The 68,403-nt window shown below is 56.2% G+C and overlaps 3 protein-coding genes and 2 long non-coding RNA genes across 6 annotated transcripts; 3 read left to right on the plus strand and 2 right to left on the minus strand.

Annotated features, from left to right (window-relative positions):
- The first annotated feature begins 6,192 nt into the window (after positions 1-6,192).
- LOC309684654 (protein NDRG2-like) lies at positions 6,193-20,192 on the plus strand. The gene is made up of 13 exons (XM_082500523.1): positions 6,193-6,411; positions 6,536-6,656; positions 10,227-10,289; positions 10,397-10,457; positions 11,417-11,503; positions 13,460-13,516; positions 14,867-14,961; positions 16,292-16,336; positions 16,435-16,486; positions 16,594-16,641; positions 17,528-17,563; positions 18,146-18,197; positions 19,763-20,192. Exons 2-13 carry the CDS (start codon positions 6,574-6,576, stop codon positions 19,906-19,908), a joined length of 825 nt encoding a protein of 274 aa, XP_082356649.1. The 5' UTR covers positions 6,193-6,411; positions 6,536-6,573; the 3' UTR covers positions 19,909-20,192.
- A 135-nt stretch (positions 20,193-20,327) lies between these two features.
- Positions 20,328-22,655, minus strand: LOC309684655 (uncharacterized protein; the record flags this gene model as incomplete). The annotated part of the gene is made up of 4 exons (XM_082500524.1): positions 20,328-20,337; positions 20,892-20,909; positions 21,251-22,447; positions 22,585-22,655. 4 exons carry the CDS (start codon positions 22,653-22,655, stop codon positions 20,328-20,330), a joined length of 1,296 nt encoding a protein of 431 aa, XP_082356650.1.
- Positions 22,656-25,317: 2,662 nt separating this feature from the next.
- On the plus strand, positions 25,318-26,357 carry LOC309684652. The gene is made up of 3 exons (XR_014270320.1): positions 25,318-25,378; positions 25,419-25,656; positions 26,102-26,357. It is a non-coding gene; the product is annotated as an uncharacterized lncRNA (long non-coding RNA).
- LOC309684651 (immunoglobulin superfamily member 1-like) lies at positions 25,574-36,384 on the minus strand. Of its 2 annotated transcripts, XM_082500521.1 has the most exons (8): positions 35,930-36,384; positions 33,690-33,728; positions 31,858-32,160; positions 31,339-31,644; positions 30,772-31,083; positions 27,815-28,111; positions 26,083-26,184; positions 25,574-25,706 (listed from the first exon to the last, which is right to left on the minus strand). In XM_082500521.1, exons 1-8 carry the CDS (start codon positions 35,958-35,960, stop codon positions 25,630-25,632), a joined length of 1,467 nt encoding a protein of 488 aa, XP_082356647.1. In that variant the 5' UTR covers positions 35,961-36,384; the 3' UTR covers positions 25,574-25,629. The 2 variants fall into 2 exon arrangements, with proteins under 2 accessions (XP_082356647.1, XP_082356648.1); XM_082500522.1 differs by lacking the exon at positions 33,690-33,728.
- Positions 31,244-36,981, plus strand: LOC309684653. Its single transcript, XR_014270321.1, has 4 exons — positions 31,244-31,253; positions 31,410-31,635; positions 31,960-32,107; positions 36,477-36,981. It is a non-coding gene; the product is annotated as an uncharacterized lncRNA (long non-coding RNA).
- The last annotated feature ends 31,422 nt before the right edge of the window (positions 36,982-68,403 follow it).

The following is a 68,403-nucleotide window of genomic DNA, read 5'->3' on the forward strand; positions in this document are numbered from 1 at the left end:
CCCCTCACCCTGGCCGGGGGGGGGGGGGAGGGTTTTTTTTGGGGGGGAAAAAGGGGGTTTTTGGGGGAAAAAAGGGGGTTTTGGGGCAGAATTGGGGGTTTTTGGGGGGAAAAGGGGGTTTTGGGGCAGAATTGGTGTTTTTTTGGGGGGAAATGGGGGGTTTTGGGGGGAAATTGGGGGATTTTGGGGGGTATTGGGGGTTTTGGGGGAAAATTGCACTTTTTTGGGGGGGAAATGGGGGTTTTGGGGAGAAAAGTGGATTTTGGGGGGAAAAAAGGGGGATTTGGGGGAAAATTTGGGGTTTTGGGGGGAAATTGCACTTTTTTTGGGGGAGAAATGTTTTTTTTGGGGGGAAATTGGGGCCTTTGGGGTGAAATTGCACTTTTTTGGGGGGAAATGGGGGGTTTGGGGGGGAAATTGGGGGATTTTGGGGCGAATTGGGGCCTTTGGGGTGAAATTGCACTTTTTTGGGGGGGAAATTGATGGTTTTTAGGGGGAAATTGATGTTTTTTGGGGGGAAATTGGGACTTTTTGGGGGAGAAGGGGTTTTGGGGGCAGAATTGGTGTTTTTTTGGGGGGATTTTGGGGGGGAATTGGGGCCTTTGGGGTGTAATTGCACTTTTTGGGGGGAAATGGGGGTTTTAGGGGGAAATTGACGTTTTTTGGGGGGAAATTGGGGCCTTTGGGGGGAAATTGCACTTTTTTGGGGGGGAAATGGGGGTTTTGGGGGGAAATTGATGTTTTTTGGGGGGAATTGGGACTCTTTGGGGGAAAAGTGGATTTTGGGGCAGAATTGGGTTTTTTGGGGGGGAAATGGGTTTTTGGGGGGAAATTGGGGGGTTTTGGGGCGAATTGGGGCCTTTGGGGTGAAATTGCATTTTTTTGGGGGGGAAATGGGGGTTTTGGGGGGAAATTAGGGGTTTTTTAGGGGGAAATTGGGGGTTTTGGGGGGGAAAAGGGGTTTTTGGGGCAGAATTGGTGTTTTTTTGGGGGGGAAATGGGTTTTTGGGGGGAAATTGGGGGGTTTTGGGGTGAATTGGGGCCTTTGGGGGGAAATTGCACTTTTTTGGGGGGGGAAATGGGGGTTTTGGGGAGAAAAGTGGATTTTGGGGGGAAAAAAGGGGGATTTGGGGGAAAATTTGGCGTTTTGGGGGGAAATTGCACTTTTTTGGGGGAGAAATGTTTTTTTGGGGGGGAAATTGGGGCCTTTGGGGTGAAATTGCACTTTTTTGGGGGGAAATGGGGGTTTTGGGGGGAAATTGGGGGGTTTGGGGGGGAATTGGGGCCTTTGGGGGGAAATTGCACTTTTTTGGGGGGGAAATTGGGGGTATTTCAGGGTGAAATGGGACATTTGGGGCGAAATTGCAATTTTTGGGGGAAAATGGGGTTTTTGGGGTGAAATTGGGGTTTTGGGGGGGTCAAATGGGGGATTTTGGGGGGGAAATGAGTGATTTTGGGCTTTGGGGGGAGAAAATGGGGAATTTTGGGGGCGAAACGGGCGCTTTGGGGTTAAAATGGGCAATTTAGGGCAAAACGGGCAATTTTGGGGCAAAAGTGCTGATTTTGGGGGGGAGAAATGGGCAATTTTGGGGGTAAAATGGGCAAATATGGGTCAGAAAAGCCACTTTTGGGGTTCAAAATAGGGAACTTTGGGCAAAATGGGCGATTTTGGCTTAAAATGAGTAATTTAGGGCAAACCGGGTAATTTTGGGGCCAAATTGGACAATTTTAGGGCAGAACGGTCCATTTTTCAGACCGAATTGGGCAATTTTGGGGTCAGAACGGGCGATTTGGGGGATAAATGGGCAATATGCGCTCAAACGGGCAAATTTGGGCGAAAAAGGGCAATTTTGCAGCAAAACGCCCAATTTTGGGGGCAAAAATGAGGAATTTGGGGCTGAAACGAATATTCTCACGACCAAATTTGGGGGGGAAATGGGCAAAATGGGGAAAAAAAGGCCCCTTTGGGGGAAAAACGGGGAATTTGGGGGGAAAAAGGGCAAATTTGGGTCGTTCGAGGGTTAAAATTGGCAATTTAGGGCAAAACGGGGAAAATTTGGGTCAAAATGGGCAATTTGGGGGCAAAAATCACCGATTTTGGGGGCAGAGGCCGTTTTAGGGGGTTCAGGGGGTGTTTTTGGGGGCAATTTGGGGGATTTTGGGGGTCCGGAGAGTTTTTGGGGGCGATTTATGGGATTTTGGGGGTCTCGAGGTGGATTTTGGGGGGTTCAGGGGGAGTTTTTTGGGGGGAATTTGGGGGGATTTGGGGCTTCGAGTGGAATTTTGGGGGTTCAGGGAGTGATTTTGGGGCGATTTGGGAGATTTTGGGGGTCCTGAGAGTGTTTTTTGGGGCGATTTATGGGATTTTGGGGGTCTCGAGGTGGATTTTGGGGGTTCAGGGGGTGGTTTTTTGGGGGAATTTGGGGGGATTTGGGGCTTCGAGTGGAATTTTGGGGGTTCAGGGAGTGATTTTGGGGCGATTTGGGAGATTTTGGGGGTCCGGAGAGTGTTTTTTTGGAGCAATTTGTGGGATTTTGGGTCTCCAGTGGTGTTTTTTGGGGGCGATTTGTGGGATTTTGGGGGTCTCGAGGTGGATTTGGGGGGTTCAGGGTTTGTTTTTTGGGGGGAATTTGGGGGTTTTGGGGCTTCGAGTGGAATTTTGGGGGTTCAGGGAGTGATTTGGGGGTGATTTGGGGGATTTTGGGGGTCCGGAGAGTTTTTGGGGGCGATTTATGGGATTTTGGGGGTCTCGGGGTGGATTTTGGGGGGTTCAGGGGGTGTTTTTTGGGGGGAATTTGGGGGTATTTGGGGCTTCGAGTGGGATTTTTGGGGTTAAGGGAGTGATTTGGGGGCGATTTGGGGGATTTTGGGGGTCCTGAGAGTGTTTTTTGGAGCAATTTGTGGGATTTTGGGGGTCTCGAGGTGGATTTGGGGGGTTCAGGGGTTGTTTTTTGGGGGGAATTTTGGGGGATTTGGGGCTTGGAGTGGAATTTTGGGGGTTCAGGGAGTGATTTTGGGGCGATTTGGGGGATTTTGGGGGTCCGGAGAGTGTTTTTTTGGAGCAATTTGTGGGATTTTGGGTCTCCAGTGTTGTTTTTTTGGGGCGATTTGGGGGATTTTGGGGGTCTCGAGGTGGATTTTGGGGGGTTCAGGGGGAGTTTTTTTGGGGGAATTTGGGGGGATTTGGGGCTTCGAGTGGAATTTTGGGGGTTCAGGGAGTGATTTGGGGGCGATTTGGGAGATTTTGGGGTTCTGGTGGTGTTTTTTTGGGGCGATTTGTGGGATTTTGGGGGTCTCGAGGTGGATTTTGGGGGTTCAGAGGGTGTTTTTTGGGGGGAATTTGGGGGCATTTGGGGCTTCGAGTGGAATTTTGGGGGTTCAGGGAGTGATTTTGGGGCGATTTGGGGGATTTTGGGGGTCCGGAGAGTGTTTTTTTGGAGCAATTTGTGGGATTTTGGGTCTCCAGTGGTGTTTTTTGGGGGCAATTTGGGGGATTTTGGGCGTCTCGAGGTGGATTTGGGGGGTTCAGGGGGTGGTTTTGGGGGGGAATTTGGGGGATTTGGGGCTCCGAGTGGAATTTTGGGGGTTCAGGGAGTGATTTGGGGGCGATTTGGGAGATTTTGGGGGTCCAGTGGTGGTTTTTGGGGGCGATTTATGGGATTTTGGGGGTCTCGGGGTGGATTTTGGGGAGTTCAGGGGGTGTTTTTTGGGGGGAATTTGGGGGTATTTGGGGCTTCGAGTGGAATTTTGGGGGTTCAGAGAGTGATTTGGGGGCGATTTGGGAGATTTTGGGGGTCCGGAGAGTGTTTTTTTGGAGCAATTTGTGGGATTTTGGGTCTCCAATGGTGTTTTTTTGGGGCGATTTGGGGGATTTTGGGGGTCTCGGGGTGGATTTTGGGGAGTTCAGGGGGTGTTTTTTGGGGGGAATTTGGGGGGATTTGGGGCTTCGAGTGGAATTTTGGGGGTTCAGAGAGTGATTTGGGGGCGATTTGGGAGATTTTGGGGGTCCGGAGAGTGTTTTTTTGGAGCAATTTGTGGGATTTTGGGTCTCCAATGGTGTTTTTTTGGGGCGATTTGTGGGATTTTGGGGGTCTCGAGGTGGATTTTGGGGGTTCAGGGGGTGTTTTTTGGGGGGAATTTGGGGGGATTTGGGGCTTCGAGTGGAATTTTGAGGGTTCAGGGAGTGATTTTTGGGCGATTTGTGGGATTTTGGGGGTCTCGAGGTGGATTTGGGGGGTTCAGGGGTTGTTTTTTGGGGGGAATTTGGGGGTATTTGGGGCTTCGAGTGGAATTTTGGGGGTTCAGGGAGTGATTTTGGGGCGATTTGGGGGATTTTGGGGGTCCGGAGAGTGTTTTTTGGAGCAATTTGTGGGATTTTGGGTCTCCAGTGGTGTTTTTTGGGGGCAATTTGGGGGATTTTGGGTTTTCGAGGTGGATTTTGGGGGTTCAGGGGTTGTTTTTTGGGGGGAATTTGGGGGTATTTGGGGCTTCGAGTGGAATTTTGGGGGTTCAGGGATTGATTTGGGGGCGATTTGGGGGATTTTGGGGGTCCGGAGAGTGTTTTTTTGGAGCAATTTGTGGGATTTTGGGTCTCCAGTGGTGTTTTTTGGGGGCGATTTGGGGGATTTTGGGGGTCTCGAGGTGGATTTTGGGGGTTCAGGGTTTGTTTTTTGGGGGGAATTTGGGGGTTTTGGGGCTTCGAGTGGAATTTTGGGGGTTCAGGGAGTGATTTGGGGGATTTTGTGTGTCCTGAGAGTGTTTTTTGGAGCAATTTGTGGGATTTTGGGTCTCCAGTGGTGTTTTTTTGGGGCAATTTGGGGATTTTTGGTTTTCGAGGTGGATTTTGGGGGTTCAGGGGGTGTTTTTTTGGGGGAATTTTGGGGGATTTGGGGCTTCGAGTGGAATTTTGGGGGTTCAGGGAGTGATTTGGGGGCGATTTGGGAGATTTTGGGGGTCCGGAGAGTGTTTTTTTGGAGCAATTTGTGGGATTTTGGGTCTCCAGTGGTGTTTTTTTGGGGCAATTTGTGGGATTTTGGGGGTCTCGAGGTGGATTTTGGGGGTTCAGAGGGTGGTTTTTGGGGGGAATTTGGGGGGATTTGGGGCTTCGAGTGGAATTTTGGGGGTTCAGGGATTGATTTGGGGGCGATTTGGGGGATTTTGGGGGTCCGGAGAGTGTTTTTTTGGGGCGATTTGTGGGATTTTGGGGGTCTCGAGGTGGATTTTGGGGGTTCAGAGGGTGGTTTTTGCGGGGAATTTGGGGGATTTGGGGCTTCGAGTGGAATTTTGGGGGTTCAGGGAGTGATTTGGGGGCGATTTTGGGGGTCCGGAGAGTGTTTTTTTGGGGCGATTTGTGGGATTTTGGGTCTCCAGTGGTGTTTTTTGGGGGCGATTTGTGGGATTTTGGGGGTCTCGAGGTGGATTTGGGGGGTTCAGGGGTTGTTTTTTGGGGGGAATTTGGGGGGATTTGGGGCTTCGAGTGGAATTTTGGGGGTTCAGGGAGTGATTTTGGGGCAATTTGGGAGATTTTGGGGGTCCGGAGAGTGTTTTTTTGGGGCAATTTGTGGGATTTTGGGTCTCCAGTGGTGTTTTTTTGGGGCGATTTGGGGGATTTTGAGGGTCTCGAGGTGGATTTTGGGGGCTCAGGGTTTGTTTTTTGGGGGGAATTTGGGGGATTTGGGGCTTCGAGTGGAATTTTGGGGGTTCAGGGAGGGATTTTGGGGCGATTTGGGGGATTTTGGGGGTCCAGTGGTGGTTTTTTGGGGAAATTTGTGGGATTTTGGGGGTCTCGAGGTGGATTTGGGGGAGTTCAGGGTTTGTTTTTTGGGGGGAATTTGGGGGATTTGGGGCTTTGAGTGGAATTTTGGGGGTTCAGGGAGTGATTTTGGGGCAATTTGGGAGATTTTGGGTTTCCGGTGGTGGTTTTTTGGGGCGATTTATGGGATTTTGGGGGTCTCGAGGTGGATTTTGGGGGTTCAGGGGGTGGTTTTGGGGGGGAATTTTGGGGGATTTGGGGCTTCGAGTGGAATTTTGGGGGTTCAGGGAGTGATTTTGGGGCAATTTGTGGGATTTTGGGTCTCCAGTGGTGTTTTGGGGGGGCGATTTGGGGGATTTTGGGTCTCCAGTGGTGTTTTTTTTGGGGCGATTTGGGGGATTTTGGGGGTCTCGAGGTGGATTTTGGGGGTTCAGGGGGTGTTTTTTGGGGGGAATTTGGGGGGATTTGGGGGGTCTCGAGTTACAATTTTTGGGGGGGGGGGAGGGGATGACCCCCACCATGACCCCCCTTTCCCACCCCATAGGGGGCGGTGTTGGAGACGCCCTTCGGGGCGGTCAGCCTCACTTTGGGGGGGGCGCCCCGCCCCGCCCGCCCCGCCCGCCCCGCCCTCCTCACCTTCCCCGACGTCGGCCATACCCGTGAGTCCCCGCCTCTTCCTGCTCCTCCCCCTCCCCCCCTTTTTTTTTTTTTGGGGGGGGGGAGGGGGTTGGGTGGTCCCAGATGCCCCATGGGACCCCCCCCCCATCACCCTCTGCCCCATAGATGAGTCGTGTTTCGCCCCACTCTTCGCCCACGAGGAGATGCAGGAGATCGTCAAGAACTTCTTAGTGGTCCACGTGGACCCCCCCGGAATGGAGGAGGGGGCCCCCCCCTACCCCCCAGGGTGGGTGGCCCCGCCCCCCACCCCCCACCCGCCCCACACCTTCCGCCCGCCCCATTGAACCCCCCCCCAGTTGAGCCCCTTTGCCTCCCAGTTCACCCCATTGAGGCTCCGTTGACCCCCTTAACCGCCGGGTTGACCTGTTGACTCCTCCCAGTTGACCCCGTTGACCCCCAGTTGACCCAGTTGGCCCCACTGACCTCCCAGTTGACCCACTGAACCCCACTGACCCCCCAGTTGACCCCTTCTACCTCCCAGTTGACCCCATTGAGGCTCCGTTGACCCCCTTAACCGCTGGGTTGACCTGTTGACCCCTCCCAGTTGTCCCCATTGACCACCAGTTGACCCAGTTGGCCCCACTGACCTCCCAGTTGACCCACTGAACCCCACTGACCCCCCAGTTGACTGCCTTCACCTCCCAGTTCACCCCATTGAGGATCCATTGACCCCCTTAACCGCTGGGTTGACCTGTTGACCTCCCCCCAGTTGACCCCGTTGACCCCTCCCAGTTGACCCCGTTGACCCCCAGTTGACCCAGTTGGCCCCACTGAGCTCCCAGTTGACCCACTGAACCCCACTGCCCCCCCAGTTGAGCCCCTTCACCTCCCAGTTGACCCCATTGAGGCTCCATTGACCCCCTTAACCGCCGGGTTGACCTGTTGACCTCCCCCCAGTTGACCCTGTTGACCCCCAGTTGACCCAGTTGGCCCCACTGACCTCCCAGTTGACCCACTGCCCCCCCAGTTGAGCCCCTTCACCTCCCAGTTGACCCCATTGAGGCTCCGTTGACCCCCTTAACCGCTGGGTTGACCTGTTGACGCCTCCCAGTTGACCCCGTTGACCCCTCCCAGTTGACCCCGTTGACCCCCAGTTGACCCAGTTGGCCCCACAGACCTCCCAGTTGACCCACTGAACCCCACTGACCCCCCCCAGTTGAGCCCCTTCACCTCCCACTTGACCCCATTGAGGCTCCGTTGACCCCCTTAACCGCTGGGTTGACCTGTTGACCTCCCCCCAGTTGACCCCGTTGACCCCTCCCAGTTGACCCCGTTGACCCCCAGTTGACCCAGTTGGCCCCACTGAGCTCCCAGTTGACCCACTGAACCCCACTGCCCCCCCAGTTGACCCCTTCTACCTCCCAGTTGACCCCATTGAGGATCCATTGACCCCCTTAACCGCTGGGTTGACCTGTTGACCCCTCCCAGTTGTCCCCATTGACCACCAGTTGACCCAGTTGGCCCCACTGACCTCCCAGTTGACCCACTGAACCCCACTGACCCCCCCCAGTTGACCGCCTTCACCTCCCAGTTCACCCCATTGAGGCTCCATTGACCCCCTTAACCGCCGGGTTGACCTGTTGAATCCTCCCAGTTGACCCCGTTGACCCCTCCCAGTTGACCCCCAGTTGACCCAGTTGGCCCCACTGACCCCCCAGTTGACCCACTGAACCCCGCTGACTCCCCAGTTGACTCCATTAATCCCCAGTTCATCCCACTGACCCCCCAGTTGACCCCATTGAGGCTTTATTGACCCTCTTGACCACCCGGTTGACCTCTTGACTCCCCCCCAGTTGACCCCACTGACCCCCCAGTTGACCCCATTCGCCCCCAGTTGACCCCACTGACGCCCCAGTTGACCCTGTTGACCCCACTGACCCCCCCCAGTTGACCCACTTGACCCCACTGACCCCCCAGTTGACCCCACTGACCCCCCAGTTGACCCTGGTGTCCCCCTCTGACCCCATTAACCCCCAGTTGACCCCATTAACCTCCAGTTGACCCCACTGACCCCCCCAGTTAACCCTCTGTTCTCTCTGTCGACCCCGTTTGACCCCCAATTGACCCCGTTGACCCCATTGACCCCCATGTTGACCCCGTTGTCCCCGTGTGACCCCGTTGACCCCCAGTGAACCCCAGTTGACCCCCAGTGAACCCCAATTGACCCCCATTGACCCTATTGGTCCCCATTGACCTCCATTGAACCCCATTGACCCCCATTGACCTTTGGTGACCCCCAGTGACCCCCAGTGACCTCATGGACCCCCCATTGACCCCCATCGTGGCTCCACCCCATAGATCCTCTATTGAGCCCCACCTCGACAGCCATTGACCCCCCCATTGACCCCCGTTGACCCCCATTGACCTTTGGTGACCCCCAGTGACCCCCAGTGACCTCATGGACCCCCCCCTTGACCCCCATCGTGGCTTCACCCCATAGATCCTCCATTGAGCCCCACCTCGACCCCCATTGACCCCCATTGACCTCCATTGACCCCCGTTGACCCCCATTGACCTTTGGTGACCCCCAGTGACCCCCATTGACCTCATGGACCCCCCCCTTGACCCCCATCGTGGCTTCACCCCATAGATCCCCCATTGAGCCCCACCTCGACCCCATTGAGCCCCACCTCGACCCCATTGACCCCCATTGACCCCCATTGACCTCATGGACCCCCCCCATTGCCCCCCATCGTGGCTTCACCCCATAGATCCTCCATTGAGCCCCACCTCCATCCCATCGAGCCCCACCTCGACCCCATTGACCCCCATTGACCCCCATTGACCCCCATTGACCCCCGTTGACCCCCATTGACCTTTGGTGACCCCCATTGACCCCCATTGACCTCATGGACCCCCCATTGACCCCCATCGTGGCTCCACCCCATAGATCCCCCATTGAACCCCACCTCGACCCCATTGAGCCCCACCTCGACCCCATTGACCCCCATTGACCCCCATTGACCCCCAACTGACCCCCATTGACCCCCGTTGACCCCCATTGACCTTTGGTGACCCCCCATTGACCCCCATTGACCTCATGGACCCCCTCATTGACCCCCATCGTGGCTTCACCCCATAGACCCCCCATTGAGCCCCACCTCGACCCCATTGAGCCCCATTGACCCCCCATTGACCCCCCATTGACCCCCGTTGACCCCAGTTGACCCCCATTGACCTTTGGTGACCCCCCATTGACCCCCATTGACCCCCATTGACCCCCATTGACCTTTGGTGACCCCCATTGACCCCCAGTGACCTCATGGACCCCCCATTGACCCCCATCGTGGCTCCACCCCATAGATCCTCCATTGAGCCCCACCTCCATCCCATCGAGCCCCACCTCGACCCCATTGACCCCCATTGACCCCCATTGACCCCCATTGACCCCCGTTGACCCCCATTGACCTTTGGTGACCCCCATTGACCCCCATTGACCTCATGGACCCCCCATTGACCCCCATCGTGGCTCCACCCCATAGATCCCCCATTGAACCCCACCTCGACCCCATCGAGCCCCACCTCGACCCCATTGACCCCCATTGACCCCCATTGAACCCCATTGACCCCCGTTGACCCCCATTGACCCCCATTGACCTTTGGTGACCCCCATTGACCCCCATTGACCTCATGGACCCCCCCATTGACCCCCATCGTGGCTTCACCCCATAGATCCTCCATTGAGCCCCACCTCGACCCCATTGACCCCCATTGACCTCCATTGACCCCGTTGACCCCCCCGTGACCCCCCTCCCCCCCACCTCCTCCTCCGCCCCTCCCCCCCCCCCCCCAACAGGTACCAGTACCCCTCACTGGAGCAACTGGCCGAGATGATCCCCTGTATCCTCCAGTACCTCAAGTGAGTTGGGGGGCGCCCCATAGCGGGGGGGGGGGTGTGTGGGGTGGGGTGGGGGGAGGGGGGTCAGGACCAGTTGGACCTTGACCTTGTCCCCCTCCCCCTCCCAGTGTCACCAGCATCATCGGGATGGGGGTGGGGGCCGGCGCCTTCGTCCTGGCGAAATTTGGGGTGAGTTGTGGGGGGGTGGGAGGGAGTGGGGGAGGTCGCTATGGGGCTGGAGGGGGTCGCTATGGGGCTGGGGGTGGTCGGTGTGGGGCTGGAGAAGGTTGGAGGGACCTCTTGGTCGGGAAGGTGGGGGTCGCTGTGGGTCTGGAGGGGTCTTGGGGGGCTTCTGTGGGGCTGAGGGGGTCGCTATGGGGCTGGGGGTGGTCGCTATGGGTCTGGAGGGGGTCGCTATGGGGCTGGGGGTGTTCGCTGTGGGTCTGGAGAAGGTTTGAGGAACCTCTTGGTTGGGAACGTGGAGGGGTTCTGTGGGGCTGAGGAGGTCGCTATGGGGCTGGGGGTGGTCGCTATGGGGCTGGGGGTGGTCGCTATGGGTCTGGAGGGTGTCGCTATGGGGCTGAAGGGGGTCGCTATGGGGCTGGGGGTGGTCGGTGTGGGGCTGGAGAAGGTCGGAGGGACCTCTTGGTCGGGAAGGTGGGGGTCGCTGTGGGTCTGGAGGGGTCTTGGGGGGTTTCTGTGGGGCCGAGTGGGTCGCTATGGGGCTGGGGGTGGTCGCTATGGGGCTGGGGGTGGTCGCTATGGGGCTGGAGGGGGTCGCTATGGGGCTGGGGGTGTTCGCTGTGGGTCTGGAGAAGGTTTGAGGAACCTCTTGGTTGGGAACGTGGGGGGGTTCTGTGGGGCTGAGGAGGTCGCTATGGGGCTGGGGGTGGTCGCTATGGGTCTGGAGGGTGTTGCTGTGGGTCTGGAGGGTGGTCGCTATGGGTCTGGAGGGGGTCGCTATGGGGCTGGGGGTGGTCGCTGTGGGTCTGGAGAAGGTTTGAGGAACCTCTTGGTTGGGAACGTGGAGGTCCCTATGGGTCTGGAGGGGTCTTGGGGGGGTTCTGTGGGGCCGAGGAGGTCGCTATGGGGCCGGGGGGTGGGTGTGGGGCTGGAGGTGACCTCCCCGCCCCACGGCTGCCCCATAGCTGCTTCACCCCGAGGCTGTGGAGGGACTGGTGCTGGTGAACATCGACCCCCAGGCCAAGGGCTGGATGGACTGGGCGGCGCACAAGGTGGGCGGGGCCGGAGGGGGGCGTGGCCACAAAGGGGGCGGGACCTCCCCCCCAAAAAGGGGGCGGGGTCTGGGTGGGTTGGGGGAGGGGCGGGTCTCCAAAGAGGGGAGGGGGGGGATGGGGTCAGCTCCGGGCGGTCTATGGGGCTGCTATGGGTCACTTATGGGTCTCTATGGGTCACTTATGGGTCTCCATGGAGCTATGGGTCACTTATGGGTCACCTATGGGTCTCTATGGGTCACTTATGGGTCACCTATGGGGTCCTGTGGGTCTCCATGGAGCTATGGGTCAGCTATGGGTCACTTATGGGTCTCCTATGGGGCTCCTGTGGGTCTCCATGGAGCTATGGGTCACCTATGGGTCACTTATGGGTCACCTATGGGTCTCTATGGGTCACTTATGGGTCTCCTATGGGGCTCCTGTGGGTCTCCATGGAGCTATGGGTCACCTATGGGTCACTTATGGGTCCTCTATGGGGTCCTGTGGGTCTCCATGGAGCTATGGGTCAGCTATGGGTCACTTATGGGTCTCTATGGGTCACTTATGGGTCTCCTATGGGGCTCCTGTGGGTCTCCATGGAGCTATGGGTCCCCTATGGGTCACTTATGGGTCTCCATGGAGCTATGGGTCACCTATGGGTCACCTATGGGTCACCTATGGGTCTTCTATGGGTCTCCATGGAGCTATGGGTCAGCTATGGGTCACTTATGGGTCTCTATGGGTCACTTATGGGTCTTCTATGGGTCTCCATGGAGCTATGGGTCAGCTATGGGTCACTTATGGGTCTCCTATGGGTCTGCTGTGGGTCTCCATGGAGCTGTGGGTCACCTATGGGTCTCTATGGGTCACTTATGGGTCTCCTATGGGGCTCCTGTGGGTCTCCATGGAGCTATGGGTCACCTATGGGTCACTTATGGGTCACCTATGGGTCTCTATGGGTCACTTATGGGTCTCCTATGGGTCTCCTATGGGTCTCCATGGAGCTATGGGTCACCTATGGGTCACTTATGGGTCCTCTATGGGGTCCTGTGGGTCTCCATGGAGCTATGGGTCAGCTATGGGTCACTTATGGGTCTCTATGGGTCACTTATGGGTCTCCTATGGGGCTCCTGTGGGTCTCCATGGAGCTATGGGTCCCCTATGGGTCACTTATGGGTCTCCATGGAGCTATGGGTCACCTATGGGTCACCTATGGGTCACCTATGGGTCACCTATGGGTCTTCTATGGGTCTCCATGGAGCTATGGGTCAGCTATGGGTCACTTATGGGTCTCTATGGGTCACTTATGGGTCTTCTATGGGTCTCCATGGAGCTATGGGTCAGCTATGGGTCACTTATGGGTCTCTATGGGTCACTTATGGGTCTCCTATGGGTCTCCTATGGGTCTCCATGGAGCTGTGGGTCACTTATGGGTCACTTATGGGTCAGCTATGGGTCACTTATGGGTCACTTATGGGTCTCCTATGGGTCTCCTATGGGTCTCCATGGAGCTGTGGGTCACTTATGGGTCACCTATGGGTCTCTATGGGTCACCTATGAGTCACTTATGGGTCTCCATAGTGCTGTGGGTCACTTATGGGTCTCTATGGGTCACTTATGGGTCTCCTATGGGTCTCCTATGGGTCTCCTATGGGTCTCCATGGAGCTGTGGGTCACTTATGGGTCACTTATGGGTCAGCTATGGGTCACTTATGGGTCTCCTATGGGTCTCCTATGGGTCTCCATGGAGCTGTGGGTCACTTATGGGTCACCTATGGGTCTCTATGGGTCACCTATGAGTCACTTATGGGTCTCCATAGTGCTGTGGGTCACTTATGGGTCTCTATGGGTCACTTATGGGTCTCCTATGGGTCTCCATGGAGCTATGGGTCCCCTATGGGTCAGCTATGGGTCCCCTATGGGTCGCCGTGGGTGGCCGTGGGTGGCTGTGGGTCCCACGGCTGTCGCTCCCCACAGCTGACGGGACTGACCTCCTCCACCACCGAGATGATCCTCAGCCACCTCTTCACCCAGGTGGGGCGGGGGCACTTGGGGGGCGCTTGGGGGGCACTTGGGGGGCACTTGGGGGGCACTTGGGGGGCTGAGGGGGCACTTGGGGGGCGCTTGGGGGGCTGAGGGGGCACTTGGGGGGCACTTGGGGGGCGCTTGGGGGGTTGGGGGGCACTTGGGGGGCACTTGGGGGGCGCTTGGGGGGCTGAGAGGGCACTTGGGGGGCGCTTGGGGGGCGCTTGGGGGGCGCTTGGGGGGTTGGGGGGCGCTTGGGGGGCTGAGGGGGCACTTGGGGGGTTGGGGGGCACTTGTGGGGCACTCGGGGGGCACTTGAAGGGCACTTGTGGGGCGGAGGGCACTTAGGGGCACTTGTGGGTCTGAGGGGCCACTTATGGGTCCGAGTGGTCACTTATGGGTCTGAGGGGGCACTTATGGGTCTGAGGGACCACTTATGGGTCTGAGTGGCCACTTATGGGTCTGAGGGCACTTATGGGTCCCAGAGGTCACTTATGGGTCCGAGTGGTCACTTATGGGTCTGAGGGCCACTTATGGGTCTGAGGGGCCACTTATGGGTCTGAGGGGCACTTATGGGTCTGAGCGGCCACTTATGGGTCTCAGTGGTCACTTATGGGTCTGAGCGGCCACTTATGGGTCTGAGGGCACTTATGGGTCCCAGAGGTCACTTATGGGTCTGAGGAGCAACTTATGGGTCCGAGGGGCACTTATGGGTCTGAGGGGTCACTTATGGGTCCGAGTGGTCACTTATGGGTCTGAGGGGCCACTTATGGGTCTGAGGGGCACTTATGGGTCCCAGAGGTCACTTATGGGTCTGAGTGGTCACTTATGGGTCTGAGGGGCACTTATGGGTCTGAGGGACCACTTATGGGTCTGAGGGGCCACTTATGGGTCTCAGTGGTCACTTATGGGTCTGAGGGGCACTTATGGGTCCCAGAGGTCACTTATGGGTCTGAGTGGTCACTTATGGGTCTGAGGGGCACTTATGGGTCTGAGGGACCACTTATGGGTCTGAGGGGCCACTTATGGGTCCCAGAGGTCACTTATGGGTCTGAGGGGCCACTTATGGGTCCCAGAGGTCACTTATGGGTCCGAGTGGTCACTTATGGGTCTGAGGGGCACTTATGGGTCTCAGGGGCCACTTATGGGTCCGAGTGGTCACTTATGGGTCCCAGAGGTCACTTATGGGTCTGAGGGGCACTTATGGGTCTGAGGGGTCACTTATGGGTCCGAGTGGTCACTTATGGGTCCGAGGGGCCACTTATGGGTCTGAGGGGCCACTTATGGGTCCCAGAGGTCACTTATGGGTCTGAGGGACCACTTATGGGTCGGGGGTGACGGGGGCGCCCCTCCCCCCAGGCGGAGCTCTCGGCCGCCCCTCCCCCGGTGCAGCGGTGCCGCCAGAGACTGGGGGCGACGCCCAACGCCCCTCTGCTGTGGGCCATGTACAACAGGTACTGGGAGCACTGGGAGGCACTGGGAGGGACTGGGAGGCACTGGGAGGGGGTTTGGGGGGGACTGGGAGGGACTGGGAGGGCACTGGGGGGGACTGGGAGGGGGTTGGGGGGCACTGGGAGGGACTGGGAGGGATCTGGGGGGCACTGGGAGGGACTGGGAGGGACTGGGAGGGGTTTGGGGGGGACTGGGAGGGAGTTTCTGGGAGACTGGGGGGCACTGGGAGGGACTGGGAGGGACTGGGAGGGCTTTGGGGGGCATTGGAGGGACTGGGAGGGCACTGGGGGGCACTGGGAGGGCACTGGGCCATACTGGGAGGGGACTGGGCCATACTGGGTGGGACCGGGAGGGGCTTTGGGGGCACTGGGAGGGCACTGGGCCATACTGGGCGGGACTGGGCCATACTGGGAGGGGGTTTGGGGGCACTGGGAGGGACTGGGAGGGGCTTTGGGGGCACTGGGAGGGCACTGGGCCATACTGGGAGGGACTGGGAGGGGCTTTGGGGGCACTGGGAGTGGACTGGGCCATACTGGGAGGGGACTGGGCCATACTGGGAGGGACTGGGAGGGGCTTTGGGGGCAGTGGGAGGGCACTGGGCCATACTGGGAGGGGCTTTGGGGGCACTGGGAGGGACTGGGCCATACTGGGAGGGACTGGGAGGGGGTTTGGGGCACTGGGAGGGCACTGGGCCATACTGGGAGTGGGTTTGGGGACAGTGGGAGGGCACTGGGCCATAGTGGGAGGGGACTGGGCTATACTGGGAGGGACTGGGAGGGGCTTTGGGGGCACTGGGAGGGCACTGGGCCATACTGGGAGGGGGTTTGGGGGCACTGGGAGGGACTGGGCCATACTGGGAGGGACTGGGAGGGGGTTTGGGGACACTGGGAGGGACTGGGCCATACTGGGAGGGACCGGGAGGGGCTTTGGGGGCACTGGGAGGGCACTGGGCCATACTGGGAGGGGACTGGGCCATACTGGGAGGGACCGGGAGGGGCTTTGGGGGCACTGGGAGTGGACTGGGCCATACTGGGAGGGGACTGGGCCATACTGGGAGGGACTGGGAGGGGCTTTGGGGGCACTGGGAGGGACTGGGCTGTACTGGGAGGGGACTGGGAGGGGCTTTGGGGGCAGTGGGAGGGCACTGGGCCATACTGGGAGGGGCTTTGGGGGCACTGGGAGGGACTGGGCTGTACTGGGAGGGGACTGGGAGGGGCTTTGGGGGCAGTGGGAGGGCACTGGGCCATACTGGGAGGGGCTTTGGGGGCACTGGGAGGGCACTGGGCCATACTGGGAGGGGACTGGGCCGTACTGGGAGCCCCCTCCCCGCAGCCGCGGTGACCTGGGCCTGGAGCGCAGTGGGGGCGGAGCCCTCCGGTGAGTGACCTCTGACCCCCCCATGACCTCTGACCCCTCCCCGTGACCTTTGACCCCCAAATGACCTCTGACCCCCCCTCTCCCCCCCCCCCCCCCAGTTGCCCCGTCCTACTGGTGGTGGGCGACAACTCCCCCCACGAGGACGCGGTGGTGAGTGACATCATCGATGACATCATCCCCCCACCCCCCCCGGCGCCACGTGACCTCTGGCCCCGCCCCGCTGTGACGTCACGTGGCCCCTCCCCCTCCCCCCATAGGTGGAGTGCAACGCGAAGCTCGACCCCACCCAGACCTCCTTCCTCAAGGTGACCTTTGACCCCGCCCCCCGGCCACGCCCCCCTCTGCTTGGCCACGCCCCCCTCCTCTGAGGACACGCCCCCTCCTCTTTGGCCACGCCCCCTCCTCCTCTTTGACACCCCCCCCCCCCCCCATGGCAGAGGGGGCAGCCCCAGTGTAGGGCTCTTTGGCCACGCCCCTCTCCTCTTTGGCCACGCCCCCTGCTCTGAGGACACGCCCCCTTCTCTTTGGCCACGCCCCCTCCTCCTCTTTGACACCCGCCCCCCCCATGGTGGAGTGGGGCAGCCCCAGTGTAGGGCTCTTTGGCCACGCCCCCTCTGCTTGGCCACGCCCCCTCCTCTGAGGACACGCCCCCTCCTGTTTGGACACGCCCCATCCTCCCTAGCCACACCCCCAGCAATGCCCACCCTCCTCCTTGGCCACGCCCCCTCCTCTTCGGCCACACCCCCTGCTTTCTGGCCACGCCCCCTCCTCCCCGCCCTTCCCACCCCCTCTTTGGCCACGCCCCTCCTCCCTAGCCACGCCTCCTCCTCCATGACCACGCCCCTCCTCTTTGGCCACGCCCCCTCCTCTCTGCCCCTCCTCTTTGGCCACGCCCCCTCGCTGCCCCTCCCACCCCCATTTGGCCACGCCCCCCCTCCTTGGCCACGCCCCCTCCTCTTCGACCACGCCCCCTCCTCTCTGCCCCCCCCTTTGGCCACACCCCTCCTCATTGGCCACGCCCCCTCCCCCTTGCCCACCCCCCCCATGTCTACGCCCCTCCTCTTTGGCCACCCCCCCCCTTCTCCCTGGCCACGCCCCCTCCTCCTTGGCCACGCCCCCATGACCACGCCCCTCCTCGTTGGCCACGCCCCCTCCTCCTCTTTTAACCACACCCCCCCCCCCTTATTGCAGATGGCGGACGGAGGGGGGCAGCCCCAGCTCAGCCAGGTGAGGGGTCAAAGGTCACGGGGTCAAGGTCAGGGGTCACCCGGGGTCAAGGTCGGGGGCTCACGTGGGGGGTGGGGGTGGGGGAGGTCAAAGGTCATGGAGGGATATATGGGGGGTGGGGAGGGGGTATATGGGGGGGTGGGGGGGCGGAGGGGCTCAGGGGTCACCTGGGGTCAAGGTCGGGGTCAGAGGTCACCTGGGGGTCAAAGGTCACACGGGGTCAAGGTCAGGGGTCACTTGGGGTCAAGGGTGGGGGTGGGAGGTCAAAGGTCATGGGGGTTATACGGGGGTGGGGGGAGACGGAGGGGTCAGAGGTCACGTGGGGTCAAGACCGGGGGGTCAGAGGTCACGTGGGGTCAAGGTCAGGGGTCAGAGGTCACGTGGGGTCAAGGTCATGGGGGTGGGTCAAAGGTCAGGGGGCAAAAATTGGGGGGGGGGGGGGGGGAGGGGGAGGTCAGAGCCCAATGGCATTGGGAGGGGGCAGAAGGACCCAGGGGAGGCGTGGGCGTGGCTTGGAGGGAGGGGGCGTGGCTTGGAGGAGGGGGGCGTGGCCTCCAGCCTTGGCCACGCCCCCCCCCGCAGCCGGCAAAGCTGACGGAGGCGTTCAAGTACTTCGTGCAGGGAATGGGCTACAGTGAGTACGGGGGGGGGTAATTAGCGCTAATTAGGGGTAATTAAGAGGCGGGGGGTCATTAATATTCAGGGAGGGGCGGGGATATGCAAATGAGGGGGTTATATCCCCCTTCAGGGTCTTAATTGCCCCTCCCGGGGGGGGGAGAAGGGGTAATTTATGGGGGGGAATCGCCCCCTCGGGGGGTGATTAACGGCATTCGGGGGGTAATTAAGGGCCTCGGTGGGGTAATTAACGGTCTCCGGGGGTAATTAATTACCCCGGGGGGGGGGATTAGGGGTGTAAAGGGGTAATTAGCCCCTCCGCAGGTCATTAATTGGGGGAAGCAGCACTTTCTGGGGGTAAATCCCAATTCGGGGAGGAATTAATTTGCCCCGAGGTGGTAATTAATACCCCCCCCCCCTCCCGGGATTAATTACCCCCGAGTTAATTACTATTGTGGGAGAGGTTAATTAATTGGGGGGGGGGGGGGGGGAGAAGTGATGCTCTCGGGGGGGTAAAGCCCACCGGGGGGGGGGTAATTAATGCCCAATGGGGGGTAATTAGTGCCCCCTGAGGGGGGTAATTAACCCCCCCGCGGGGGGTAATTAGTGCCCCGGTGGGTAATTACCCCCCTCCGGGGTAATTAACCCCCCCCCGGACCCTCCCCCCCCCCCCCCCCCAGTCCCCCACGTCCTGGACCGGAAGCGCAGTGTGGGGCCAGGTAGGGGGGAGGGGGTGTGACGTCATCAGTGATGTCACGCGTGAGGTCACAGCCCTCCGCCCGCTCACGCGTGATGTCACCGCCCCACCCCCCACCCCCTCGTGAGGTCACGTGTGATGTCACAACCACCTCTTCTCCCCCCCCTTCCCTTGGGGTGCACATGGGGGGCGTGGCTTAGGGGAGGGGGGGCGTGGCTTAGGGGGAGGGGGCGTGGCCCAGACTAACCCCACAGGGGGCGCGGCTTGCTGGCGAGGGGGCGTGGCCTAATAAAGGGGGCGTGGCCCGGGCCAGTCTCCCCCCCGCTCTAACACCACTGGGGGCTGCTGGGGGGGGCGTGGCCTGCGCGAAGGGGGCGTGGCCTGCGCGAAGGGGGCGTGCCCCCGCGCAGTGGGGGCGTGGCTTAGGCGCGGGGGCGTGGCCTGGGGGACTCACCCAGCGCACTAAACCCCACTGGGGGCGTGGCCTAAGGAAGGGGGTGGGATGTGGGGCTTGTGGGCGTGGCCTACACTCAGGGGGCGTGGCCTAACGCTTGCGGGCGTGGCTTAGGAGCGGTGGGCGTGGCTTGAGGGGCTCTTCCCCTGCACTAACCCCACTGGGGGGTATGTGTTGTATGAGCGAAGGGGCGTGGCCTAAAGGTAAGGGGCGTGGCCTGTGGATTGTGGGCGTGGTCTAGGAGCAGGGGGCGTGGTCTAGGAGCAGGGGGCGTGGCCTGAGACAGCTCTCAGCACTCCCCCTCCCAATAAGGGCTACTGGTGGGGGGGTGTGGGTGGGGTTTAATGCCAAGGGGGCGTGGCTAGCGAGCCGGGGGCGTGGCTAGCGAGCCAGGGGGGCGTGTCCCTGACGCTAGCCCCGCCCCTCCCGGCAGTGGCGGCGGCGGCCATGACGCGCCTGTCCCGTTCCCGCACCGCCTCCCTCTCAAGCTCCGCCTCCGGGGAGGGCGAGAGGGGGCGGAGCCGGACCCTCTCCCGGGGCAGTCTGGGAGGAGGGGGCGGAGTCCCCCCCGCCCCTTGAAGGCCCCGCCCCTCCCTCCTTTTCTGGGGGGACACGCCCCCCCTGAGGCTCCGCCCCTCCTCCCCAGAAGATGACACTAAGGCATACCCCAAAAACTGCCCGTGGAGGCCCCAAAATCGACCCCCCCCCCCCCCCGCGACCCCCCTTAATTGCCCCCGGGACCCCCCAACCCCCCCCCCCGGGATGCCCAAAAATACCCCCAGGACCCCCCCCAAATCCCCCGGGATGCCCCCAAATACCCCCAGGACCCCCCCGGGACCCCCCTAATTGCCCCCGGGATCCCCCACACCCCCCCCGGGATGCCCCAAAATACCCCCAGGACCCCCCCAAATCCCCCAGGATGCCCCAAAATACCCCCGGGACCCCCCTGGGACCCCCCCGACCCCCCCTGGGATGCCCCAAAATACCCCCAGGACCCCTCAATACCCCCTGGGATGCCCCAGAATACCCCCAGGACCCCCCTGGGATGCCCCAGAATACCCCCAGGACCCCCCTGGGACCCTCCCCGCCCCCCCCCGGGATGCCCCAAAATACCCCCAGGACCCCCCCGGGACCCCCCCAAATCCCCCAGGATGCCCCAAAATACCCCCGGGACCCCCCTGGGACCCCCCAACCCCCCCTGGGATGCCCCAAAATACCCCCAGGACCCCTCAACCCCCCCCTGGGATGCCCCAGAATACCCCCAGGACCCCCCTGGGACCCCCCAACCCCCCCTGGGACCCCCCCAAATCCCCCGGGATGCCCCAAAATACCCCCGGGACCCCCAAACCCCCCCCGGGATGCCCCAAAATACCCCCAGGAACCCCCTGGTACCCCCCAAAATCCCCCGGGATGCCCCAAAATCCCCCTCCCGACCTCCCAAGACCCCCCTGGGATGCCCCAAAATACCCCCAGGACCCCCCTGGGACCTCCCCAACCCCCCCTGGGATACCCCCAGGACCCCCTGGGACCCCCCAACCCCCTCCTGGGATGCCCCAAAATACCCCCAGGACCCCCCAACCCTCCCCGGGATGCCCCAAAATACCCACAGGACCCCCTGGGACCCCCTCAAACCCCCCTGGAACACCCCAAAATCCCCCCCCAGACCTCCCAAGACCCCCCCGGGATGCCCCAAAATACCCCCAGGACCCCCCAACCCCCCCCCGGGATCCCCCAAATACCTCCAGGACCCCTCAACCCCTCCTGGGATGCCCCAGAATACCCTCAGGACCCCCCTGGGATGCTCCAAAATACCCCCAGGACCCCCCACCCCCACCTGGGATGCCCCCAAATATCCCCAGGACCCCCTGGGACCCCCCAACCCCCCCTGGGATGCCCCAAAATACCCCCAGGACCCCTCAACCCCCCTGGGATGCCCCAAAATACCCCCAGGACCCCCTGGGACCCCCCAACCCCCTCCTGGGATGCCCCAAAATACCCCCAGGACCCCCCCGGGATGCCCCAAAATACCCACAGGACCCCCTGGGACCCCCTCAAACCCCCCTGGAACACCCCAAAATCCCCCCCACGACCTCCCAAGACCCCCCCGGGATGCCCCAAAATACCCCCAGGACCCCCCACCCCCCCCCCGGGATCCCCCAAATACCTCCAGGACCCCTCAACTCCTCCTGGGATGCCCCAGAATACCCTCAGGACCCCCCTGGGATGCTCCAAAATACCCCCAGGACCCCCCACCCCCACCTGGGATGCCCCCAAATATCCCCAGGACCCCCTGGGAGCCCCCAAATCCCCCCGGGATGCCCCAAGAGACCCCCAGGACCCCTCAACCCCTCCTGGGATGCCCCAGAATACGCCCAGGACCCTCTGGGACCCCCTCAACTTCCCCTGGAACACCCCAAAATCCCCCCCCAGACCTCCCAAGACCCCCCCGGGATGCCCCAAAATACCCCCAGGACCCCACAGCCCCCCCCCGGGATCCCCCAAATACCTCCAGGACCCCCCAAAATACCTCCTGGGATGTCCCCAAACCCCCCTGGGAACCCTCCCCCCAACCCCCCTCTGATGCCCTGGAACTCCCCAGTTCCTCCTGGGACCCCCCCAAGACCCCCTGAGTGCCCCCCTGGACCCCTCGGCACCCCCCAATTCCTCCTGACACCCCCCCTGGACCCCCCATTGCCCCCTAATCCCCTCCAGGAGCCTCTGGGACTCCCCAGTTCCTCCTGGGACCCCCCCAAGACCCCCTGAGTGCCCCCCTGGACCCCTCGGCACCCCCCAATTCCTCCTGACACCCCCCTGGACCCCCCCATTGCCCCCTAATCCCCCCCAGGAGCCTCTGGGACTCCCCAGTTCCTCTTGGGACCCCCCCCCCAGTTCCTCCTGGGACCCCCTGAGTGCCCCCCTGGACCCCTCGGCACCCCCCAATTCCCCCTGACACCCCCCTGGACCCCCCAATATCCCCCTGAAACCCCCTCCCCGGGCCCCCCCAAACCCTCTGTGGGACCCCCATCCCCCCTCCTCAAGCTGCAACCTCTGACCTGCGCCCCCGCCGGAGCGACCTCTGACCCCGCAACGAGAACCCTCTCCCGACGCCAGAAGTGACCTTTAATCTCCCCATTCAGCCCCACACCGTCACGGCGAGCTGAGCTTTCCCCCCCCCCCGCCGGCCCCGGGTCAATAAAGACCGCAGCGGTGCCGTTATCCTCCGGTGTCCGTTAATGGCGGCCGCTCCGCCCTCACTGCGCATGCGCGGAGGGCGCAGAGCGCATGCGCCGAGCGCCGCCGCGCCGCTCCGCGCATGCGCCGCCCATCGGATGCGGCTCTGCGCATGCGCACCCCGCTCCCCCGCCCCTCGGGCGCCGCTCTGCGCATGCGCACCCCGCTCCTCTCCCTCGGGTGCCTCTCTGCGCATGCGCGCCCGCTCCCCTCTCCTCGGACGCCGCTTTGTGCATGCGCACCCCGCTCCCCGCCCCTCGGGCGCCGCTCTGCGCATGCACACCCCCGCTCCCCCTCCCCTCGGGTGCCTCTCTGCGCATGCGCGGCGCGCGGGCGGGGGGGGCGCGCCAAGGAGCGGGCAGGGCGCCATCTTGTGGTGTCCGGCGGCCATTTTGTGGGGCAGGAGGCCGTGTTGGGGGTCAGAAGACCAAGTTGAGGGTCAGGAGGCCATGAAGCTGTGGGGCGGGAGGATCTATGGGGGGACAGGAGCCCAAATTGGGGTCCAGGCGGCCATTTTGGGGGAGAGGAGGCCGTGTTGGGGGTCAGGAGGCCGTGAAGCTGTGGGGCAGGAGGATGTATGGGGGGACAGGAGGCAAAATTGGGGTCCAGGCGACCATTTTGGGGGAGAGGAGGCTCTATGGGGTGGCAGGAGGCCAAGTTGTGGGGCAGGATGGCCTATGGGGGGGCAGGAGGCCGTGTTGTGGGTCAGGAGGCCGTCTTGGGGGTCAGAAGGCCAAGTTGGGGGTCAGGAGGCCATGAAGCTGTGGGGCAGGAGGATCTATGGGGTGCAGGAGGCCAAATCGGGGTCCAGGAGGCCAAGTTGGGGGGCAGGAGGCCATTTTGTGGGTCAGGGGGCTCTATGGGGTGGCAGGAGACCATGAAGTTTGGGGTCAGGAGGCTCTAGGCGGGAGCTGCAGGCCACGTTGTGGGTCAGGAGGCCGTGTTGGGGGTCAGAAGGCCAAGCTGTGGGTCAGGAGACCATGAAGTTGTGGGGCAGGAGGATCTATGGGGGGACAGGTGACCAAATTGGGGTCCAGGTGTCCATTTTGGGGGGCAGGAGGCTCTAGTGGGGGTCAGAAGGCCAAGTTGGGGGTCAGGAGGCCATGAAGCTGTGGGGCAGGAGGATGTGTGGGGGGACAGGAGCCCAAATTGGGGTCCAGGCGTCCATTTTGGTGGAGAGGAGGCTCTATGGGGTGGCAGGAGGCCAAGTTGTGGGGCAGGATGGCCTATGGGGGGGCAGGAGGCCGTGTTGTGGGTCAGGAGGCCGTCTTGGGAGTCAGAAGGCCAAGTTGGGGGTCAGGAGACCGTGAAGCTGTGGGGCAGGAGGATCTATGGGGTGCAGGAGGCCAAATCGGGGTCCAGGAGGCCAAGTTGTGGGGCAGGAGGCCATTTTGTGGGGCAGGGGGCTCTATGGGGTGGCAGGAGGCTCTAGAGGGGAGGTGGAGACCATGTTGTGGGGCAGGGGGTTGTGTTGGGGGTCAGGAGGCCATGAAGCTGTGGGGCAGGAGGATGTGTGGGGGGACAGGAGCCCAAATTGGGGTCCAGGTGGCCATTTTGGGGGGCAGGAGGCTCTATGGAGTGGCAGGAGGCCAAGTTGGGGGTCAGGAGGCCATGAAGTTTTGGGGCAGGAGGCCAAGTTGGGGGTCAGGAGGCCATGAAGCTGTGGGGCAGGAGGATGTATGGGGGGACAGGTGACCAAATTGGGGTCCAGGCGGCCATTTTGGTGGAGAGGAGGCTCTATGGGGTGGCAGGAGGCCAAGTTGTGGGGCAGGAGGCCAAGTTGGGGGTCAGGAGGCCATGAAGCTGTGGGGCAGGAGGATCTATGGGGGGACAGGAGCCCAAATTGGGGTCCAGGCGGCCATTTTGGGGGGCAGGAGGCTCTATGGAGTGGCAGGAGGCCAAGTTGGGGGGCCGCATTTTGGGGCAGGAGCTCAAGTTGGGGGGCAGGAGGCCATTTTGGGGGGCAGGAGGCCATGAAATTGGGGGGCAGGAGGCCATTTTGGGGGTCAGGAGGCCATGAAGTTGGGGGGCAGGAGGACAAGCTGGGGTCCAGGCGTCCATTTTGGGGGGTAGGAGGTCGAGTTGGGGGGCAGGAGGTCAAGTTGGGGGTCAGGAGGCCATGAAGTTGTGGGGCAGGAGGATCTATGGGGGGACAGGAGCCCAAATTGGGGTCCAGGCGGCCATTTTGGGGGTCAGGAGGCCAAGTTGGGGGTCAGGAGGCCATGAAGTTGGGGGGCAGGAGGCCAAGTTGGGGGGTCCAGGCGTCCATTTTGGGGGGCAGGAGGCTGAGTTGTGGGGCAGGAGGCCAAGTTGGGGGTCAGGAGGCCATGAAGCTGTGGGGCAGGAGGATCTATGGGGGGACAGGAGCCCAAATTGGGGTCCAGGCGGCCATTTTGGTGGAGAGGAGGCTCTATGGGGTGGCAGGAGGCCAAGTTGTGGGTCAGGAGGCCAAGCTGGGGGTCAGGAGGCCATGAAGCTGTGGGGCAGGAGGATCTTTGGGGGGCAGGAGACCAAACTGGGGTCCAGGCATCCATTTTGGGGGTCAGGAGGCCAAGTTGGGGGTCAGGAGGCCATGAAGTTGTGGGGCAGGTGTCCATTTTGGGGGGCAGTAGGCCATGAATTTGGGGGGCAGGAGGCCAAGTTGGGGGTCAGGAGGCTATGAAGCTGTGGGGCAGGAGGATCTATGGCGGGACAGGAGCCCAAATTGGGGTCCAGGTGGCCATTTTGGGGGGCAGGAGGCCAAGTTGGGGGGCAGGAGGACAAGCTGGGGTCCAGGCGTCCATTTTGGGGGGCAGGAGGTCGAGTTGTGGGGCAGGAGGTCGAGCTGGGGGGCAGGAGGTCAAGTTGTGGGTCAGGAGGCCCTACGTGGGGCAGAGACGGGCGGAAGTTGAGGAGATGTTTACTGACGCGGTTGAGATGAGGACCTACAACTGCGCCGGTGGGTTGAGCGCCCCGAAGGAGGTGGGTTGTCCTCTTCTCCTGCCCCACCCCACCGCCCCCCACCGCCGCCGTGGGGCAGAGGGCTGCGAAGGAGGTCCTCCTGAAGCGCCATGTGGGGCGCGTTCCCGATCAGCTGCCGTTGACGTTGGCCATGGGGTAAGTGCTGATGTCATCTTTGTCATGGAGACCCTTCCAGTGGACACTTCCTGCCCGAGGGGTGAAGGGGTTCTCCATCAACCCCCGGGGGGCGGCTGCAAAGGCTCATGGGAAGCCCCCTGCCCCACAACCAACTCCCCCACCCCCCCCCCACCCCGCTCCCCCCAACATTGGGGGCTGGAGATGGTGGGGACCACTTCTAAGGGGTCGAAGAACCTCAAAAGGTCCTCCTGAAGAGTTTTGGGTCACCCCCCGCGGGTGGGGCCGGAGAAGACGCGCGGGATTGGTCAAGGGGGGTGTGGTTGGCCAATCAGAAGGCAGAATGGGAGAAGGGCAGGTTCTTCTCCCCGATGTCCCACCCCTATAGTATCTCCTGTCCTCCTCCACCCCTTCGTCATTGGGCCACCCTCCGGTCCCGCCCCTCACCTCTCCTCCTCCGCCATAGGCAACCGGCCAATAGGAGGCCCAGGAGCGCCGCGACGCCGCCGGTCACGCAACCGCCCACCAATGGGATGAGCCGAGACCGCTCTTGGTTGAAAAAGAGACCACCGCCGCCGAAAAAAAAAAAAAAAAAGAGGTAAGTGACCATCTCCGCCCCACCACGTTCTCCACTTTTACCTTCTGGTTGACCCCCAAGTTGGGGGACCACCTGGGTTCCACCCCATAGATGAGGAGACACCAAAATTGGCTTCGTTGTCCCACCCCACCTCCAAAAAAGCCCATTTTTGCCCCATTTTGAGGTCCCGACGTGCCACCAGAAGGTCCTTCTGCCCAACAGTGTCCCTCACAACCTTCTCCAAGACCTTCTGAGCACCATGAAGGTCCCCAAAGTTTTCAAGACTGCGGTTGGGTGGGTGGGAGGACCTCACCTCGGTGGTGACCATCATGGCGTGGCCGAACGGAGATGTGGTCCACCCATCCACCTCCAAAAAAGCCCATTTTCCCCCATTTTGAGGTCCTGATGTGCCACCAGAAGGTCCTTCTGCCCAGCAGTGTCCCTGTCAACCTTCTCCAAGACCTTCTGAGCACCATGAAGGTCCCGAAGATCTTCAAGGCCGCGGTTGGGTGGGTGGGAGGACCTCACCTTGGTGGTGACCATCATGGTGTGGCTCAACAGGGATGTGGTCCACCCATCCACCTCCAAAAAAGCCCATTTTCCCCCATTTTGAGGTCCCGACGTGCCACCAGAAGGTCCTTCTGGCCAACAGTGTCCCTGTCAACCTTCTCCAAGACCTTCTGAGCACCATGAAGGTCCCGAAGATCTTCAAGGCCGCGGTTGGGTGGGTGGGAGGACCTCACCTTGGTGGTGACCATCATGGTGTGGCTCAACAGGGATGTGGTCCACCCATCCACCTCCAAAAAAGCCCATTTTCCCCCATTTTGAGGTCCCGACGTGCCACCAGAAGGTCCTTCTGCCCAACGGTGTCCTACACAACCTTCTCCAAGACCTTCTGAGCACCATGAAGGTCCCCAAGATCTTCAAGGCCGCGGTTGGGTGGGTGGGAGGACCTCACCTCGGTGGTGACCATCATGGCGTGGCCGAACGGAGATGTGGTCCACCCATCCACCTCCAAAAAAGCCCATTTTCCCCCATTTTGAGGTCCCGACGTGCCACCAGAAGGTCCTTCTGCCCAACGATGTCCTACACAACCTTCTCCAAGACCTTCTGAGCACCATGAAGGTCCCAAAGATCTTCAAGGCCGCGGTTGGGTGGGTGGGAGGACCTCACCTCGGTGGTGACCATCATGGTGTGGCTCAACAGGGATGTGGTCCACCCATCCACCTCCAAAAAAGCCCATTTTCCCCCATTTTGAGGTCCCGACGTGCCACCAGAAGGTCCTTCTGCCCAACGATGTCCTACACAACCTTCTCCAAGACCTTCTGAGCACCATGAAGGTCCCCAAGATCTTCAAGGCCGCGGTTGGGTGGGTGGAGGACCTCACCTCGGTGGTGACCATCATGGCGTGGCCGAACGGAGATATGGTCCACCCATCCACCTCTAAAAAAGCCCATTTTCCCCCATTTTGAGGTCCCGACGTGCCACCAGAAGGTCCTTCTGGCCAACAGTGTCCCTCACAACCTTCTCCAAGACCTTCTGAGCACCATGAAGGTCCCCAAGATCTTCAAGGCCGCGGTTGGGTGGGTGGGAGGACCTCACCTTGCGTGGTGACCATCATGGCGTGGCTGAACGGGGATGGGATCCACCTATCACCGAGCTTCTCCTCGTAGCGGCAGGAGAAGCGGCCACTGGTGAGGGTGGCTTTGGCCACCGGGATGCTGAAGAGGGCGCGGTCCCTGGTGGTGGCCTCCCAAAATTGTTCGGCGCCATCTTTGTAGAAGGAGAAGTTGCGGTGGGCGGTGGGACCGGAGGCCACGCAGGTGAGGACCAAGGGGTCGCCGTCATGGACTTCTCCGGATGGGGGGTCCAGGAGCAAAGCAGGTTGGGAAGGAAGGTCTGAGGAGGTGGGTGGGGAGAGAAGAAGAGTCATCTTCAGGAGAAGGTGGAGCTCCCGGTCGTGAAAAGATGGATCTCATGGTCATGGTGGAACTCATGGTCATGGTGGAACTCATGGTCATGAGAAGGGGGAGCTCATGGTCATGAGAAGGTGAAGGTCAGGTCATGGTGGAACTCATGGTCATGATGGAACTCATGGTCATGAGAAGGGGGAGCTCATGGTCATGGTGGAACTCATGGTCATGGTGGAACTCATGGTCATGAGAAGGTGGAGCTCATGGTCATGGTGGAACTCATGGTCATGAGAAGGTGGAGCTCATGGTCACGAGAAGGTGGAACTCGTGGTCATGAGGTGGTGGAGCTCATGGACATGATGGAACACATGGTCATGGTGGAACTCGTGGTCATGAGAAGGTGGAGCTCATGGACATGGTGGAACTCATGGTCATGATGGAACTCATGGTCATGAGAAGGTGGAACTCATGGTCATGATGGAACTCATGGTCATGAGAAGGTGGAGCTCATGGTCATGATGGAACACACGGTCATGGTGGAACTCGTGGTCATGAGAAGGTGGAGCTCATGGACATGGTGGAACTCATGGTCATGATGGAACTCATGGTCATGAGAAGGTGGAGCTCATGGTCACGAGAAGGTGGAACTCGTGGTCATGAGGTGGTGGAGCTCATGGTCATGGTGGAACTCATGGTCATGGTGGAACTCATGTTCATGAGAAGGTGGAGCTCATGGTCATGGTGTAGCTCATGGTCATGAGAAGGTGCAGCTCATGGTCACGAGAAGGTGGAACTCATGGTCATGAGAAGATAGAGTTCATGGTCATGGTGGAACTCATGGTCATGGTGGAACTCATGGTCATGATGGAACTCAAGGTCATGAGAAGATGAAACTCGTGGTCATGGTGGAACTCGTGGTCATGAGAAGATGAAACTCGTGGTCATGGTGGAACTCGTGGTCACGAGAAGATGGAACTCATGGTCACAGGGAGATGGAACTTCATCACAAGAAGATGAAACCCATCATCACAAGAAGACGGAGCTCACGAGAAGATGAAAGTCATGGTCACGAGAAGATGAAATTCATCATCATGAGGAGATGAAACTCGTGAGCAAATGGATCTCATCGTCACGAGATGAAACTCATGGTCACGAGAAGATGCAGCTCATCATCGTGAGCCTCCTGAACCCGTCATCATGTGGCTTTTGGGGGGTCACCATGAGGTGCTGAGCCATCATCTCCTTTTTGGGGGGCCACCATGAGGTTCTGAACCATCCTCACATTTTTGGGGGGCCACCATGAGGTTCTGAGCCATCCTCACTTTTTTGGGGGGCCACCATGAGGTTCTGAACCATCCTCACGTTTTTTTGGGGGCCACCATGAGGTTCTGAGCCATAATCACGTCATTTTTGGAGGGCCACCATGAGGTTCTGGACCATCCTCATGTCATTTTTGGGGGGCCACCATGAGGTTCTGAACCATCCTCATGTCATTTTTGTGGAGCCACCATGAGGTTCTGAGCCATCCTCATGTCATTTTTGGGGGGCCACCATGAGGTTCTGAACCATCCTCATGTCATTTTTGGGGGGCCACCATGAGGTTCTGAGCCATCCTCTCCTTTTTGGAGGGCCACCATGAGGTTCTGGACCATCCCCATGTCATTTTTGGGGGGCCACCATGAGGTTCTGAACCATCCTCACGTTTTTTGGGGGGCCACCATGAGGTTCTGAGCCATAATCACGTCATTTTTGGGGGGCCACCATGAGGTTCTGGACCATCCCCATGTCATTTTTGGGGGGCCACCATGAGGTTCTGAGCCATCCTCACTTTTCTGGGGGGGCACCATGAGGTTCTGAACCATCCTCATGTTTTTTGGAGGGCCACCATGAGGTTCTGAGCCATCCTCACGTTTTTTGGGGGGGCACCATGAGGTTCTGAACCATCCTCACGTTTTTTGGGGGGCCACCATGAGGTTCTGAACCATCCTCATATCATTTTTGGGGGGCCACCATGAGGTTCTGAGCCATAATCACGTCATTTTTGGGGGGCCACCATGAGGTTCTGAACCATCCTCATATCATTTTTGGGGGGCCACCATGAGGTTCTGAATCATCCTCTCCTTTTTGGAGGGCCACCATGAGGTTCTGAGCCATCCTCACTTTTTTGGGGGGGCACCATGAGGTTCTGAGCCATCCTCATGTTTTTTGGGGGGCCACCATGAGGTTCTGGACCATCCTCATGTCATTTTTGGGGGGCCACCATGAGGTTCTGAACCATCCTCATGTTTTTTGGGGGGGGCACCATGAGGTTCTGAACCATCCTCACGTTTTTTGGGGGGCCACCATGAGGTTCTGAACCATAATCACGTCATTTTTGGGGGGCCACCATGAGATCCTGAACCATCACCGCATTTTTGGGGCTCCACCACCGCCTCGGAGCTCCGGAGGAGCTTCTTTTGGCCGTTTCAGAAGCCCCCGAAACTTCTTTTCCACCATTTTAAGTTGTCCTCTGCAGGAGAAGGATGAACCCGGGGGTGGTTTCAACCGTTTTTTCGTCATTTCCTCCTCCCCCCCCCCCTCGATTTTGGCATTTTGAGGCCAAAGTTTGAATTTCTCGATGGAATTGATGAACATCTCTGGACTTACCCTTCACCGTAACCTCCACCATTTGACTTGGAGGGGACGGCACCCACGTCCCATCCACCTCTTCTTCTACCCGACAACGAAATTGTCCGCTCCATCTTCTGGGGCTTCGGTGGAAGAAGAGTTGAGCGCCGTTTCCTGTTGTCTTCTTCTCCGCTCCCTCGTGACCTTCCGGGATCTCCTCCCCGTTCCTGTAGAAGCGAAACCTCAACTGAAAGTCTTCTCTGATGGTCACGCAGGTGAGGTTCAAGGGGGCTTCTTCGCTCACCACCCCACCGGGAGGGTGGACTTCCAAGCGTGGAGGTGGCGCCACCTCTGGAGAGGAGAAAAAAACCCACCTTAAACCCGTCGATTTTAGGCAAAAAAAAAAGAAAAAAAAACGGTGAGGGGTTGAGGTGGGAGAGGAAGAGGTGGCCCAACTTGGCTTCTTCTCCACCCTCCGAGAAGGTCCAAGTGAAGGTGTCTCCATCTAGATGGGCTTCGTGGTGGGTTTTTGGCCATGTCTGTGTCCCCCCCCCCCAAAATTTTGGATTTATCTCCCCCAAAAAACCCCACCCCACCCACCGTTACCTTTCACGAGGACCTCCACGGTGGGGCTGAGGTAGGAGGAGATCCAACGACCTTCGGTTTTCTCCTCGTAGCCGCAGCTGAAGTTGCCCGTGTGGTTCTGACCGCTCTCCGTCCTCACCTTCAGCTGAGTTTGGGTGACCTCCGTCGTCCCGGTGAGGTCACCGGTGACCTCCACCTTCTCCCGGTACAAGTGGAACCTCCTCTCGGCCTCCCCCGGTGGGGCCGCGCAGAAGAAGACGAGGGTTTGACCAACGATGGTGACGCCGGTTGAAGGCTTCAAGGCCAACGTGGGTTGAGGTGGGTGGTCTACACCAGGAGAGAAGAAACCCCCCAAATAGGGATTTTTTGGAGGGGGCGGTCAACCTCTTCCACCCCACCCCACCCCCCCCCAACCGTTGGGGGGTCAAATTTAAGGAGAAAACTGCCGCTTTTGGGGCTGGGAAGGAAGAACGGGCGGATGGAGGAAGGTGGGATGGAGAAGACAAGGTGGGGAGGTCAAGGAGGTGGCATCTCACCTACCTTTTACGCTGAGGACGATGGATTTGCTCTCCTGGGAGCGGATGAGACGACGGAACCGGTTGAGGACGGTGTAGGTACAGGCGTGCCACCCGCCGTCCTTAGGACCGGTGACGTTGAAGCTGTAGATGGAGGTCCTCCTCGTGGTCCTGACGTCCGCCGCCCACCCACTCGTCCCCGAAAACTGGAACCCTTGGATCTTCTCCTTGGACCAAGGAGCGACGCACCGGATGGAGACGGTGTCTCCGATGAGGTATTCCATCTTCTCCGGCGTCACGGTGATGTTGGGAGGAGGAGGTGGAAGATCTGGAGATGGTTGGGAGGGGGGGGGGAGGTCACGGTGGTGGTGGCTTGGACGTCACCGAACCTCTGGAGATGAGGTGGGACCCGTTGGACGTTGCGGTGGGGGAGAGCTTTTTGAAGGCCCCCGAACGGTTTGGGTTCAAAGAGGGGGTTCAGCCCAAAATGATCCTGGAGGAGATGGGGGGGGTTGGGTGGGTTTGAGGGGTCTACCAGAACCTTGCGATGGGTCAAGAAGCCCAACTTGGAGCAGATGGAGGAGAAACCACCCGATTTGTGTAAAAACGGTCATTTTTGGTGTGGGGGGGAGATGAGAGAGGAGGAGGTGGAGGAGAAACCACCCGATTTGTCTAAAAACGGTCATTTTGGTGGATGGAGGAGATGAGAGAGGACCTGATGGAGGAGAAACCACCCAATTCTGCTAAAAATGGCTATTTTGGTGGATGGAGGAGATGAGAGAGGTCCTGATGGAGGAGAAACCACCTGATTTGGGCTAAAAATGGCTATTTTTGGGGTTTGGTGGAGGTGAGAGAGGAGGAGGTGGAGGAGAAACCACCCGATTTGTCTAAAAATGGTCATTTTGGTGGACGGAGGAGATGAGAGAGGACCTGATGGAGGAGAAACCACCCGATTCTTCTAAAAACGGGTATTTTGGTGGATGGAGGAGATGAGGGAGGTCCTGATGGAGGAGAAACCACCTGATTTGGGCTAAAAATGGCTATTTTTGGGGTTTGGTGGAGATGAGAGAGGAGGAGGTGGAGGAGAAACCACCCGATTTGTCTAAAAACGGTCATTTTGGTGGAAGGAGGAGATGAGAGAGGACCTGGTGGAGGAGAAACCACCCAATTCTCCTAAAAACGGGTATTTTGGTGGCTGGAGGAGATGAGAGAGGTCCTGATGGAGGAGAAACCACCTGATTTGGGCTAAAAATGGTCATTTTTGGTGTGTGGAGGAGATGAGAGAGGAGGAGGTGGAGGAGAAACCACCTGATTTGTCTAAAAATGGTCATTTTGGTGGATGGAGGAGATGAGAGAGGACCTGATGGAGGAGAAACCACCCAATTCTCCTAAAAATGGGTATTTTGGTGGATGGAGGAGATGAGAGAGGTCCTGATGGAGGAGAAACCACCTGATTTGGGCTAAAAATGGCTATTTTTGGGGTTTGGTGGAGATGAGAGAGGAGGAGGTGGAGGAGAAACCACCCGATTTGTCTAAAAATGGTCATTTTGGTGGACGGAGGAGATGAGAGAGGACCTGATGGAGGAGAAACCACCTGATTTGGGCTAAAAATGGCTATTTTTGGGGTTTGGTGGAGGTGAGAGAGGACCTGATGTAGGAGAAACCACCCGATTCTCCAAAAACGGGTATTTTGGTGGATGGAGGAGATGAGAGAGGACCTGGTGGAGGAGAAACCACCTGATTTGGGCTAAAAATGGCTATTTTTGGGGTTTGGTGGAGATGAGAGAGGACCTGATGGAGGAGAAACCCCCCGATTTGTCTAAAAACGGTCATTTTTGGTTCCCAAAAATTCGTTACCTGAAGGCGACGCCGGCGGGAGAAGGATCTGGAAGGAGGCTGGAAGAGAGGAGGGGGAGGGGTGAGAGAGGGGCATGCTGGGAAGGGGGTGGGGTGGGGTGGGGAGAAGGTTCCGGAAAAAAAAAAAAAGCAAAAAAGAGGAGAAAAAGGGGAAAAAGAGAAGAGGGGAAAAGGAAGAAAAAGGGGGAAAAAAAGGGGTGAGGAATGGGGGGAAAAGGGGGAAAAGGGCGGAGGAATGGGGGAAATGGGAAGAAATGGGGGGAAAAGGGGAGAAATGGGGGAAAAAGGGAAGGAATGGGGGGAAAAAAGGAAGGAATGGGGAAAAAAGTGAAGAAATGGGGAAAAAAGGGAAGAAATGGGGAAAAAAGGGAAGAAATCGGCAAAAAAAGGGAAGAAATCGGCCAAAAAAAAAAGGAAGGGAATGGGGGGAAAGGGGAAGGAATGGGGGGAAAAGTGAAGAAATGGGGAAAAAAGGAAAGGAATGGGAAAAAGGGAAGGAATCGGGGAAAAAAGGGAAGGAATCGGGGAAAAAAGGGAAGGAATCGGGGAAAAAAGTGAAGAAATCGGGGGAAAAAGTGAAGAAATCGGGGAAAAAAGTGAAGGAATCGGGAAAAAAGTGAAGAAATCGGGGAAGAGCGAAGGAATTGGGGAAAAGCGAAGGAATCCGGGAAAAAAGCCATGAAATGGGGGAAAAAAGCCATGAAATGGGGTGCGGGAGGAAAGGGACGGGGGGAAAAAAGCGAAGAAATGGGGGAAAAAGTGGAGAAATTGGGAAAAAGCGAAGAAATCGGGGGGGAAAAAGGGAAGGAATTTGGGGGGAAGCGAAGGAATGGGGGGAAAAGCCAAAAAACGGGGAAAAAAGCGAAGGAATGGGGGGAAAAGTGGAGGAATGGGGGAGTAAAAGCCAGGAAATGGGGAAAAAAGCCAAGAAATGGGAAAAAAAGCCAAGAAATGGGGTAAAAAAGCCAAGAATTGGGGAAAAAAGCCAGGAATTGGGGAAAAGAGCCCAGAAATGGGGAAAAAAATCCAAGAAATGGGGAAAAAAGCTAAGAATTGGGGAAAAAAGCCCGGAAGTGAGGAAAAAAGCCAGGAATTGGGGAAAAAAGTCTGGAATTGGGGAAAAAAGTCAGGAATTGGGGAAAAAAGTCAGGAATTGGGGAAAAGAGCCCAGAAATGGGGAAAAAAATCCAAGAAATGGGGAAAAAAGCCAGGAATTGGGGAAAAAAGCCCGGAAGTGAGGAAAAAAGCCAGGAATTGGGGAAAAAAGTCAGGAATTGGGGAAAAAAGTCAGGAATTGGGGAAAAGAGCCCAGAAATGGGGAAAAAAAAATCCGAGAAATGGGGAAAAAAAGCCAAAAAAAGGGTGAAAAGTGAAGGAATGGGGGGGGGGGGGAGTAAAGGAATGGGGAGAAAAGCAAAGAAATGGGGGGAAAAGCGAAGAAATTGGGAAAAAAGGGAAGGAATGGAGGGAAAAAGCAAAGGAATTGGGGGGGAAATCCAGGAAATGGGGAAAAAAGCCAGGAATTGGGGAAAAAAGCCAGGAAGAGGGGAAAAAAGTCAGGAATTGGGGAAAAAAGTCAGGAATTGGGGAAAAAAGTCAGGAATTGGGGAAAAAAGTCAGGAAGAGGGGAAAAAAGTCAGGAAGAGGGGAAAAGAGCCCAGAAATGGGGAAAAAAATCCAAGAAATGGGGAAAAAAGCTAAGAATTGGGGAAAAAAGCCCGGAAGTGAGGAAAAAAGCCAGGAATTGGGGAAAAAAGTCAGGAATTGGGGAAAAAAGTCAGGAATTGGGGAAAAGAGCCCAGAAATGGGGAAAAAAATCCAAGAAATGGGGAAAAAAGCCAGGAAGTGGGGAAAAAAGCCAGGAATTGGGGAAAAAAGCCAGGAAGTGAGGAAAAAAGCCAGGAATTGGGGAAAAGAGCCCAGAAATGGGGAAAAAATCCAAGAAATGGGGAAAAAAGCCAGGAAATGGGGAAAAAAGCCAGGAATTGGGGAAAAAAGCCAAGAATAGGGGGAAAAATCCAAGAAATGGGGGAAAAAAGTGCCAATCTGGGAAAAAAGTGTCTATTTGGTGGCAAAGAAGACCTCGAGGGGGGGAAAAAAAAGCGGGAAAAAGGGGAAGAGACGGAGAAATCGGTGGAGATATGTGGGAGGAGGTGACCCCACGAGCACGGAAACGGGTGGAAAAGCGTCGGGATAGGGAAAAGCGGGCGGGATGGAGGAGGAGGAGACGGAGGACTCACCGAGCAGAGGGATGAGACGAAGGTGCTCCATGGCGGGTGGTGGCCTCTTCTTCTGCGGGGACAGGGAACATCTCCTTCCCCTTCGGAATGCGGCCGGTGGCTCCTCCGTCACGTGCGCCGGACGCGAAAGGCCCTAAAAAAAGAGGAAAAACTCCCCCAAATTGAGCAGAAATTGCGCCATCTCCACCGCTGTGGTCAAAGCCGAGGTCCGGATGGCGTCACCGATGTCCCCTCGTGGACGCGGCGGCGCCTGCGGTGATGCGGTTGGTGGGGTTTTAGTTGGAAAACGGGAGGGAAAAACTTGGGGAAAATGGCAACTCCCAAGCGGGAGCTGTTGGGTTGTCCCCCGAGGAGAGGACGCAGGAGATGGAGCCTTTGTGGTTGGCCGCGGTTTTGAGGGGAGAACCCCGAATTTGGTTGATTTCACCAACTGGAGCTTCTTTGAGGTTCTCCAGAAGAGCGCTTTTTTTTTTGGGGGGGGGGGGGTGGGGTGAGGAGAGAAAAAGAGGTTAAAAACGTAACTTTTGGGGCTCGTCCTGGGGTGGAGATGACCAGGAGAAGCGTCTGAGGAGCGAAGGTTCAACCCAGCGTGGAGAAGAACCTCCAGCCGTCCCCCCCTTTTGAGGACCGCGTGGTGGATCCATCTCCTTTCTGATGGTTTTTTTTTTTTGGTGGTGGTTCGATTCAGTGATGAAAGCGGTTGAGAAAAACCCAACTCAGCCCAACGCGACCGCCGGGAGAAGACACGACCCATCCCCCCATCCCCCCATCCCCCTCCTCCATCCTTGGTGGCATCTGCTGAGCGTTGAAATTTACGGGATTTGGAGGAAATAAAAGGACAGTTTTACTTCCCCATTCTTGAGGAACCTCAAGGGTGGAGCAGAAGTTCCTCTTGGCGAGGTCAAGCTCGGCGTCCCCGTTGGCCACGAGGTGGTGAATCATTGTTTCAAGGGAGGTGTCATCTGGTGGTTTTTTGGTTTCTCTCTCTCATTTTTTTTTTTTTTTCTCCCCGAAAATCGTTGCGATTCGGTCAACGATTGGAATCAGGAACTCTGGAGGACCATCGGTGGGGAGATGGAGGAGAAGGCATCGGCACCGGCCGCACGGCTGCGCCGCTCTCCTGGATTTGGGGGCAGTGTGGGAGGTTGGGAAGGTCTTGAAGATGAGTTGAGGGCTCCAAGATGAGTCGTGGTCAGTGTCACAGGGGCCACCGAGGGACAACGGGGTCAACGTCACCAGTGGGCTCCAAGGGACACCGTGGCCATCACCACTGATGGGTTCCAGTGTGGCCATTGTTACTGGTGGGCTCTAAGGGACAATGTGGCCATGGTCACGGGTGGCTTCCAAGGGATGATGTGGTCATCATCACTGGTGAGCTCCAAGGGACAATGTGGTTGTCACTGGTGGGCTCCAGTGTGGCCATCACTGGTGGGCTCCAAGGGACAATGTGGCCATCGTCACTGGTGGGCTTCAGTGTGGCCATCACTGGTGGGCTCCAAGGGACAATGTGGTTGTCACTGGTGGGCTTCAGTGTGGCCATCGTCACTAGTGGGCTCCAAGGAACGATGTGGTCATGGTCATGGGTGGCTTCCAAGGGACGATGTGGTCATCATCACTGGTGGGCCCAAGGGACAACGCGGTCGTCACTGGTGGGCTTCAGTGTGGCCATCACTGGTGGGCCCCAAGGGACACCATGGCCATCGTCACTGGTGGGCTCCAGTGTGGCCATCGTCACTGGTGGGCCCCAAGGGACAATGTGGCCATCGTCACTGGTGGGCTCCAGTGTGGCCATCATCACTGGTGGGCCCCAAGGGACAATGTGGCCATCGTCACTGGTGGGCTCCAGTGTGGCCATCGTCACTGGTGGGCTCCAAGGGACAATGTGGTTGTCACTGGTGGGCTTCAGTGTGGCCATTGTCACTGGTGGGCTCCAAGGAATGATGTGGTCATGGTCATGGGTGGCTTCCAAGGGACGATGTGGTCATCATCACTGGTGAGCTCCAAGGGACAATGTGGTTGTCACTGGTGGGCTTCAGTGTGGCCATCGTCACTGGTGGGCCCCAAGGGACAATGTGGCCATCGTCACTGGTGGGCTCCAGTGTGGCCATCGTCACTGGTGGGCTCCAAGGGACACCATGGCCATCGTCACTGGTGGGCCCCAAGGGACAATGTGGCCATCGTCACTGGTGGGCTCCGGTGTGGCCATCGTCACTGGTGGGCTCCAAGGGACAATGTGGCCATCGTCACTGGTGGGCTCCAAGGAACGATGTGGTCATGGTCATGGGTGGCTTCCAAGGGATGATGTGGTCATCATCACTGGTGGGCCCCAAGGGACAATGTGGTTGTCACTGGTGGGCTCCAGTGTGGCCATCACTGGTGGGCTCCAAGGGACAATGTGGTTGTCACTGGTGGGCTCCAGTGTGGCCGTCACTGGTGGGCTCCAAGGGACAATGTGGTTGTCACTGGTGGGCTCCAGTGTGGCCATCGTCACTGGTGGGCCCCAAGGGACAATGTGGCCATCGTCACTGGTGGGCTCCAGTGTGGCCATCGTCACTGGTGGGCCCCAAGGGACAATGTGGCCATCGTCACTGGTGGGCTCCAGTGTGGCCATCGTCACTGGTGGGCTCCAAGGGACACCATGGCCATCGTCACTGGTGGGCCCCAAGGGACAATGTGGCCATCGTCACTGGTGGGCTCCAGTGTGGCCATCGTCACTGGTGGGCCCCAAGGGACAATGTGGCCATCGTCACTGGTGGGCTCCAGTGTGGCCATCGTCACTGGTGGGCTCCAAGGGACACCATGGCCATCGTCACTAGTGGGCCCCAAGGGACAATGTGGCCATCGTCACTGGTGGGCTCCAGTGTGGCCATCGTCACTGGTGGGCTCCAAGGGACACCATGGCCATCGTCACTAGTGGGCCCCAAGGGACAATGTGGCCATCGTCACTGGTGGGCTCCAGTGTGGCCATCGTCACTGGTGGGCTCCAAGGGACAATGTGGTGATGGTCATGGGTGGCTTCCAAGGGATGATGTGGTCATCATCACTGGTGAGCCCCAAGGGACAATGTGGTTGTCACTGGTGGGCTCCAGTGTGGCCATCGTCACTGGTGGGCCCCAAGGGACAATGTGGCCATCGTCACTGGTGGGCTCCAGTGTGGCCATCGTCACTGGTGGGCTCCAAGGGACACCATGGCCATCGTCACTGGTGGGCTCCAGTGTGGCCATCGTCACTGGTGGGCTCCAAGGGACAATGTGGTTGTCACTGGTGGGCTTCAGTGTGGCCATCACTGGTGGGCTCCAAGGGACAATGTGGTTGTCACTGGTGGGCTTCAGTGTGGCCATTGTCACTGGTGGGCTCCAAGGAACGATGTGGTCATGTTCATGGGTGGCTTCCAAGGGATGATGTGGTCATCATCACTGGTGAGCTCCAAGGGACAATGTGGTTGTCACTGGTGGGCTCCAGTGTGGCCATCGTCACTGGTGGGCTCCAAGGGACACCATGGCCATCGTCACTGGTGGGCTCCAGTGTGGCCATCGTCACTGGTGGGCTCCAAGGGACAATGTGGTTGTCACTGGTGGGCTTCAGTGTGGCCATCGTCACTGGTGGGCCCCAAGGGACAATGTGGCCATCGTCACTGGTGGGCTCCAGTGTGGCCATCGTCACTGGTGGGCTCCAAGGGACAATGTGGTTGTCACTGGTGGGCTTCAGTGTGGCCATCACTGGTGGGCTCCAAGGGACAATGTGGTCATCACTGGTGGGCTTCAGTGTGGCCATTGTCACTGGTGGGCTCCAAGGAACGATGTGGTCATGGTCATGGGTGGCTTCCAAGGGACGATGTGGTCATCATCACTGGTGAGCTCCAAGGGACAATGTGGTTGTCACTGGTGGGCTCCAGTGTGGCCATCGTCACTGGTGGGCCCCAAGGGACAATGTGGTTGTCACTGGTGGGCTCCAGTGTGGCCATCGTCACTGGTGGGCCCCAAGGGACAATGTGGCCATCGTCACTGGTGGGCTCCAGTGTGGCCATCGTCACTGGTGGGCTCCAAGGGACACCATGGCCATCGTCACTGGTGGGCTCCAGTGTGGCCATCGTCACTGGTGGGCTCCAAGGGACAATGTGGCCATCGTCACTGGTGGGCTCCAAGGGACACCATGGCCATCTTGATGGTCCAAACTCTCATTTTTCCAGTCCCAAACCCGCTTTTGGGGGTGAACGCCTCAATTTTAGCCCCCAAAGCCCATTTCTGAGAGCCCAAAGCGATGAATGTAGTGACGAAAACCTAATTTTTGGGGTTCAAAACCTCAATTTTGGGGTCAAACCTCACATTTCTGAGTTCCAAGCTCCGCTTTTAAACTCCAAAGCCTCATCTTAAGGGCCCAGAGCGTCATTTTGAAGGCCCAAATTCTGATGTAGAGGGCCCAAAGTCTGGTTTTGAAGGCCCAAATACCGATTGTGAGGGCCCAAAGTTTGATTTTTAGGGCCCAAAGTCTGATTTTGAAGGCCCAAAGTTTGGTTTTGGGCCCCCAAATACTGATTTTGAAGGCCCAAAGTCTGATTTTGAAGGCCCAAGGTCTGATTTTGAAGGCCCAAAGGCTGATTTTGAAGGTCTAAAGGCTGATTTTGAAGGCCCAAATGCTGATTTTCAGGGCCTAAAGTCTGATTTTGAAGGCCCAAAGTCTGTTTGTGAGGGCCCAAATTTGGATTTTGAAGGTCCAAAGTCTGATTTGAAGGCCCCAAGTTTGATTTTGAAGGCCCAAGGTCTGATTTTGAAGGCCCAAAGGCTGATTTTGAAGGCCCAATGGCTGATTTTGAAGGCCCAAATGCTGATTTTCAGGGCCTAAAGTCTGATTTTGAAGGCCCAAAGTCTGATTGTGAGGGCCCAAATTCAGATTTTGAAGGTCCAAAGTCTGATTTGAAGGCCCAAAGTTTGATTTTTAGGGCCCAAGTTCTGATTTTGAAGGCCCAAAGGCTGATTTTGAAGGCCCAATGGCTGATTTTGAAGGTCTAAAGGCTGAATTTGAAGGCCCAAATGCTGATTTTCAGGGCCCAAAGTCTGATTTTGAAGGCCCAAAGTCTGATTGTGAGGGCCCAAATTCAGATTTTGAAGGTCCAAAGTCTGATTTGAAGGCCCAAAGTTTGATTTTTAGGGCCCAAGGTCTGATTTTGAAGGCCCAAATGCTGATTTTGAAGACCCAATGGCTGTTTTTGAAGGCCCAAATGCTGATTTTCAGGGCCTAAAGTCTGATTTTGAAGGCCCAAAGTCTGTTTGTGAGGGCCCAAATTCGGATTTTGAAGGTCCAAAGTCTGATTTGAAGGCCCAAAGGCTGATTTTGAAGGCCCAAATACTGATTTTGAAGGCCCAAAGGCTGATTTTAGAGCCCAAGTCCTCATTTCTGGCGTCCCAACAGCTCATTTTCAGCCTCAACCCTCATTTTGAGCTTCCAAATCCTCATTTTGAGCTTCGGAAACCTCCTTTTCCGGCACCAAATTCTCCTTTTTAGCGTTACCCACAGGGTTTTTTTTTTCGGGCCACGAGTTTCATTTTGAGGCTGTAATAGCTCATTTTGAGGTCCGAGAGCCTCATTTGAGGGGCCGAAGCCACATTTGGAGTGTCGAAACCCTCATTTTTTCCTTTCTCAAGTCCCCGTTTGGGCTTTCAAAGCCTCATTTGAGGCCCCAAAGCCTCATTTTGATAGTCCAAACCAATGGCTGATTTTGAGGGCCCAATGGCTGATTTTGAGGGCCCAAATACTGATTGTGAGGGCCCAAAGGCTGATTTTGAGGGCCCCAATACTGATTGTGAGGGTCCAAAGGCTGAATTTGAAAGCCCAAATTTTGGTTTTGAAGGCCCAAATGCTGATTTTGAAGTCCGAAATTCAGATTTTGAAGGCCCAAAGGCTGATTGTGAGGGTCGTTACCTTCACGTCCCACCTTGCTCCAGGAGAACTTCTCGTTACCTTCACGTCCCACCTTCCTCCAGGATACCTTCTCGTTAGAGTCCCATCCCACCTTGCTCCAGGAGAACTTCTCGTTAGTGTCACACCCAATCTTGCTCCAGGATAACCTCGTTAGAGTCACATCCCACCTTGCTCCAGGATAACTTCTCGTTAGCTTCACGTCCCACCTTCCTCCAGGAGAACTTCTCGTTGGAGTCACGTCCCACCTTCCTCCAGGATAACCTCGTTAGAGTCACGTCCCACCTTCCTCCAGGATACCTTCTCGTTAGAGTCCCGTCCCACCTTGCTCCAGGAGAACTTCTCGTTAGCTTCACGTCCCACCTTGCTCCAGGAGAACTTCTCGTTAGCTTCACGTCCCACCTTGCTCCAGGATAACCTCGTTAGAGTCACGTCCCACCTTGCTCCAGGAGAACTTCCCGCGTTCCTCACCCTCACAATTGGATTATCTGGTTGCGACGGTTTTTGTTTTAAAGAATGGACTCACTGAAGCAGCGCTTTGCTCGCCACGGCAGTTGCCACCTGGCTACTGACTTTACCCGAGGTGGGGCTCTCATGGTTCGGAGAATTCGGAGGTGAGAACAAGACCAGTATGGACAGGAAGGGAAAGATGGAGAAACGCTCCTGCTGGGGGAGGAAAAGGGACCTACAGACGGCGCTCAGGAGCTTCTCCTCCTCGGCATGTGGCTACTGAGGAGGGACCTCGGCCGGAAACCCCACAGCCTTGATGTCACCGGCTCTGCTGGGCCAGAGAGGAGACCAGTAGAAGGCCTCCTCGTTACTGGAGATGGCAGGAAGGTGCCCGAATCCCCTTCTCATGGCACACGGGAGCTGCTCCCTCTCTCTCCCTGCTCAGGGCTCTTCTGCCTGGAGATGTTCCTGCTGGGAGATCTTTCTCCGGTAGTCCCTCTCCTCCCCGGCACTGCCCGGACGCTGTGTGCTGAGCTCTGCCCCACAGACGCTTCCCGGCAGCAGAAGACTGCCCAGGAACATCCCTGTGGACGCGGGCTCTGACAGGAACAGCTGACCGACCTCCCGAAAAAAAGCTCGGAAAGGCGATGCTGGATGCTCTCTCTAAGCTGTAGGAGACGGAATTTTCTTACTCCCCGATTTATTCACCGCTAAAGCGAAGAAGATTTGGGGGCTCTGGGCCTTCTGAAGAACAGGGTGACGAATCTCCACCTCTCACTCCCCCCCCCCAAAAAGAAGAAACATACAGCCTCCGGGGTGCAGGGACGCTGCCGGCAAGGACAGCCCTGCCCACCCCTGCCTGCACCCCCCCCTTCAAAACGCCGGAGCCATCCCTGGGAGAAGACAGCTGACCTTCATTGTCCCTCTGAAGGTGCAGCGGGACATCCCTGCTCTGAAGCACGTCCTCCTCCTTCTCCACCCCAGACAAGCCGGGAGAGCCGTCCTGACGGCTCCTATCAGCCGTGGCATGTGCCGGGTCCAGGAGACGCTACCAGGAACTCATCCGCACTTCTCCACAACCGGAGACTCACCGTGGGAAAGGCTGCGAAGGGTTTGTCCCCAGCTGAGATCCCTCCTGTCCTCCCCCCGTCCTCCCCCCCTCCCCGGACTGCCTTCAGCCTCCCTCTGCCTCCCTGCTCTGCCAGGAGCATCCTCCGTCCCAGCAGCCCGACCCAGCCCAGCAGCAGAGGACCAGTCCACGGTGACACTCTCTCTGTCCCCTCTGGGCTCCCTGGAGGTGTCCCCGGGACCTGAAGGGGTCCCTGATGTCACCACCCTCATCGGGGGAGAAGTACTTCTTTGCTGCCACTGTCGATTTTGAGAATCACCTTTCCCGGTCCCATCATCTGACGGGACACCCAGTCTGTTACTGGGAGGGATCTCCTTTACCCCCCCCTGCTGAGGGAAGGGATGGCCGTGAGTCAATAGACGCGTCTCATTTGTCCGTCCTGGGGCCAGGAGGGGGCTCCGCTCCCTCCCGCGCACAACCCAACCCCACAGGAGGTTGGGACCCCTCTTGCTTCAGGTCTTCAGGTGTGCACGAACTGGACAGCTCCACGCGAGCTCCTTGCCTCAGCACCCTCGCCCGTTAATGGAGGTGGAGGGCAGAATTGGGCCCTCCAGACACAACGCCTGGGGACGTTTAAGGCGTCGGGGGCGGACGAAGATCTGTACGGGCAACTGCAAGCCCTACTGGAGCAGTTCATAGCTAGCCACAGGGCAACTTCTCTTAAAGGCTGCTGGGAATTTCCTTTGGCCAGCTGGAAGGAGAGCTGACGCCCGAATTATGGCCACCGCCGAACACGTTCCCCACTCATTATTTTCAGGGCAGCTTTGAGGTTCGTTCGTTTGAACAACCGGAGAGCTCCGGCTTTTTGGCTCTCTCTCCATCAGCTGTGTCCACCAGGTCCCCCGGCTCCCTGCGTGGGCGGTTGCTCCACGCTCATCCCCACGTTGCCTGTCGAAACGAAACGCTCCATTTAATTTCCAAAAGGAGGCCCACAGGGCTACTTGAGATGCCAACGCTGGGCAGGGAGAGCACAGAACCAAGAGGAGAACGATTCCCGTTGGAGGTGGGCGCGTGACGGACACCCCACATGGCGTTGCCGGGAGGGAGATTTGGGGGTGGGAGCGCGAGGGACACCCCACATGGCATTGCAGGAGGCGGTGGAGGGCAGGCAGGAGGCGGTGGCAGGCAGGAGGTGGATGGCAGGCAGGCAGGAGCAGGTGGACGGCAGGCAGGAGGAGGTGGACGGCAGGCAGGAGGAGGTGGACGGCAGGCAGGAGGAGGTAGAGGGCATCCAGGAGGCGGTGGCAGGCAGGCAGGAGGTGGTGGCAGGCAGGAGGAGGTGGCAGGCAGGCAGGAGGTGGCAGGCAGGCAGGAGGAGGTGGCAGGCAGGCAGGAGCAGGCGGACGGCAGGCAGGAGGAGGTGGACGGCAGGCAGGAGGTGGCAGGCAGGCAGGAGGAGGTGGACGGCAGGCAGGAGGTGGACGGCAGGCAGGAGGAGGTGGCAGGCAGGCAGGAGGAGGCGGACGGCAGGCAGGAGGAGGTGGCAGGCAGGCAGGAGGAGGTGGCAGGCAGGCAGGAGGTGGCAGGCAGGCAGGAGGAGGTGGAGGGCAGGCAGGAGGAGGTGGCAGGCAGGCAGGAGGAGGCGGACGGCAGGCAGGAGGAGGTGGCAGGCAGGCAGGAGGAGGTGGCAGGCAGGCAGGAGGAGGTGGAGGGCAGGCAGGAGGAGGTGGCAGGCAGGCAGGAGGAGGTGGCAGGCAGGCAGGCAGGAGGTGGCAGGCAGGCAGGAGGTGGTGGTGGCAGGCAGGCAGGAGGTGGCAGGCAGGCAGGAGGAGGTGGTGGCAGGCAGGCAGGAGGTGGCAGGCAGGCAGGCAGGAGGTGGCAGGCAGGCAGGAGGAGGTGGCAGGCAGGCAGGAGGAGGTGGCAGGCAGGCAGGAGGTGGCAGGCAGGCAGGAGGAGGTGGCAGGCAGGCAGGAGGAGGTGGCAGGCAGGCAGGAGGTGGCAGGCAGGCAGGAGGAGGTGGCAGGCAGGCAGGAGGAGGTGGCAGGCAGGCAGGAGGAGGTGGCAGGCAGGCAGGAGGAGGTGGTGGCAGGCAGGCAGGAGGTGGCAGGCAGGCAGGAGGAGGTGGCAGGCAGGCAGGAGGAGGTGGCAGGCAGGCAGGAGGTGGCAGGCAGGCAGGAGGAGGTGGACGGCAGGCAGGAGGAGGTGGCAGGCAGGCAGGAGGTGGCAGGCAGGCAGGAGGTGGCAGGCAGGCAGGAGGAGGTGGACGGCAGGCAGGCAGGAGGTGGCAGGCAGGCAGGAGGTGGCAGGCAGGCAGGAGGAGGTGGACGGCAGGCAGGAGGAGGTGGCAGGCAGGCAGGAGGTGGCAGGCAGACGTCCTGGAATATCTCCTGCCCCGTGTAGCGTTTTAGGCGGTGATGAGAATCCAAACGCCGCCTCCGGGCGGAATAATTTCACCTTCGGTGCTGATCCGAAGGGCGGATGGAGGGACTTCAGCCCTTCCGGGCGCTCTGCGGAGATCCAAACTGAACAGAGCGGGGCTGTACCGGGCTCCACCCCACAAAAATTTGGCCTCGGTCTTTGTTTTTGTAAAAATTGGTTTGGTAAACCAAGAAACTCCTCTCATGTTGGAAATAGGGCAGAAAGAGGGACCGCCCAAAGAAATCAGGGGATGACATCGTCGGAGAGGTCTTACCACGAAATGGTAAGAAGGAATTTGCCATGACGAGCCCCAAAAAGGCTGTTCCAAAAACTCCCCGCCCGAATCTAAATGCTCTTCGGTTGCGGCTCTCTGGTGGAGTCAGGATGAAGGACAAGAATAAAACGAAGGACATTTCATTTGTCCTCCTCAAGATGGAAAAGCAATTTTAGCCCTCCGAACTTTTCCGGCGCTGAATGGAAAGAGAAACACATCCGTTGAACCCCCGACCCGGCAGTTCGCTCACCCTCCGCTCCTCAGGGATGGGGGGGGAGCGAGAAAAGTGGGAGGGGTAAAGTGAGAAAACCATGGGGCAAGACGAGAAGACTCGGAGGGGCGAAGCAAACGCCGCGCCCGCAAGACCGGGAAAATAAGGAATTCATTCGCTGCTTCCCGTCGGCGGGGCGGATACGGCCCCACCTCCAGGAAAGCCGGCCTTCCTCACGTGGTAACGGTGACTTGTCCCTCCGAAGGTCCTTTCCGTCTGTCCTCAAACCAGGACACCGTCCTTCTCGGTCCAGCCTTAATTGCCGAGCGCGATGCTCCCGTGGTACGGAAAATCCCTTTGGTCAGTTGGGTTCAACTGTTCCAGCTGTGTCTCCTCCCGACTTCTTGTGCACCCTCAGCCTCCTCCCCGGTGGGGTGGGGTGGGGTGAGGTGCAAAAAACCAAAAAGGCCTCCTCGGGGCGGTGCAAGAGCTGCTCAGCAACGACAAAAACGCCCGGGGAATTATCAAGACGCAAATTAAGAGGAAGATAATTAATTAACTCTGCCCCAACTGGAACCGGTACTGCAGGACGCCAGGAGAGACGCATGGTGATCTGGAAGGGGGTTTGGCCAGACCAGCACTGACCGGCCACCTCCTCCCGGGCAGCTTGGGCCCTTGAACCCCACTCTTCCACAGTCGTCTTCTTCCACGATCCCCCTTCATCCCTCTCTTTCTCTGCCCCACTCTCCTCCCCGATTCGTAACCCTCACCAGTTAGGTCTCGGGGTTTTCTCCATTTCTACTCAAATTTGAGTTTGGATACCAGTGCCTACGTCCTCTGGGACGTCGAGGGCATCTCTGATGGCTTCTCCAGGCACTTGATGGCCTTGCAGGCCTTGACTGCCCAGAAGGTGCCAGTGCTGCCCACTCTGTGGCCGCTTCTCGTGCCTGCAGCCACCTGTGAGGTCCAACCGGGGACACGTGGAGCTGCCCCTACCGCCGCTCCCTTCTCCCGCTCTTCTCCTCCACATCCCACCGTTTTCTTATGCCGCGTTCCATAGGTTCCCACGGCAGGAAGAGGTGGCTTCAGCCCAGGGCAGGGCGCCACCAGGAGCCCCGCTCATCTCTCTGGAGCCTTCCCATCTGGTGGCCTTGATGGCCTCATGGCTCCTGCCTGCTCCCGGGCAACCACACTGCTTGTCATGAGGTGACCTCAGAAGCAACAGCCCAACCACGTCGCCTTTGCCTACCACCACCCCTCTCCACCGCTTGAGCTTTCGTGTGCGTGGCGTTGGGTTTTGCGATGCGCTTGATGACGTCACAGCACCTCCTACGGACGGACAAGATGGATCCGTGTTGGGATGGGAAGGAGGAGGGCAGCCGTGGCTGCAACGACCATGAGATGGTGGACAAGGAGGACAACTGGAGAATCAGCAGGTGGGACTGCAGGAGATGGGACATCAGTCAGCTGAGGATGCGCCTGGACTCTCCTGGAGGCCAAAGGGGCTGCGAGTCCCTCCTGCATCTTCAGGGATGACGTCCTCAAAGCCCGGGAAGAAGCCACTCTGACGCTCCGGGAGTCAAGAAGGGCCCGGCAAGAGGTGGATGACTCCCCCGCCGTAGGAGGTCAAAGCCCCCAAGGAAGCGCAGGGAGGCCGGAGGGGCAACAGGCTGCCCCGGGAGGCAGAGAGACACCCGACCTGTGGGTGCGGGGGTGGAGCCAGCAAAGCCAAAGCTCAGCGGTGGCTGGAACTGGCCGAACTGGCCACGCATGGGGAGGGCACCCAGAAGGACTTCTCTAAATGTCTTGGCAGCACAAGGAAGAGGGCTGAGGGAACCCTGGTCCCAGCGCCTGGTGGGGCAGAGGACAGAGAGACAAAGAGAGTGTCGGGACTTCTCTGGAAGCGCGGGATGCTGGGAAGGTTTTTTGTGTCCAGCAGATGGAGAAGGTCGGCCAGTGTCCTTGTGGCACCTCTCTCAAACCCCTTGGAAAGGCCGGAGCCATCAGGGAGTCTCCTGGAGACTTGGGAAAGGCCAACGTGGAACAGGTCTTCCAAAAGGGCAGGAAGGAGGATTGGGAGAACGACTTGATTGGTCAGCCTCACCGGGGCGGGGGACATGGCAAGTCCTCCTGCGGCCATCTCCAGCCACGTGAAGGAAGAGATGTGGAAGGGAAAGGAAGGGGATGTTGTGCACCCAGACTCCAGCCGGGCCTTCGACGTGGTCTCCTGTGGTCTCCTTATAGCCGGGGCTCGCTGACGGCCGGGCCGGTGGCCCGCTTTGAAGTCAAAGAGAAGCAAATTTTTTTTTTTTTTTTTTTTTTTTTTCAGATCCTACTTTTCGGCTACGCCTCTTCTACCTGATTGCCCTCTCTGAAGTTAGCGGCGTATTCTTCGGACAACGTCTGCTTCTGGCCAATCAGGAACGCCCCACTCTCCTCCCCGATTCGTAACCCTCACCAGTTAGGTCTCGGGTTTTCTCCATTTCTACTCAAATTCGAGTTTGGGTACCGGTGTCTACGTCCTCTGGGACGTTGAGGGCATCTCTGATGGCTTCAGGAATGCCCAGGAACGGTGTGCGGAGAAGCTCCTGCTTATACTCATTGCTATAACCCCCACGGCCCAATCAACTTTGTGATTTGCCCCGTCGGAGGGTCGGAAGCGGAAAAGCGTAGAGGGGTCGGGGAGGAGCGGACAAGGACAGGTGACCCCAAACTGACCAATGGGGTATTCCGTCCCGTCTGCCTCGTGCTCAGTATAAAAGCTGAGGGATCAAAGGGTCAGCGCTCTTCCTTCGATGGCCCATGTCCGAGGAGGACTCTGTCTGAGCATTCGCCTTTCACCCCCATCCGTGTGTTCCCGAATCCGGATCTGGAATCCAGTTCCCGTCCATCGCTGAAACCAGCCCGCGAAATTCCCAGTGGCTCCCAGTGACGTGATCGTTACCCCGGGAGCTCGATGCTGGTTTTTTTATATATATTTTTTTTTTTTTTAAATTGATATTATTATCTTTTATTTATATTTTAATATTTCATTACAGTAGTTTGAGTTTTCCTTAAAACCCAGAAATCTCTCCTTCCTTTTCTTCTCTTTTGGGAAGAGGGAGAGCGATCAGAGACAGCGTCTGTCACAGAATCCCACAGAGTGGTCGGGGTTGGAAGGGACCTCTGGAGATCATCTAGTCCAAGCCCCCTCCCAGAGCAGGGGCACCTCCGGCAGTGGCACAGGACACCTCCAGGCGGGTTTGGAATGGCTCCGGAGCGGGAGACGCCCCCCCCTCTCTGGGCAGCCTCTGCCAGCGCTCTGCCGCCCTCAAAGGAAAGAAGTTCCTCCTCATGTTAAGGTGGAACCGTCTATGCTCAAGTTTGTGCCCGTTCCCTCTTGTCCTATCAATGGACACCACCGCAAAAAGACTCCTCCCACCCCCCCGGCGCCCTCCATTTAAATATTTATGGGCATTAATAAGATCCCCCCTCAGTCGTCTTTTCCCCAAACTCAAAAGCCCCAAGTCCCTCAGCTTTTCCTCGTAAGAGGGATGTTCCAATCCCCTCATCGTCTCCGTAGCCCTTTGCTGGACCTTCTCCAGCAGTTCCCTCTCCTTCTCGAACTGGGGCGCCCCGAACTGGACACAATACTCCAGATGTGGCCTCACCGGGGCAGAGTAGACCTCCCTCCGTCTGCTGGCCACACTCTTCTTGATGCCCCCCCAGGATGCCATCGGTCTTCTTGGCCACCAGGGCACATTGTTGGCTCGTGGGCATCCTGTTGGCCACCGGGACGTGCTGCCGCATGTTCCCCCAAGATCTTCCTTCCTTCCAGCCGGACAAGCCCAGCTTTTTCAGCTTCTTCTCACAGCACGAGTGCTCCAACCCTGACCGCCTTGGTGGCCCTCCACTGAACTGGTTCCAGTTTACCGGTGTCTCTCAGGCATTGCTGGGGGAATGTTCCGGATCTCTTCTCAAATGTGCTGAGCCCAGGGCCATAGTCACTCCCGCTGGCTGTGCTCCGGCTCAAACCTCCCAGGATGCTTTTGGCCTTTGCTGAGGGCTCCGTGTTTTGCCCGATGAGACGGAAGGACCACCAGAGCCTTTCCTGCAGTGCTGACACCAACCCAGGCAGTTCCCGCCCTCTGTCCCTTCAGGTCCTTAGTCAACCTCAGCGAAAGGACTTTAGATCTGTCCTTTTTGGATAAGACGATGTCGCTATTGGCCTGTCCTTCAAGCCCGTCTAGATGCCTCGGGATGGCAACCTAATGTAGCGTCTGCTCTCCTCATCGAGGTGTCATCTACAAATGTTACGAAAAAAGCTTTTTCTCATCTCCTTTGGGTAATTAAAAGCTCTTGAAACACGGTGGAACCCGACTAGATAGACAGAACCGCGTTCCTCCACCTTCCTCCAAGCCCGACTACTCATCTCAGTTATCACCCATCTACTTATCCACCCAATCAGACCACAACGTCCTAACTGGACACAAGAATAATTTGGGGAAGGAGGCTGATAGCATAACGTCCGGCGCAGAGTCTGGTTGGAGGCCTGTCAGTAGCGGTGCTCCTCAGGGGTCAGTAGCGGGTCCGGTCTTGTTCAACCGGTTAATCAACGTCCTGGAGGAGGCCACGGAGTGTACCCGCAGCAAATTTGCCCACATCTGTTGGAAGGGTAACACAACAGGGCACAGGGAGTCCAGGAGGTTCTTGGATTCTATTGACAACGACTTCTTTCTCCAAGTGGTAGAAGAGCCAACGAGGAGAGGAGCTCTGCTGGACCTTGTCCTTACCAAGAAGGAGGGGCTGATAGGCGGCGTCAAGCTCAAGGGCAGCCTGGGCTGCCGTGACCATGAAATGGTGGAGTTGGAGATCCTCGAGGCGGCGAGGAAGACGCGCGGCAAGCTTCGACCACCCTGGGCTTTGGGAGAGCTGACTTTGACCTCTTGAAGAATCTACTTGGTGTGGTGCCCTGGGAGGAAGCGCTGGAGGGAAGAAAGGCCCCAAAAAAGCCGGTTGATACTCAACCGCCCACTGTAGGTGAAGATCAAGTACGAGACCACCTGAGGAACCTGAAGGTGCACAAGGACCTGATGAGATACGTCCGCGGGTCCCGAGGCAACTGGTCGATGAAGTCGCTGAGCCACTAGCCATCATATTTGAGAAGTCGTGGCGGTCTGACGAGGTTCCCGCTGACTGGAAAAATGGGAAAAATAACTCCTGTTTTCAAAAAGGAAAAAAAGGCAGACCCGGGGAACGACAGGCGGGTCAGTCTCAGCCCTGTGCCCGACCCGATCGTGGAGCAGATCCTCCTGGAAACTCTGCTGAGGCAGATGGAAAAGAAGGAGGTGATTGAAGACCAACCGTACCCTGGGCTGCATCAGCAGAAGCGTGGCCAGCAGGTCGAGGGAGGTGATTCTGCCCCTCTACTCCACCCTCGTGAGACCCCACCTGGAGTACTGCTTCCGGCTCTGGAGTCCCCAACAGAAGAAGGCCATGGACCTGCTGGAGCGTGTCCAGAGGAGAGCCACGAGGATGATCCGAGGGTTGGAGCACCTCTCCTATGAGGAGAGGCTGAGAGAGTTGGGGATGTTCAGCCTGGAGAAGAGAAGGCTCCGGGGAGACCTTATTGTGGCCTTCCAGTCCCTAAAGGGGCTCCAGGAGAGCTGGAGAGGGACTTTTTACTGGAGCATGGAGCGATAGGACGAGGGGGAATGGTTTCAAACTGGAAGAGGGCAGGTTCAGATTGAACATTGGGAAGAAGTTTTTCACTTTGAGGGTGGTGAGGCAACTTTGAGGTTGCCCGGAGAGGTTGTTGAGGCCCCATCCCTGGAGGGGTTCAAGGCCAGGCTGGAGGTGGCCTTGGGCAACCTGGGCTGGTGGGGAGGTGTCCCTGCCTATGGCGGGGGGGGGGGGGGGGGGGTTGGAACTGGATGATCTTCAAGATCCTTTCCAACCTAAACCGTTCTGTGATTCGATGATTCTACGATAAAGACCCCGGTGTGACGGTTCCCAGCCTCCCTGGGGCTGTGCAAGGAGGCAACGAGGCCCCACCAGTGCCGGAGGACAACGCGGCTCCTCATTGGCCTTGGTGGCCACCCGACCAGGCAAAGGTATCCTCACCATGACTATACAATCGCGGAAGCATTGAATTTGGTTTAGGTTGGTTCCAAACTCCCCGTCCAGGTCTTCCTTTTTTTTTTTTTGTTTTTGTTTTTTTTTTTTCTCTTTTTAAAAACTGGGCTCGTGTTTTCCCTTTTCCAGTCAGCGGGAGCTTCGCCAGGCTGCCACGACTTCTTGAATACGATGGACAGTGGCTTCGATAGTTTTTCTGCCGGTTGCCTCGGGACCTGTAGATGGGGGCCTCCTGGCTCCTTGGTCACCCGTGGGGGCCTCCTGGTTCCTTGGTCACCCCTGGGGGCCTCCTGGCTCCTTGGTCATCCATGGGGGCCTCCTGGTTCCTTGGTCACCCATGGGGGCCTCCTGGCTCCTTGGTCACCCGTGGGGGCCTCCTGGCTCCTCGGTCACCCGTGGGGGCCTCCTGGTTCCTTGGTCACCCGTGGGGGCCTCCTGGCTCCTTGGTCACCCGTGGGGGCCTCCTGGCTCCTCGGTCACCCGTGGGGGCCTCCTGGTTCCTTGGTCACCCGTTGGGGCCTCCTGGCTCCTTGGTCACCCCTGGGGGCCTCCTGGTTCCTTGGTCACCCGTGGGGGCCTCCTGGCTCCTTGGTCACCCGTGGGGGCCTCCTGGCTCCTTGGTCACCCGTGGGGGCCTCCTGGCTCCCTGGTCACCTGTGGGGGCCTCCTGGCTCCTTGGTCACCCGTGGGGGCCTCCTGGCTCCTCGGTCACCCGTGGGGGCCTCCTGGTTCCTCGGTCACCCGTGGGGGCCTCCTGGTTCCTCGGTCACCCGTGGGGGCCTCCTGGCTCCTTGGTCACCCGTGGGGGCCTCCTGGTTCCTTGGTCACCCCTGGGGGCCTCCTGGCTCCTTGGTCACCCCTGGGGGCCTCCTGGTTCCTCGGTCACCCGTGGGGGCCTCCTGGTTCCTTGGTCACCCGTGGGGGCCTCCTGGCTCCTTGGTCACCCGTGGGGGCCTCCTGGTTCCTTGGTCACCCGTGGGGGCCTCCTGGCTCCTTGGTCACCCCTGGGGGCCTCCTGGCTCCTTGGTCACCCCTGGGGGCCTCCTGGCTCCTTGGTCACCCGTGGGGGCCTCCTGGCTCCCCATGCCGGCCATGCCCACGGTCCGCAGGCTGAAGGTGTGGATCTCCGGGAATATTTCTGGGCGCCAGCTGCTGAGATCAGCTCTTATTACATCATCACTTATTACTCAGTCTCGTCAAAGTCCATCTGTCATTAATTTGGGCGATTCTTCTGTAGCACCATTGATAGCACCGATCATGATAACATACACCCGTGAGGTTATTGGACGTTTAAGCTCATAAAATTTATTCATTCACCCAAAATCTAATCCCCGCGAGGTACGCAGCGGACCTCCCCGTCCTCTCGCGTCACCCACCGAGTGCACCCGGGTCCTTGTGCGAAAGCGATGCCACGGATGGGTTTGCCTTCGCCTGAGGCGGGGCTGACCCACACTGTCTTCCCGAACGTATTCTTCATGTGCACTGCGGGGACTTCATCCCCTTCTGCTGTAGGTGGAAGGTGTGACTGGGCAGGGCCAGCTCCATTGGCAGATCCCCTGGCGTTGTCTTTTTTGCTCCAAACACCGCTGGAAGCGAAAACAGGTGCTTTTGAGGATGGAGTCCGCAGGAAAGCAGAGAGGGCCAAATTGTCTGGGGCATTTGAAGAGGTTCCAGGAGGCAGTGAGAACCAGCATTACTTTTCCCCGCTGGCACCTTTGCTGTGGCAGCAAAAGCTGGACGTTTGTCTTTTTTGCTCCGGAGGTTGCTGAGAGAGAAAAAATGTGCTTTAGAGTACAGAGTCTGCGGGAAAGTAGAGAGGGCCAAATTGTCTGGGGCATTTGATGGGGTTCCAGGAGGCAGTGAGGACCCGCGTCATTTGTCCTCCCTGGCACCTTTGCTGTGGCAGCATGAGATGGACCTTTACCTTTTTTGCTCCAGAGGCCACCAAGTGTGAAAAAAGGTGCTTTTGTGGCTAGAGTCCGACGGAAAGCAGAGAGGGCCCAAGTGTGTGGGGCATTTGAGGGGGTTGCACGAGGCAGTGAGGACCAGCATGACTTTTCCCCCCTGACAGCTTTGCTGTGGCAGCAAAACTGTACATTTGCCTTTTTTGCTCTGGATGCCGCCAAGAGTGAAAAAAGGTGCTTTTGAGGGTAGTGTCCGCAGGAAAGCAGAGAGGGCCAAAGTGTGTGGGGCATTTGAATGGGTTCCAGGTGGCAGTGAGGACCAGCATGATATTTCCCCCTGTGTCCTATTTTCGCCAAGTATGGGGTTAATTTCCCCAAGGAGCCGGCATGGGAGACAAGTGTTCCATACCTCATGACCCATGCCCGGCTATAACAGGAGCCAACCGTGGACAGGGAGTCAGTCACCACTCGGGGGCGGGCTGCGGCCGGGCGGGTCCGGTCTGTGCGCTTCGCAGCGGTACTGTAATCGCGTTCTTGTATTCCTTTACCGGTGTTATTGTTTTTCTTTCTTCTTCCCTTTGTCTGTTCAGTTAAATTATAGTATTTCAGCCCACGAGTTTTGCCCTTTTCTGCTGATTTTTCCCACGGCTGTGGGAGTCGTGCGAGCGGCTGCGTGGTTCTCTGTTGCTGGCTGAGGCCAAACCACGACAGTCCTTTGTGGCGCCCAACGTGGGGCTCGAAGGGTTGTAATAACGACAGATCTGACCAGAGCTTGTTAAAATGGATTTCTTATATGCATTTCTCCTATTAGTTAAATAGTCACCGGTTACAATGTTGCTTCGTTTGTTTACATGGCTGTGTTATGTAAATTCTTATATGCTGTATGTACTCCCCGTGATGCTGTTTGTTATCTCAGGGAGAGGGATCAGGACTATAATTTTGCTGTCCTGTGCAATATCAGCTTATGATATGGTAACATCACTATTCAAGTGGCTTTGTTGGGGTTTCTATGCAGCATTGCTGTCCTGTCCATACCTTGGTTCCCGTCTCTCAGAAGTTATCAATAATCACACCCAATCTATGGGAGAAACAGAGGGAGACACTTTCCCCACCTCTTTTGCCTCCTTTTTCTCCTTTGGGCCAGGTGTAACACCTCTTGAGAATTTTGAATATCCTTGGGATGCTCAAACCAGCGTGTTCCTATTGCTGTGTCTCCTGAATGTTTTTCAAGTCTTGTTTAGGGTAAAACAACTGTTTAAGACTACCACTCAGAGATCTGTCCCAAGGCCAGAGAGTCAGGGGTGGCATGGGATTGTGGGAGAACATGGGCAGGTATCTAGAGAACTTCTCACCTCCAATGCTTTGGGACTTCACCCTTGAACAACTACAGGACCCTGATAAAGTAATAGAATGTTTGAAAGGAAAATGCTGTGGCTATTCCAGAGAGGCACAACTTATGGCACTGTGTTGGGCCCTGGCCAGTATCTACCAAACACTGCTCAGTACTATGCAGGACCCTCAGGGCAAAGAGGGGAAAGCCAGACCAGCAGACAAGGAGCCTACTCCAACCCCGGTGGCAGACAAGGAGTCTACTCCAACTCCAGTGGCAGGCACTGTGGCTACTCAAACCCCGGTGACAGGCAATGCAGCCACTCAAACCCCGGTGACAGGCAATGCAGCTGAACCGGAAAACCAACCTGTGCTGTGGGAGTCGAGCGAGCGGCTGCGTGGTTCTTTGTTGCTGGCTGAGGCCAAACCACGACAGAGGTCTTCACCCAGCCCTTGGGCCCTCACAGATTCCCCTGGGACTCTAAGACTGTCCTCCTGAACCCAACAAGAACACCAGAAGAGTGACAGTGTTTATAAGGGAGCAGCTCCCTGGGTGCATTGCTGACACCAGCTTTGGAAGACACGTCCAGACTTCTAACCCTGCCTTGAAAAATTCCTTTAGTGACAGTGGTTCCATCAGAGAGGCCAACTCTGACGCAGTTGTTCACACGGACTGCTCCTGCCTGCAGCAACGGGAATGCCACTGTAGAGACAAGAGGACTGTCACGAGTAACACGAGACTTTAGAAGAAGTAGAAATGTAATGGCACCACAGGAAAGAGTGGTTGTCAGGAGAGATCAGCACCATAAAGGCTGTCTCCTGCTCCTGTCCTTGGCATTGGCTCCAGGGAAGCAGCAGCCCCGACTCGCAGGCAGTAGAGATGGGGCTGAGACCACTAATTTTCTGCTGTCTTCTTTATTGAGTTTATCCAAAGACGTAGCCCAAATCCAAATGTGCATGCGGCCTTTGTGCCAAGAGAAAAAGCAGAATGAGGCCAAAACCAATAATATCACAAGTCTAGAAGAACAAAGAAATGCAAAATAAGAAAAAGAAAAGAGAAGAAAAGAAAAGAAAAGAGAAGAAAAGAGAAGAAAAGAGAAGAAAAGAAAAGAAGAGAAAAGAAGAGAAAAGAAAAGAGAAGAAAAGAGAAGAAAAGAGAAGAAAAGAGAAGAAAAGAAGAGAAAAGAAAAGAAAAGAAAAGAGAAGAAAAGAAAAGAAGAGAAAAGAAAAGAAAAGAAAAGAGAAGAAAAGAGAAGAAAAGAAGAGAAAAGAAAAGAAGAGAAAAGAAAAGAGAAGAAAAGAAGAGAAAAGAAGAGAAAAGAAGAGAAAAGAAGAGAAAAGAAAAGAAAAGAAAAGAAAAGAAAAGAAAAGAAAAGAAAAGAAAAGAAAAGAGACCAAAACCCTCAAAAAAAAAAAAAATCCCAAGAAAAAGTAAATATACATATGATGAAAAGTTAGTGCTGGCTTTTTTTGAGATACAGTGGGAGCCCTTGTGCGATAAGGAGAACCTTATTAATCTGAAGTAGATTATATTCAAATAGTTTCCACAACGCGTCCTTGATTTCCTGGTTCCTCCTGCTGTAGATGAGGGGGTTAACTACTGGAGGCACCACCGAGTAGAGAACTGCCACCACCATCTCCAGGGAACGGGAGGAGATGGAGGGGGCTTCAGGTGGGCAAACACGGCAGTGCTGAGAAAGAGGGAGAGCAGGGCCAGGTGAGGGAGGCGTGTGGAAAGGGCTTTGTGCCGCCCCTGCTCCGAGGGGATCCACAGCACCGCCCTGAAGATCTGCCTGGTTCCGGCAGGGATGGGGTTAATTTCCAGGGAGCCGGCAGGGGAGGCACGTATTCCATCCCACGTGACCCATGCCCGCTATAAAAGGCGCTAGCCGGGGCGGGGGGGTCGGTCGCCACTCGGGGGCGGGCTGCGGTGGTGCGGTCTGGTCGGTGCTCTTCGCGGAGGTACTGTAATCGCGTTCTTCTATTCCTTTACCGGTGTTATTGTTTTTCTTTCTTTCTTTTTTTTCTTTTTTCCCTTTGTCTGTTCTGTTAAATTATAATATTTCAACCCACGAGTTTTGCCCTTTTCTGCTGATTTTTCCCACGGGTGTGGGAGTCGAGCGAGCGGCTGCGTGGGTCTCTGTTGGTGGCTGAGGCCAAACTAGGACACGCACCTCAATACAGGAGAGATATGGAGGTGCTGGAGGGAGTGCAGAGGAGGGCAACGAAGCTGGTGAAGGGCCTAGCAAACAAATCATACGAAGAGCGGTTGAAGGAGCTGGGACTGTTTAGTTTGAGGAGGAGGAGGCTGAGGGGAGACCTCATCACTCTCTACAACTATTTGAAAGGGCACTGTAGAGAGGTTGGTGCTGGTCTCTTCTCACAGGTAATTAATGACAGAACAAGAGGGAATGGCTTCAAGCTCCAACAGGGTAGAGTTAGACTGAACATTAGGAAAGAATTTTTCACAGCAAGAGTGGTCGGGCATTGGAATAGACTGCCCGGGGAGGTGGTTGAGTCACCATCCCTGGATGTGTTTAAGAGACGTTTAGATGTGGTGTTGGGGGATATGGTGTAGGGGAGAACTTTGTAGAGTAGGGTAGATGGTTGGACTCGATGATCCCAAGGGTCTCTTCCAACCTAGACAATTCTGTGATTCTATTATACTATTGCTAGTTATTTTCTTCCTTGCTTGCTATGATTAACTTTATATTTATCTTTTTAACTTATGGGGCTTTAAAAGTCCAGATAGGTCTGTCAGTTTTCTTTTACGCGTTCTTGTTAAGCTACCTAAAGAGCTCTAGTAGACTGAAGAGATGTGCTTTTCTCTTAAAATCTGCCATGATACAACTTTATCATGTTTATCATGGGACTTCATATATATATATATATTAGTGATATATATATCTTAGTGATATCTTATATATATCTTAGTGATAATGGTGATTTTCTTTGCTACCTTCTAATTTTCCTGAACAGAGTTAGGTTTAGCAGCAGACATAGTCAATGGTCATGTTCTCTTTCGGAAGACTGTGCAATGAGAGGGCTGTGACTATATCACAGGAGGTAGAAGCACGTGCTATAGGAACTAGTATGAAGTAGAAGCTAAGGCCCCCATTAATAAGTTTCCAGGCAAAATGTATGGCTTTTTTTTTTTTGTAATTACGGTTATAATCAGTTACTGTAAAGACCAGGAGAACATAAATGAATGTAGAACCTGTTCGTTGCCACTGACAACAAACACTATTGTCTTAACCTCAGTAAAGCTTTGGCCAGCTAAATATTGCACAAAATATTTTTTTATTAATTTATTATATTTTATTGCTCTAACAAACTTTATTTTTCATATCCATGTCTTTTCTTTTTGCGTATACACTAGATAATGGAAAATTTCTGACAGATGAAGGGTGGTGTACAGTAGATTAAGGTCAAATATATCTCCCTTCTCTTTCAATTGGTGGTTCCTCAATGATTATACCAATCCACACTCTATAATGAATCATCTTCTGAATTGGATTTCCACTAAATATTTCTTCTTGTTTTCATTAGACCATGGCGATAATTTTCCAGTTTAAAAACCTGTCTTTTATAAAAAGAACAACTGGCAATAGTTGGAAAAGTTAATAACTCCATAGTATATACATATACACATATATATATACACATATATATACATATATATACATATATACATATATACATTATATACATATATACATATAAATATGTATTACCTCGCGACCAAGCTGCAAGTGAAGGTGCTAACCGATCGGGATTTGTATTGCCTAGAGACCGAATCAAAAGCAGTGAAGAGGTCCAAAAGACCCCTCCGGAGGAGGTGCTCATCCCTTGTGAACCTCCTAATCCACCGTTCCCTTATCCACCTTTGCCCCCTGAATCGGACAATGAGGAGGAAAGCAATTTGATCGACTGGGGCAATTCTCCTCCAGTTTCTGTCCCTTCTGCCCCACCTCCCCCTTGGCCTTCTCACACTGATGTAAAATCGCAAATAGAACAAGGGGGTCCTCTCTGTTGTTCAGAGTATCCCCGAACTTGGGACTTACCACCAGTTCAAGTGACGGTTAAACCCCGAAACCCTGTCCGATTTTGGAGGAAGGTGAAGCAAAAAGCGATGGAATTCGGTGAATGGGACTTGTCGGAGAAAATACCTGTTTCACTTTCTCATGCCGAGTCTCCTAGTACTGAAATTGCCGAGCCTGCTGCTTTTCCTGTAGTATACAATGACCCTGCATCAGGCAGCCCCAGGAACATATGCCCTATTCCTGGAAAGTGATTCAGGATTTGCAGAACGCTGTTGCTCAGTACGGCCCGAACTCTCCTGCAGTAATGCAACTCATAAGATTGCTGTCCTTAGAAGCGATGACTCCTTATGATATTCAACACCTCGCTCAGGTTATTTTTCAGCCGGTGCAGTTAACAGTTTTTAGAAGCATTTGGCAACAAAGAGCTGAGGCACAAGCTGTGGCTAACTTACAGTTTCCGCAAGGGGACCCTCGCTATGGTAATGGCGCTGAAGTATTAACAGGGACGGGTCAATTTAACAATCCACAGCACCAGGCGCAATGGCCCCCCCTTGTGTTAGAACAAGTGAAGCGAGTAGGAATTGAATCATTAATCCCTACTGCCGAGTTGGCAGAGCCAAAACAGAAATATACCACTATTAAGCAAGGTACTCGTGAAGCATTTCTTCCGTTTGTTGAGAAACTGCAGGCAGCCATTGAGCGACAGGTGTTTGGCACTCACCTCCGTGAGATGCTACTGAAACAGCTAGCCCGAGATAACGCGAACGCGGACTGCCAAAAAATAATTGAAGCTTTGCCAGGTGATCCCACCTTAGAGGCAATGATAACCGCATGTGCTAAAGTTGGGTCTATGGAACATAAAATGACTGCACTTGCAACAGCAATGGCAGTAGTGCGTGTGCAAAGCCTAAAATGTTATGGGTGTGGTCAGTCGGGCCATGTAAAAGCAGAGTGCCCTAGAAAGAAGCCACAGAGAACTGGCCCTCAAAAGCAGAGTACAGGAGGTGCTGCAAGCATGATGTGTCATCGATGTGGAAGAATGGGACATATTGCTAAGCAATGTCACTCAAAATATCACTTTAATGGGCAACCTATACCATCGGGAAACGGCAAGAAGAGCACGAAAGGGTGTGCGCAGACACAAATACCCTGCCTCAACAATCCGTTCCTGGGAGTAGTGCAAGAGCAACCCTCTGTGACAGGCTATCAGGAGAGACAAGAGGGGCAGCCGGGATGGATGTATCCACTGCCGACGCAGTGACAATAGGTACGAAAGAGGTACACAAGGTGCCCCAGGACGCTTAGGGACCAATTGGCAAAGGTTTAAGTGCCTTACTGATAGGAAGATCTCGTACCACCTTACAAGGCCTCATGGTACGTGTCGCAGTGATTGATGCTGATTACACAGGACAAATATGTGCCATGGTATCAACAGCTACACCACCTGTGACTATTGAGAAGGGAACTCGACTTGCTCAGTTAATCCCATTTCAAAATTGTGTTCCACGAATGAACAATGTTACATGTGGTAATGGTGGTTTTGGCTCTACAGAAAGCCACAAGTCTATTGGGTGCAAAGAGTATCTAATCAACGCCCACAAATGGATTGTGTTCTTGAACTTAATGATGCCACCCCCAAGAAGATCCGACTGACTGGATTATTAGACACTGGAGCAGATGTGACGATCATCTCTTTACGGGAGTGGCCTGTTGCTTGGCCACTAACCTCCAATGCCTTGGGAGGGGCAGGACTCGGAGGAGTTGCCAACAGTTATATGTCCACTAACCCTATTGTGATTGTAAACTCAGAAGGGCAAAGGGCTACAGTGCGGCCATATGTGACCTCAACTCCTTTAAACCTATGGGGAAGGGACTGCTTAGGCCAATGGGGAGTTCGCATAACTACGGATTTTTAGTCGGGGCCACTGTATTGCAGGGTGTTTCTCGACCCACTTTAGCCCTAAAATGGCTAACAGAAAAACCAGTGTGGGTTGATCAGTGGCCCCTTGGCCAAGAGAAATTAACGGCCCTGCAGTCTCTGGTAACGGAACAACTTGTTTCAGGACACATAGAGGCCTCACATAGCCCTTGGAATACCCCAGTATTTGTTATCAAAAAGAAATTGGGGAAATGGAGATTGTTGCGTGATTTGAGAAAGATTAATGATGTCATGGCAACAATGGGAGCACTACAACCGGGACTACCTTCGCCTACTATGATACCTATGGGGTGGGAAATTGTTGTAATAGATTTATTTTTTTTTTTTTTTACCATCCCTCTGGCAGAACAAGACAAAGAAAAATTTGCATTTACTGTTCTGTCTGTGAATAACATGGAGCCTACCAAAAGGTATCAGTGGAAAGTGTTGCCACAAGGTATGAAAAACTCGCCTACAATTTGTCAATGGTCTGTAGCAAAAGCGTTGACCATTTACCTTCACACCCACTGATTAAATTGGGCACACAAATAACCTTTGGACAAAAAAAAAAAAAAATCTCAGTCATAGAAACCCAGTGGAGGGCCCCACAGTGTTCACAGATGGGTCAGGAAAAACTGGAAAAGCTGCCATTGTCTGGAGACAAGGAACACAGTGGCGACATAAGATCGAACATCAGGAAGGTTCGCCCCAAGTCGTAGAACTACGAGCGATGACCATGGTGTTTCAGAGTTTCCCCGGCCCAGTCAACATTGTGACAGATTCAGCTTATGTGGCCGCTCTGGTACAACGTTTAGATAAAGCTGTTTTAGGTAATGTAACTAATGAATTACTGTTTGGTGTATTGAAACTGTTATGGATAACAATGCAGAGGCGACAGCAGGAATATTATGTGATGCACATTAAAAGTCATACCCAGTTACCAGGATTTATTGTAGAAGGCAATGCACAAGCTGATGCTTTAGTGTCTGCAGTGGCCCTGGGACCTGTGCCCAATGTTAAACAGCAAGCGATAGCATCGCATAGTTTTTATCATCAGGGACATCATGCTTTGAAACGTCAGTTTAATCTTAGTAATACTGTTTAATCTTAGTAATACTGAAGCCCACAATATTATTGCGGCCTGCCCCGATTGTCAAGATGAACATGTACCTGTATATTATGGCACCAATCCACGAGGATTACGCGCTTTACAGCTTTGGCAAACTGATGTCACACATATTACTGAATTCGGCCGTTTGAAGTATATACATGTATCAATCAATACCTTTTCTTCTGCCCTCGTAGCCACTGCTCACACTGGAGAATCAGCTCGAGATGCCTTACGCCACTGGCAGCGTGCATTTTCTGTTTTAGGTGTCCCACAACAGATCAAAACTGATAACGGTCCTGCTTATGTATCGCAAAAGGTAGCTTGTTTTTTACAACTCTGGGGTGTGACACATGTCACAGGCATCCCCCACTCACCCACGGGTCAGAGTATTGTTGAGCGTGCACACGGGACTCTAAAACGCCTTTTACAAAAACAAAAAGGGGGAATGATAGGGGAAACCCCTGAAGCACGATTAACTAAAGCTGTATATGTATTAAACCTTTTGCAGCTTGCTGATGATACTCCTGCTGCGATGCCACCCCTTCTTCGGCACTTTGGTTGCTTGTGACCCAGGAACGGGTGGGTCCTGGAGCAAAAGTGCTGCTGTGAGACCTAATAACCGCGGCATCCTTTTTAGCCCCCGGAGTGGCATCAGCTAAAGCGCTCACTACGCTTAACAAGCTTGGGTGTTGGCTGGGTAAGCAATCTAATGCTACATCTTCAGCTTTAAGTAGTTTACTACTAGATGTAGACTCAGACATGCCACACTGCAAAATTGAGCTGCAATAGATTTTCTGTTGCTGGCTCAAGGTCATGGTTGTCAAGATTTTGACGGGATGTGCTGCATGAACTTATCAGACCATTCTCAATCCATTCATGCACGCATACAAGAGTTAATGGAACGAACGAAAAAGTTAAAGGAAGAGGATGGGTTCTTCTCTTTTGGTCACCTTTTGCAAAACTGGGGACTCTCGGGATGGCTGGTTTCAGTGGTCAAAGCAGGATTAATAATATTGCTGATAGTTGTAGTTGTGCTAATGATGGTGCCATGTCTCATCTCCCTACTGCAAAGGGCCCTGCAGCGGGTGATGGGGGCGGCATTTGTAGCACAAATACAAAAAGGGGGAATTGTGGGAAACCTCGGCTGGTCCGAGGGATCAGAATGCGAGTTTAACATTGACCTTGAGCAGATATCCGTGTACCCTTGAAGAGACTGGGGAGTCCTGAGAAGAGCTAAGTAAAAGGATAAGGGTTGGCAAACATCCTGGCTCTGACCAGAGCATGAACAGCGTGTGATGTGAGAGCGTATCGGGCAAAAGTAGAATGCTGAATATATGCATAGATAAGCACCTGGGTAAGAGAATATAAAAAAGCACTGCTTGTTAAATGAAGAAATTGGATTGCTGCAACTTGATGTCCAGTGTCGTGTCCGTCCAACAACGACACCTGGGTATTGCGAGGGCCGCGGCAGCACCTGGGAAAGGGGTTTGCCAGAGTTGTGTTCCATTTTCAGCTGCTTGAGCGTGTTTGCTGAGTTTACGGGTTTTATCCCCACGTCCTTGGTGAAAAGAAACGGCAGCAAGCCTGGGCTGTGAAGTTCAAAGTTAGGATGCTGAAACCAACCAAGCAAGGCAAAAGCGCTATCGCTCACTGAGGCAGGAAACCGTCGAAGGCAGTTGCTCTGTCACCTGAGCTGAATTTACAGGCCGTGTTTCAGTGGAAAGCTGCCCCCAGGTCAGCGTGCTCCATGCTCTGTTTCACAAGTCCTTCCCCATTTAATTGTTCCTTTCAGGCCATGGAGAGAGAGGTCAGTGCCGCATTTGGCAAAGGTGAGCCAGATGAGATCATGAGCAGTGCCTTCAAACTAAAGGTCACTCGCGAAGACATCCGCACGCTCAGGAACCTTTGCTGGCTAAACGATGAGGTAAAACCAGCTGCAGCACAGGGCTAGTCTCACTCAGCCTTTATTGAAAAATACCCCTCCGCCCTGTACAGAAGTCGCGTCAACGTTCTTTGACGACCTCCGCTGCAGAGCCTAGAAATCTCTGTACACTTCTTATTTGAGGTGTTGAAGGGTCGAGCGTTTCGGGAAGTTCCGTTACTTCTTGTATGACGCAGCTTCCCGGAGTTCGTCCGGGTTATTGGCGTGGGTGGCAGGTGTTTTGATCAAACTGCTGATGTAGCCCCGTGTGAAATCCTGGGAACAAAAGCTGACAGCTGAGGCTGGAGTTCTCTCCGCTGCGTGCTTAAGGGTGGCCAGAACAGAGGTGGTGCTGTATTTTTGGTTGGGGAAGGCAGCGTCATATGTTTACACCTCACGTTTCCTCTTTATGGTACAGGTCGTTAATTTCTACATGGGTCTGCTGATGGAAAGAGGCAAGAAGGAAGGATATCCAGCGGTCCACGCTTTCAGTACTTTCTTTTATGCCAAACTAACATCTGGGGGCTACGAAGCAGTAAGAAGGTGGACCAGAAGTGTCGATGTCTTCAAGCAGGACATCATCTTCGTGCCTGTGAACTCGCGAGCACACTGGACACTAGCCGTGAGTCCCACAGGCTTTTTCTTTAGAATTGGACGGGGAGCAAAAACTGGCAAGAGAAGTCATTTAGGTGTTGGGGGTTGTGTGGCAGAAGGTTGTGCTTTGTCTAATGGTCACCTTTTAATAACAGGTCATAGATCTCAGGAAGAACACGATCACGTACTTGGACTCACTGGGCCAGAAAGGGGACGAGATTTGTCAGACTTTGCTGTAAGTAACCGCTCCGTCACTGCTTTTCTGGTGTGAATGAGGAGAGGGGTTTTAGATTTAGTCCCTGTAAGGCGACTGCCAGTTTTCACGTGGCTTGTAGATAACCAAGCAGGAATCTTGGAGTTGCTTGCTGCGACTTGTCTGGCATCGACTGCTTATCTGCTGTCACAGCGTCCCCTGCACCCAGGGTCTGGGGTGCCTGGATTCTGCCACCTTCCCGTGAGAGGCACAGCCAAATACGCCATAGCCCCGTGGCACACGTGTGCCGACTTTGTTAGTCGGAGCCCAGGATGTGGGATCAAGGCACCCGGTGGAATTACGGCATTACAGTTCCTTGCTGGGTTTGTCTCTTTGTGCTCTGATAACATGTGATTTGGGGCTTTTTGACCTCTCCGAAGCAATGGAATCATTGGCCTCGTTCTTGACCATTAGCTCACAGCCTCTCCCCGTGTTTGTAAGTTTCAGATTGGGATTTTTCCTCAAAATCAGCCTTAAATCAGCTGCGGTGAGGATCCTCTGACATTTTACCGTCCTGCCGTCCGTCTTCCTGTGATCCTTCAGCCGCTTTATTTTGTTGTTGGCCTAAATTACAGAGATGAAAAGGGATTTTTTTTTTTCCTTTTGTTTTAACCAGCCAATACCTGCAAAAAGAAAGCTGGGAAAAAAGAAACCTGGAGCTGAATGTTTTGGAGTGGACTCTTCACAGCATGGAGCCACGTGTACGTGAGCACTACTTGGGTTTGAAATGGGAACTGTCAGTGCTTCTTTGGGGCCCAGATCCTGGCACGTGACAAAGAAAGGGTTGAGCTGATGTTCCTCGAGGAGTTGATAGTAAAAAGCAGTCCCTAAAGACCGGATTTAAGAAAGGTCACTTAAGAAAGAGGCGGTGCGAACCTTGAGACACCTCGCAGGGGGGAGGGCTGCTGCGCCTTCTGGGCCTGCCAAAAATTTGGATCGTAGTGTCCGAGTCCGGGAGGCAGAGGGGAGGGATGGTGAGCAGTGAACTGGGTCTGTTCCTCGTGGGCGGGAGTGGGTATCGGGGATTAGGCAAGTAGGGTCAGGAGTGTGCGGTGAGCGCAGTGTCGGTGTGGGTAATGTGCGCTGCTTCCAAGTTGCTTTTCTTTTGAGACAGAGGGAAATCCTCCATCTTCTTTGCATTCCTTAGGAGATCCCTCAGCAGCTGAACGGAAGCGACTGCGGCGTCTTTATGTGTAAATATGCAGATTACATCGCCAGAGAGAAACCGTTCAACTTTAGCCAGGTGAGTGAAGGTCATAAACCCCTCCAGCCCCTTTCGCGCAGGGACAGGAGCCGGGGAGGTTACGCAGCAGCTCTTCATTGTGTCCGGGGCAGGGGCTGAGGTTTCGTACCCCGTTTTGGTGCGTAGTTGCTGGGGTCAGAACTTCCAAGTGGCCTGGGCAGGGCAGAGCTGTGGTTCTCCATCCCCGCCTTTGGGAGCTGCTGCCGGTGAGATTCCTCTTGGGCAAGATACTGCCGCCGCTTATTTTTATTGATTTCGTTTTAGACGGGTCTTTTATTAGCGTGCTTGTAAGCTGTCGCGCGGTCAAGTCAATCTGGTTTTGTCGGGTTGTCGTGTCACCCTCTTAGGGGCCACGTGGGGTATTGTACCCAAACGGTTGACAGTTCTTAAAGGGAACTTCCTATTAAGGACTCCGCTGGGCGTTTATGCGTGTTTGCCGCCTCTTTCTACCGTGATGTCATTATTTAATGGATTTCTCTTCTCTTTTCAGAGTCACATGCCGTACTTCCGCAAGAAGATGGTGTGGGAGATAATCCACCAACAGCTGCTGTGACAGGTGGACTATTAGAGTTCTTATTTAGTGACATTTGTTAGACCTTTGTTACATTTCTTAGACCTTTAGTTACATTTCTTAGATCTTAGTTGCATTTCTTAGAGCTTTAGTTACATTTCTTAGACGAATTTTCCTCTTTAGGTTATGAAGTAGAAATTAAGATGTTTTTTTCCCTCCCCTTCCCCCCCCCTTATTTTGGAGACAGTAACTCTGGTGTTGTGGGTTTTTTTTGCTGTCTCCAGGGAGTTATTTAATGTGAAAAGAGAAGTATTTATTTCTTTATACGTTTAAAATATTTATTTTAATAAAAAGAGCCTGACTGGAACGAAACTCTACCTGGTAACGACAGAGGGAGATTTATTCTTTCTTTTTATTTAACTGAAAAAAACTTGGATGTATCGATGTGTTTTTTTGCTCCCTCACAATCCCCCAGGAAGAGGATTGGAGCCAGGAGGAGCATCGGAGCACAGAAGCGGCGAAGCGATGGTCACACAGTGCTGCAGGGGCAATCGGGGTGTCGTTCAGTGGTGAGATGAGCAAGCAGCATCCCGAAAATCCGCCCCTGGAGAGGGGTCAGCGGTGTACGGACGCTCTCTGTGTTCTGTAAGCCCCCTGTGGGGAGCCCCTGCTGCCCCCTTGGCAGCGCCCGGGTGGCTGTGACTGCTGAAAGCTGGTTTGGTGCGTTGAGGTGTTAGGTGGGGTGGCAGCAGCCCCTGCCCGCCCCGGGAGGGGGGACACCGCCTCTCTGGTGGCACTGGATGGGTGGGAGGGAGGGAGGGATCAGAGCCATGGGGAGCCATGGAGAAAGGCGTGGGGGTGTCCCTCGTCATGGCAGCCCCCAACAGCCCTAACCCGCCACCCCAAGGACACCCAAGCCCCATCTTGGTCCTCTCCCCGTTGGGTGACGCCCTTCCACCCACCCCGGAGGTGCGCTCCTCTCCTGCGGGGGGGACGCCCAGCGCTCGCCTGGCTAGAGAAGCACCGGGGGGTTCGTTAGGGGGCATCTGAGCTTCCCCATTACACGGGCGTAATTAGTGCACCATTAATAACCATTAGTAACCACTTTGGCTCTGCTAACCAACTGCGGCGAGGCCCCCACCCCGCTTTAGCACAGGCTTCCTGATGCCAACACCTCCCACAGCCACTGGGTAAA

The sequence above is a fragment of the Vanellus vanellus genome (genome assembly GCF_965231255.1).
Source record: "Vanellus vanellus genome assembly, contig: HAP1_SCAFFOLD_668, whole genome shotgun sequence".
Taxonomy (NCBI): Eukaryota; Metazoa; Chordata; class Aves; order Charadriiformes; family Charadriidae; genus Vanellus; species Vanellus vanellus.

Excerpts from the sequence above, each read along its gene's own strand:
- LOC309684654 (XM_082500523.1), top strand. The coding sequence starts at position 6,574 with ATGCAGGAGATCGTCAAGAACTTCTTAGTGGTCCACGTGGACCCCCCC. Across the intron at positions 14,962-16,291 it reads CTGTGGGCCATGTACAACAG|CCGCGGTGACCTGGGCCTGG; the intron begins GTACTGGGAGCA and ends CCCTCCCCGCAG. Across the intron at positions 16,337-16,434 it reads AGTGGGGGCGGAGCCCTCCG|TTGCCCCGTCCTACTGGTGG; the intron begins GTGAGTGACCTC and ends CCCCCCCCCCAG.
- LOC309684651 (XM_082500521.1), bottom strand. The coding sequence starts at position 35,960 with ATGGAGCACCTTCGTCTCATCCCTCTGCTCG. Across the intron at positions 33,729-35,929 it reads TCGTCTCATCCCTCTGCTCG|CCTCCTTCCAGATCCTTCTC; the intron begins GTGAGTCCTCCG and ends CCTCTCTTCCAG. Across the intron at positions 32,161-33,689 it reads CCCGCCGGCGTCGCCTTCAG|ATCTTCCACCTCCTCCTCCC; the intron begins GTAACGAATTTT and ends AACCATCTCCAG.